Source organism: Akebia trifoliata, unplaced genomic scaffold (genome assembly GCF_017979445.1).
Source record: "Akebia trifoliata isolate Shusen 1 unplaced genomic scaffold, ASM1797944v1 Contig00275, whole genome shotgun sequence".
Classification (NCBI taxonomy): domain Eukaryota; kingdom Viridiplantae; phylum Streptophyta; class Magnoliopsida; order Ranunculales; family Lardizabalaceae; genus Akebia; species Akebia trifoliata.
In genome coordinates this window covers 9,502-75,656 of record NW_028236923.1, presented here as the reverse complement: position 1 = coordinate 75,656, position 66,155 = coordinate 9,502, and the positions used below count along the sequence as shown (strand labels likewise).

At 37.1% G+C, this 66,155-nt stretch overlaps 2 protein-coding genes and 2 pseudogenes across 3 annotated transcripts; all 4 read left to right on the top strand.

The window, feature by feature from the left end:
* Positions 1 to 10,793: 10,793 nt before the first annotated feature.
* On the top strand, positions 10,794 to 12,587 carry LOC147381759 (uncharacterized). The gene has a single exon (XM_086430009.1). The coding sequence runs from the start codon at positions 10,794 to 10,796 to the stop codon at positions 12,585 to 12,587; it is 1,794 nt and encodes a 597-aa protein (XP_086286135.1).
* Positions 12,588 to 17,772: 5,185 nt separating this feature from the next.
* On the top strand, positions 17,773 to 25,658 carry LOC147381758 (F-box protein PP2-B10 pseudogene; annotated as a pseudogene). The gene is made up of 2 exons (XR_015174378.1): positions 17,773 to 18,401; positions 24,614 to 25,658. The product of XR_015174378.1 is annotated as an F-box protein PP2-B10 pseudogene (transcript).
* Positions 25,659 to 27,263: 1,605 nt separating this feature from the next.
* Positions 27,264 to 29,276, top strand: LOC147381757 (uncharacterized). The gene is made up of 3 exons (XM_086430010.1): positions 27,264 to 27,397; positions 28,296 to 29,117; positions 29,225 to 29,276. Exons 1-3 carry the CDS (start codon positions 27,388 to 27,390, stop codon positions 29,251 to 29,253), a joined length of 861 nt encoding a protein of 286 aa, XP_086286136.1. The 5' UTR covers positions 27,264 to 27,387; the 3' UTR covers positions 29,254 to 29,276.
* A 2,396-nt stretch (positions 29,277 to 31,672) lies between these two features.
* Positions 31,673 to 32,371, top strand: LOC147381756 (secreted RxLR effector protein 161 pseudogene; annotated as a pseudogene).
* Positions 32,372 to 66,155: the final 33,784 nt, after the last annotated feature.

Sequence of the window (66,155 nt, the reverse complement as noted above, 5' to 3'; positions counted from 1 at the left end):
TTGAAAATGATTGACAAATAAATGTTCTTATTAAAAACATCTTTCAACAAGTTTAACTTGAACTATTTTTACATGGACGCTTGGCTTTGTCTTGACGGTCATCAGGATTGCTGTCAGGTTTGACCCTCTTGGCTCTAACAACTGGCTCTTTGAATTCTGCTGGTCCGTCTGGATACCCTAAGGTGCGCTTGTTCCAAACTTTCTCAATGAGGTGTACTAACTTTTCAGTCAGAGGCTCGGGGTGAAAGAAAGCTTTGTGCTGAGGTAAGGATAACTCTGTAGGTACATCGTACTGTTCTGGGATTAGATTAGGATGGTAGAAAGATGTTTCTTCTAAACCAATCAGACGGACATAGTATGATCCTTTGGTTCCTAGAACAGGGGGATCAGTCATCCACCAAGGGCACCTAAAACCAATATGACGGGCAAGGCGAGAGTCTAACCATTTGCTCCAAGTTTTGACTGAGTCGTGACGCACTAATAGGTTTCTCTTGGAAAAGTGTTCTGGCCCATATTCGAGGTTTGAGGGAACCTCTACGATTTTGAGACGGTCACAAAGCCACATATAGAGTAAGTAGGGGCTTCCTTTGAAGCTTTCCCGCTCACCATTTTTTATGGCATCTAAACCTGAGAAAGTTTCAGCTAGGATGAGAGGTACTGGGTTGGCTTTCCTTGAGAGTTGTGAGGCTATATCTATGAAGGACTCAAGGATAGTTTGCCATCACTATTGGAAGTCAGCATGTATTGGGCTAGGATTCCTAGGCACAATCGATAATCTCTAGTAGCTCGCCAGGCTTCGGGTTTTACATTGATAGGGTGACTGCGAGAGCGATACGGGCCCAGTAGGGGTACTAAGTTCAATCTCCCGTCATTGACTAAGACTTTGGCTTCTTCCTTGGAATGTTTAGTCCTGTGGCGAGTTCACCAGAATATCCGGTCTTCAATGAGGGCCTGACTAGAGGTCCTGAAGTGGATATCCTCATGATGCCGCAATAATCCTGGTGAGTAGGGCACAAATGCATATACCCCATATGGAATATATGAAGATGGGGATTCCATCGCTTAGCCATAGCATGTAGGAGATTCCAGTCTATTTCAACTCATGGAAGTAAAGAGCACTCCTCAACATGAATCTCCCAAAATTGATCTTCTCTACAGGGTGCATCCCTACAACGGTCGTTTTGACTAACTGTTCGATTGGATTGTCGCCTGCGACTAGCATCCTGGTTTGACACAAAAGGGTATTTTAGTACTTTTCCAAGGTCCATGTAAAAATAGCAGTTTTTTATCTTCTTTTGGAAAATCTTGTTCTTATGGAAAATATTTTCTGGATGATATTTTTTTGGAAAATATTTCTGGAAAATATTTTTTCTGGAAAACATTTCTTCTGAAGAACATTTCTTTTTGGAAAAATCTTTTCTGGAAAATATTTTTTCTGAAAACATTTCTTAAAGAGCACTTCTTTTGGAAAACAATTTTTTCTGGAAAACATTTCTTCTAAAGAGCACTTCTTTTGGAAAACAATCTTTTCTGGAAAAGATTTTCTTCCTGTAAATTATTTGAAAATTTGATTTCTATCTTCAATTTAAATGGCTCGACCCACCATGATTGTTGGATCGGGATGGACTGGGTCATTATTGTAAAAGAATGGATTCTTTATTGGGTCGGTGCACCCATTTTAATTTTCAAAAACAACATTTGATCCTTGAGGACAATCATACACTCTGATCTATACCATTCATATCACTCACAAACATTCATCAATCAACAGGCTCCATTCAATAAATAACCCGGGAACACCCACGATAAGTTTGAGTCGTGACCTACTGGGAAGGTTTCTAGACTCTAAGCTTACTACGTGCAATGCATTTTTATCTAGCCACCCTTGCCCAAGCACACCTATATACCTTTCGATACGTGGTGACTTGGTTTGATATACCGTATAGGTGATAATCTAAAACCTCAATTCACTTCTCTGAAGCCAAAAACAGTCAGTTTGATCTCCAGTTGAGAGGTGGCGCACAATGCTGAGCAAGGGCCCACTTAAATACCTATCGTCTAGAATAGACGTAGTCTATCCCCCTCGTACAGTAGGGTACAGCGGGGTAAGATCTGCTTAGGTACCGGTTTTGACCAAGAAGTGCAATTGATATACTTAGATTATCTTTTATACTTACGGGTACGAGACAAGGGTTGTAGCTTTCATAAATGGTTTGGCATCCCACGAGGGGACCGATCACGTACTAGTACTACGTTGGCAATCGGGACATGTGACTGTGTGGCTTACAATAGGTCAAAGGCTCAGGTCGCTCCAGCTTGGGTGCATCAACATACTTCTCAGAATCACCTGATCAGATGGTATTGATGCCCCCAGTTTGATATACCCTAAGGTACGTGACTGGAGTTGTGGGTTTCATGAATGACGTCGCATCTCCGAAGAGACCGGGCCACGCACTAGTGCCACGTTGGCTAAATGGGACGTGTAAGTGAGTAAAGCGGTAAACGTGCATGTGGTGTGTGCAAAACAGGGTGGGGTGTGCCCGGGGCCTTTTTCAAACAAATGGGCCCATGGGTCCAATCAAACCATTACAGCATTGATATCGAATGAATATTAAATACCAATTCAATCACATCACATCAACATCAAACATGTATCTCAAACAAGCTTATGGCATGTTAGATAGGCAATTAACATAAAGACTAATATATGGTCCAATCAAAATTATTTTGGGTGATCCTAAAGTAATTCAAAATTTCAAGGGATATCGGATTGATGATAAAAGGATAATCGTTAGGATGGAGATTTTAAAATAACCCTTCCCCCCTTTTAAAAAAAAAAAAAAAAAATTCCTAATAAAAGTATAACCCATAAGTGTATCATTATTGACATATCATCTTTTACTAGTATCACCCCAATTTTCGTGTAAATCGATAACTAATTATGATGACATTAGAACAATTGGTATATCGATAACAACTCACAAAGAGTCCATAATCATTCTCTATTTAGTCATAGAGAGAGTTATTAGTAGTCCTCTTGTTTTGTTTTGTTTTTTTTTTTTAAATCTCTTTATGTCTTTTTTTTTTTTTTTTTAATTTTGAAGAAAGAACATGTAAAAAAAAAACACGATCTAACCTATATCCAACAAATTCTCCAACGGAAAAAAAAAAACACATCTATCATTTAACCAATCGATATACCCTTTCCGAAAAAACAAGGATTTAACAAATCGTTAAAAAAAATAGACCCGTGTTTTATTTTTTTGATTGTAATTACCCATGGATTAATCTTGTTCACATCCGATCCATCCATCCATTAAAATTAATTAATCCATGACTCACCCATGTTTAAGATCGTTTCTTCCCTCGAAAGAATGGAAGTACTCGAAAGAATGGAAGTAAAGCTATTTCAAAGAGAAAATAACAGCATGTTGATGATCATAGAAGATGCTCATCTTCTTGTCAAGATTTCCAGAGAGATTAATTTCCAAATCAGTCGTGATTCGTGAGGTGGATTGGCGTTCATTTTGTGCTGCCATTGCAGCACCCAAAATGAGGTCGGATCCTCTGCTTTTTTTTTTTTTTTTTAAAAAGATAAAATCGAGAAGAGAAGTAAACATCAAAACACCATCCAAAGTAATGGGTTCCAATCCGTTGGTTCATAAAAAAACGCCAGATTTTAAAAAAAAAAACTTACTGATTTCTACGATCTCAACATATTCAACCATAGAACCTTGTCGTTATACAAATAAGTCTCATCTGAGGCTTGGGTTGATCCAAGATTGAATCTTCTCTGATCTTTAACATCCCAACTTGACAACCTGCTCCTTAAGAAATTAAAATTCACAAAAACCAGCAAGTTTTAAAAAAAAAAAAAAACAGACGAGAAAATGACAATCGAATCTTAGTGCTCTAAGATCGAATCGATTTTTAAGAGAAACCAATAAGCTTAATTCTGCAACAAAGTTGAAACGTTAAAGGTCTTGAATCGATCGGAGCTCAGTCTCCCAAGTAGCTGAAGAGCGGATGAAACGGATTGGAGAAGAAAGACATTAAAAAATTAAACGGGTTTCAAAACTCAAAAACACTCTTTAATAACGGCACCCCATTTTATAAAAATGACTTGGGTGTTGCTGCTGCTAACAGCACACCATGTTTTCCCATTTTCTATGCTGTCAACGGACAGCATCACCAAAAAAAAAAAAAAAAAATAAAAAAAACAGATTTGTAAAAAAAACTCCAACAATTATTATCTTCATAAGACCGTCCATCTCGAAACCTCGCATTACTTAGAATCACCCTAAATGAACTTGATTAAATTACCAGAAAAATATGCCATAACAAAGTGCTCAAAATCAAATCCGATGATGTTAATAGAGACTAACATATGATATCCAAAACAAACAAAAAAATGAATGGGCTACAACCATTCTAACCTCCAGATATATCTTTCATCATTTTTAGGGTAATCCTGCATTATTTAGGGTCATCCCAAATAACCCTACATAATATTCCGCAATAACACGCTCAAAACTTAATCCGAATCATACCAAGAGAATGACATATAATCACAAAAAATAAATAAATTAATAGATAAATAACCGAATCAAATAAACTAACAAAAAAAAATCTAAATAGCAATGTTCCCATACTTGTGGTTTTTCAAGTTTGATCCTCAAGGTCCCCAGTGGAGTCGCCACTGAAAGCGCCCTCGATCCGCGGGGTGTGCAGATCTGCTTTTGACCCTTGAGGTTTGGGAGTCGCCACCTAGTTATTGTGGTCTAGGAACCAAATTGCCTACAATGGATAAAAACAACTAATCTACTATAGAAATCTGAATCCGGGGATCATGTTACGGGCTTGGAAGGTGTTAGGCACCAACCCCGCCCGGCCAATGCCGGTCTCTACTTATCCCAAATAGATCTACATTGCTAATGATAAAACCTAGATTAAAAAAATAAAAAAAAAAAACCTTACCTTCGATCTGCAAAAGCACTATTCCCTCAGATCTGAAAAACAGTTCCTTGCACCGTACTCCTTGCTTCGTTTTATCTCCGGATCTGATTTCTGATCTCCGAGGCAAGGTGTCTCCTTCTTCGTCGATCTGAATGCTTTGAATTTGTGGTGGATTTTTGAGATGTTTTTGGGAGGTTTTTGGTGTTTTTTAGGCTAAAATAGGAGTAGGGGTGTTAGGGAAGGAGTTGGGGCTCCAAAATTAGGGTTTTGGAGGAGTTGTGGAGGCTTCTTCACCTATTTTTTCTAGGGTTTTTTCTTTGATACGAAAATAGGGTGTGGAGGCTCCTATTTATAAAGTTTTTAGAAGCATTAGGGTTTGATTAGGGTTACTTTTAGGGTTTCAATTAGGGTTTTGACTTAGTCTTTAGGGTTTTAGGGTTTTGACTTTAGTCTTATGAGATTGACTTGATTAGTTTTAGATTAGGGTTTGGATTTAGGGTTTTGACCTTAGTCTTATGAGATTGACTTGATTAGTTTAGATTAGGGTTTTGATTTAGGGTTTTGACCTTAGTCTTATGAGATTGACTCGATTAGTACCTTGACTTCAGTCTTGCTTGATTGACTTTAATTTTGACTTCAGTCTCACTTGATTGACTTTAATACCTTGACTTCAGTCTTGCTTGATTTACTTTCAATTTTTGGAGAACCCCCTTCTATTATATCTTTAATTCTTTGGACCCCCAAATGGAGGGGTCTTTAAAGAAATATCCCACGAACCCTCAACAATTTTGCCTGAGAGTCCAATTAATCGATTTTTTAGGTTCAACTTTTTTAATTAATTTCATTAATGTTTCACTTTAATTATTTAATGTTTTATTTATTAATTTCAAATTTTTTAATTATGAAAATTGTGAAATTACCATTTTGCCCTCGGAGAGGAATTTTTACGTTTTAAGTCGTTTTTCAATGTTCCAGGATGTTTTGGAATCAGTTTTTCGTAAGGAATTCAATGGGAATGTTGGTTTTTATCATTTATGAAGTTTTTTATATGAAATGATCGTGAACTTTATGAGAGGTATTTTTCGTAATTTTGTCAAATTTTGTGAAAATTGGCGAAGTAGTTTACTTGTTTCGATTTGTTGTTTTATGTGTTTGAACGGATTTTCCTAAGCGTAATGTAGGCTCTAAGGTTGTTTTGAGGTTAGGGGTATTTTGGTAATTTAATCATTTTTAGTGATTTTTATCGTGAAGCTTCTTTTTGGTTTGCAAGATGATGGTTTCTATGTTTCTGGGGTCGTATTTTCCTAGCGTAGCGTGGTTCTAAGTTTTGTCAGTTCGAGATACCTCATCCGGATTTCTGAAACATATCTGGTAACAAAATAAAGCATTGGAATAGACATCCATCATTGGGAACCTTTGCGATCGGGTTGACGACTTGATTAATCAGACGGATGCAAAAATGGGGTGTCTACAGCGTGCCCAAAGGATAGCTTCCCGCTGCCAATGATCGATTGGTTGGTCGATGCCACTACTGGTCATGAGAGAATGTCATTTATGGACGGATACTCGGGGTATAACCAGATCCCCCTAGCAGTGGAGGACCAGGAACGAACATCATTCATCATCGAGCAAGGGTTGTTTTGTTTTAAGGTTATGCCGTTCGGCTTAAGAAATGCCGGGGCCACTTATCAGAGACTCGTGACAAAGATGTTCGAAGGATTGATCGGGAAGATCGTGTACATATCGACGGTCTATTGGTAAAACGCAAGCGAGCAGGGGACCATCTGATAGACCTCAAGCAAACTTTTGATCGGCTAAGGAGCTTCGAAATGAAGTTGAATTCGAAGAAGTGTGTCTTCGCGGTCTCCTCTGGGAAATTCCTCGGGCACATTATCACCAGGAGAGGCATTGAGGCCAACCCAGACCAAATCCGGGCGTTGGTAGAAATGCCGAGCCCCACTAACCAAAAGCAGGTGCAGAAATTGGCAGGGAGAATAGCTGCGCTGAACAAGTTTATTTCCAGGGTATCTGATCAATGATGTCCGCTCTTCACGTTGCTGCAAAAGGAGAAGAATTTCGCCTGGGGTGTGGAATGCGAGGCAGCGTTCAACGACCTGAAGAGGTATTTAGGGCAGCCACCGATCCTTAGCTCTCCGGAAGAAGGAGAGGAGTTGGGAATTTACCTGGCAACTAGTTCATCGTCAGTAAGCTCGGTTCTCTTTAAAGTCGATATGGGAAGGGAATACCTGTAGACACCCCATTTTTGCATCTGCCTAATTCGACAATTCGTCACCCAGTTACTGTGGATTCCTAATGATGATCGTAAAGAACTCGAAGGCTTGTGAGTACTATCCCTGATTCCCTCCGTTTCCACTCTTTTCATCTCCCTTACTTGTTGCGACTCGACATAGAATTTTACGCACGCTTAAGATCGCTACACCTTACACTCGACTTAGCAAGCACGTACGCCTTAGGTTCGATACACAGTTCGATAACATAGAGACCTCGCTACATTAGGAAAATACAACTTTGAAACATAGAAATAATCACGTTGGGACTAAAAGAAACCTCACGCCAGAATTCATAAAAATTCATAAAAATTGACAAAATGACGAAAATACCCCTCATAAATTTCAGACCTCCGAAAGACTTCGAAAATACCTCCATTGCACTCAAAACATGATTTCGAGTCTAACGGGACCCAAACCGACGAAAATAGAAAAATTTAAGAAAAATCATAAAAATGATTGAAATGCCCCTCGACTTCCAAACTCAACTTAGAGACCTCGATCGTTAGGAAAATATAACAAAATTCAAACCTAATTAAAAAACAAATTTAAACTAAAAACTAAAATTTAAATAAAAAATCAAACAATTCAAATAAAATAATTCCAAACAATTCAAACCTAATTAAAAATCCAATTTAAACTAAAAACTAAAATTTAAATTAAAAAATCAAACAATTCAAATAAAATAATTCCAAACAATTCAAACTCAAATTAAAAAATTAAACAATTAAAAAATTAAAATTAATATCAATAAACAATTAAACAACTAAAATTAAAATTAAACAATCAAAATTAAAATAAAAAAAATAAAAACTAAACAATGAAAATAAAATCGAAATCTAATCAATAAAGTTAAAATTCAAAATCGAACCCAATCAAAAAATTTTAAAAAATCGATCAAACAATGGAACCAAATTTAAAATTCAAAATCGAATCCAATCAAAATCAATCAATCAAACGAAACCTAATCAATTAACCCAACGAAAATGAAATTGACTAATCAAACAATCAATCAAATCAATAAATTAAATCCAACTAAGAAATTTTCAAATTAAAATTGATCAACCAAAATAAAAATTTCAATTAATCGACTCATTCAAAATTCATATTTAAAATTAAACTTAAAATAAAATTATATAATCAACTAAAATGAAAAATCAAATTAAGACTTAAATCAAAACGTCGAAGAAACCCAATTAGAATCAAAATTAGATTTACCGATCACCATTCGTTAACCGGGGACTACTAATGTGCTACGAGTAGCGGGGGATCAGCCCACCTCCATTCTATTAAAAGAAGGAAAGTGAAAAACGTGTAAAAGAGAGAATTAGAAAGAAACTGAAATAGAAGTTGAGTACTATTTAACGAGAGACGTCTCTCTCTAAAAGAGGAGGAAAGAAAAAAGGATTTCTTCTTCTTCCTTAACACCTTCTTCTTCTCCATCGATTTTTGGACTCTCACATCCCTCCCACCTCTCTCTCCCATCCCTGCAACTCAATCCGTTGCAGCCATTGCTGTAGCTACAATCCTTGCTGCCCAGCAACACAACACCCAAAATGCCCAGCCACCTCTCTCTCCCTGCTGAGAAAACCCTCCAAGATTCTGCCACGTTTTTCCTCCAGACATTTTCTCTCTGTATCAGACTCTTCTCTCCCACGTCTCCTCTCTTTCCAGACGCTCTTCTCTCTCAGACTCTCCTTTCCTATTCTCTCTGATGACATAGCAGCAACTCTAAAAAAGAAAACAAAAAAGAAGAGCTCTCATGCTCTCACTCTCTCTCTCAGACCTCTTGGATAGCAAGTAATTGAAAGCAAAGAAAAGAAGGAAAATAAGGGAAGAAAAATAAGAGGAAAGGAATAACATACCTGCAACTCCCTCATTTCATGTCCATCAACACCCTCTATCCTCTTATATTTGTAGCCTACAACAACAGCACCCCTCTCTCTCATGTCCTCACTTCATTGCAGCCGTTGCAACACATCTCGCTCACGTTCAGTCTCAAACAAGCAACGGTAACAGTGGCCATTTTTTTCTTTTCTCTTCTAGTATGACCGGCAGCCAACGCGGCAACTTCTCACGAGTTTCTTGAGTTACGCCTGAAGGGACCTACAGCAGCCACAATTTTGTGGTGGAGGTGAGTTTAGTTCATTTTTTATTTTATTTTATCATTTTTGTTTTCTTTCTTCTTTCTCCTCTTTTCGCGTTTGTTTATTTTGCATAGATGATTGAGCGACTTTCGTTAATGTGTTCATGATGGTCATCACATGTTCTTAATTTTTTTCTATTATTCGAGAATTCCGTAATATATACATGAATTGATGATTTATTGATTTGCCACGTGTTAGTATTTTTGGGTACATAAATTTTGCATATGTGTATGAATTGGTGATTCACCGATTCGTCGTGTATTTCTAAATATTTATTTTAAAATTTTACATGTGTGGATTTTTATTCATCGATTTGCTTTATAATCACGATGTTCCGACTTAGAAATTTGATATATATGTGAATCTCCAATTCAAGAATTTGTTAATATGTCTAAAGTGTTCATGATTTGATGATTTTGTATGATTTTCATCTTTGCCAATTTTGAGATTCACTGTGGTCATATTTTCTATTTCCTATTTTGTGAATTTCGGATTCATGTTTTCTATCGTGGGAAATTCGTATTAGAAACTTTCTAATATGGAAACGGCACAATTTTTTATTTTTAGGAAGACATACATTTATAAATTTCTATTTTAGAAATTTCATGTTTTAATCCCTTCCTAATTTAAAAGGTTTTGCCTTTTCTATATTTGGAAATTTCCTATCTATCAATTTGGGATTTTCTAGTTCGAAAATTTGATTGCTTTTAGAAGCTTCCACTTTTGGAGGATTCAATTTTAAAAATTCTAATTTGGGAATTCAGCATATATCTCTTGAATTCTAATTTAGGAATTTTCACATTCCTAATTTGGAAATATTATAAATCCCAATGTGGCATGTTTTTATTTCTAATCTTCCCATTCAGAATATTCTCATGAGTTTATATTTTGGACAGCTTAGAAAATGTTTGCAGGTGGAATTTCTTAATTGATTTCAGGTCATGGAGCTGATTAGGGCTTTTTCAAACCCTTCTATATTTTATGGAATTCAAAGAAGAATCATGTGATTATTGTGATAATTTTTAGCCATGGGATTTGGTTGAAAAATCCAACATGAATTGATGATGATGATTGGACTGTGACCTTGACTGTAGTCTTTGTATGTTGACCATAGGATGATTTTGGATCGTAGTAGAGACCGATCATCTTGATCGGGCGGGTTCGGTGCCTAACACCTTCCGAAACCCGTAATCTGACCCCTTACCTATATCTCTGATCCATTGATCGAACAATATCCATTTGGAGTTATTTATGGTTCCTAGACCTAAACTAGGTGGCGACTCCCTTCTTTTAAAGTCCCCCATTTAATAAATCGGACCCCTATCCACTATTTAGTGAAAAAGGGTCGAGGCGATTTCAATACCCCATCTACTATGTCAACAAAACGTTGGGCTTATCAGAGATGAAGTACACCAAGACAGAGAGGGTGGGGTTGTCGCTCGTCTACTCAGCACACAAGCTCAGACCTTACTTCCTTTCACATCGCATCCGAGTTGTGACGGACACCCCGTTTAAAGAGATGATGCACAGATCTGAAAAGTCGAGGAGGATGGCGAGATGGGCTGTAATCCTCGGCGAATATGACTTACAATTCGAGTCCCGGACAGTAATAAAGGGACAGGTATTGGCAGATTTCCTTGCTGATTTCCCAGTTGAGGATTCGAACTGGGAAGAGTTGGAGAACGAAGACGAAGGGGTGGAAGAAGTGGAGTTGTGGGACAAGCTGGCAGGGTGGAGAATTTTCGTCGATGGATCATCGAATTACTCAGGCACGGGGGTGGGAATAGTACTTGTAACGCCAAGCAACGACAGACTGGAAAAGATAATCAAGCTTGGGTATGGGGCATCAAATAATGAAGCTGAGTACGAGGCAGTCATCCACGGACTAAGAATGGCAAGCGAGTTGGAGATCGGCCGGGTAAAGCTATGTACCGATTCCCAACTTATAGCAAACCAGTGCAACGGGAAATTCGAAGCAAAGAACGAACGCATGGCGAAATATCTAGTCTCAGTCAAGCGGGAGATTAAGAAGTTCGACCAAGTGGAGATATGCCAGATACCCAGGGATGAGAACAGGCATGCAGATTCATTGGCTTACATTGCCTCAATGCTAGGAGAGATGGAAGGACGGTCTTTACCGGTGGAATACCTGCCTAAAGCAAGCATCGAATACGAGGAAAGGGAGTGCGCACAGGCTGGAAGAACCTCGGGATGGATAGAAGAGTTCACGCGGTATCTCCACTCAAAGATTCTGCCAGCAGACAAGGGGGAAGCCAGAAAATTACTTCGGCAGGTCAGGAAATATACTCTCGTTGGGGAGGAACTGTATAGGATGTTTTTCGGGGGACCACTTCTCAAATGCCTTACTAAGGACGAATCCGAGCTCATAATGGCGGAAATCCACGAGGGAATCTGTGGTAATCATTCGGGAGGACGGTCGCTCGCCAATAAGGTTATCAATCAGGGCTACTTCTGGCCAAGGATGCAAGAAGATTGTAAGAAGTACGTAAGGACCTGCGATCAATGCCAAAAACATGCCCCTATGCATTTGCAGCCGGCTAGCGAACTCCACGCTATGAAGTCACCCTGGCCGTTCTCGATATGGGAAATGGACATTGTTGGATCTCTACCTCGGAGAAAGGGGGGTAAGCTATTCATCCTAATAGCTATAGATTATTTTACTAAATGGGTGGAAGCTGTTCCCCTGACACGGATTCTAGAGGAGGAAGTTATCAAATTCACGTGGGAACACATCATAACGCGCTTTGGGATCCCTTATGCGTTGATCTCCGACAACAGAACGCAGTTCAAGGGCAATCGCGTGCAGTCGTACTTCAAGGAATACGGAATCCAATCGCTGCAGTCATCACCAAGATATCCACAAAGAAATGGCCAAGCTGAGGCATCCAATAAGACAATCCTCGGGAACTTGAAGAAGAAGCTGGCGGAGCACAAGGGAAGATGGGTAGACGAGCTACATAGTGTCCTATGGGCATACCGGACCATGGTAAGAAGGGCAACAGGTTTCACTCCGTTCGCACTAGCCTATGGAACGGAAGCCGTTATTCCAACCGAGATACAGGTTCCTACAACGAGGACGCTAGTGGCCGAGACAGAGTTCAACGATGAAATGGTGGCTCGGAATTTGAATTGGTTGGATGAGACGCGGGAAAGGGTCATAGAAAGATTGGCATGATACCAACAGGTGTTGAAGAGGTCTTATGACCGGAAGGTACGTCATAGGGAGTTCAAAGTCGGCGATATGGTGTTACGAAAGGTATTTTCTAACACTAAGGAAGTCAATAGTGGGAAGCTCGGTAGCAATTGGGAAGGACCATACATTGTGCGCAAAGTCGGGGAAACAGGCGTGTACTACTTGGAGACATCGGCGGGGGACGTAATTCAATCACCATGGAATGTATTCAATTTAAAGAAATATTATCAATAAAGTCATCTTTGCGCCTATGCCTGCCATCTAGGGGAAAGCCTCGGCCCCTCCATAGGAGCCGAGCCCAACTGAGGAGTTGGTCGGAAGGGAAAAGCCTTGGTCCCACCACGGGGACCAAGCCCAGCTGAGAAGTTGGACTAAGGGAAAGCCTCGGCCCCTCCATAGGAGCCGAGCCCAACTGAGGAGTTGGTCGGAAGGGAAAAATCTTGGTCTCACCACGGGGACCAAGCCTAGCTGAGGAGTTGGACTAAGGGAAAGCCTCGGCCCCTCCATAGGAGCCGAGCCCAACTGAGGAGTTGGTCAGAAGGGAAAAGCCTTGGTCCCACCACGGGGACCAAGCCCAGCTGAGGAGTTGGACTAAGGGAAAGCCTCGGTCCTTCCATAGGATCCGAGCCCAACTGAGGAGTTGGTTCGAAGTTAAAGCCTTGGCCCCTCGACAGGAGCCAAGCCCAACTGAGGAGTTGGTCTAAGGATAAAGCCTCGATTCCTCAACAATAGCCGAGCTTAGCTGAGGAATTCGTTTGAAACTAAAGACTTGGTCCATACTAAGGAGTCTGATTCAGAGTCAGAGTCCCGGTTCTTCACTGGCATCAAGCCCATGCTAAAATGCCAAGATCAAGACAAGATCTCTGTCTTGAACAAATGACGAGCCTAAGGAGTTAGGTATAGTTAATTATTTCAGGGTTTTTTAAGCAATATGCCTTAACTTAAAAGCAGAAAAGAGAAAGCAAAAAAAAAAAAACGGAAGGCACAAGAGTTGACACAAAAAATATATGTTTATATACTCCCATTGGGATTACATATGAAGTTACAAAATTGTGCTACAAAGAAGGAAAAAGGAAAACTATTCATCCGCTTCAATCGCTACCACGGCATCTTCGGGGGCTTGGATGTCAACTGGTGCAACTGGGGCTTTGAGACTCGGCTTGGGAGCAGCGGTTGGTATAGCTTCTGGGATCACCTCCGGCCTCTTTGCAGCGGCCTCGGCTTTCCGTAGCTTCGCCTTTAGCTTATTATAAGCTGTCTCACAGGCTTCCTCTGAAGAGTCCAGCTGGGCCTGGAGAGAGTTGAGCTGATCTTGAAGTGCTCTCTCCTGCTCTGCCTCCTTCGCCTTCACCAGCTCTTCCAGGGAAGAGATCTTCCCCTCCGCCAGAGCTAGCTTATCTTTATTCTGCTCCAGCTCGGATAGTGCGCTGTCCAAGCTTGACTGGAGCTTCTGGGTATTGGCCGCAGCCGCATCCCTTTCAGCCTGAAGCTGAAGAACACGACTTTCCGCGGCCCGAAGGTTATCCACGGAAGCGTTGCGAGATTCAACGAGCTTGGCCATGGCGTGTTGAGCCTGATCAGGAAGGAAGAAACGGCGTTAGCAGGATGAAAGAGCGGAAAAGATATAGCAAATTAAAAGAAAAGAACAAGTAACTTACTATGGCCAAGGCTCGGAACCCGTTGCGTGAGAATTTCGCCGAATCAGCTGCAAAACTTCAGCGAACCTTCTCGACGTCACGCGGGAGCGCGGACGCATCGAAGATTGCCCGGGCTATTTCCAGGTTAGATAAGGCAGAGTCCTTATCAGACACCGGCCTCCCCCGGATCATGGGTTGTACCACCTATGAAGAGGGAGGGGGCAGACTCCCCCTCTGCCCTGATCCAGCCGAGGATGCCTGGGATGGCTCGGCTGGATGGTTAGATTCCTCGGGTGCTGGAGGTGGTGGCAGCTGGAGCATCAGGGCCGGAGAGCGAGGCCCCCTCCTTAACCTCTTAAGAAAAGGCTGATGGTCTTCCTCTTCTTCTTCCTCGTCCAGAGCGGCACACCCCACCCCGGTAGCTACGATAGGAAGGGTGGGGGGAGCCTCGACAATTTCCTCCTCAGAATCTGAGCCGAGGATTGGTGGGGGGCGCTTGGATTGGAGCGCCATGACGGATCAGCGTATGGTGGGGGGAGAAGAGCGGTTACTTGGTCGTAGAGTTCGGGGTTTGCGAGAAAATGGGCGATCACCACCGACTCCCCCGAGAACTTATCCTTGCTCGGATTTGCAATGTCATTCAACCAATTGATCAGAAAGTCAAAAAAAAAAGGGGCAGGAGCAAGTCAGGAAGCAAGACGGGAACATTTAGTAAAGCTCACCTTGAGGGTTGAAGGATGAGAAGGCGAGAGGGGGAAGCTCGTCCCCTGGAGCATTTTCCTATTGCCTGGCCATCTGGATCGGGAACAAGAACCACTCCTTGTCCGAGTCCGGCAGCTCGACTAAGGACGGCTTCCCTCTCCTCTTCAACAAATAAAAGAAGCCCGGCCTATTCAGGCACTTCTTTAATGCAAACTGGGCCCTGATGTCCCAGAGCCCGAGTTGGAGGCCCTCATCCAAACCACTGTTCATGTGCTCAAAGGCACTGATGAGTTGGAAGAAATTTCCGCTCATTTGGCCAAGAGCCCTCCTATAAAAATTTAGGACCTCCCGAGTCAACCTACTTAGAGGGACTCTGAGGCCTGCTTTTAGTTGCCCCCAGTGCACCACCGTGGTACCGGGGGTACTACCTCTGAGCAGTGTAGCATCGTCCACATAGGACATGCCCACGCTGTCAGGGACACCAAATGTGTCCCTAACTAGCTCAAGGGGAGGGCAGGCGGGGGAATAAGATTTCCCCCTGGCCATGAATGGAGTGAGAAGGAAGAGGGCAGAGGTAGAGGAGAGGGAGAGACCTTGTTTTGGTTACCTTATTCTTTCCTCCTGAGAACCCAAAGGCCTTGGGTGATTGAACGACTGGTGGCGCGAGGGAGCTGAGAAGACGCAGCAGGGGCACGAACGGAGACGCTGGCAAAGGCAAGGAAGGCACGAGAAGGCAGAAGGGCAGAGTAACGGCAAGGAAGGCACGAGAAGGCAGAAGGGCAGAGTAACGGCAAGGCAAATGAGAGTGAAAATGAAAATGAGAAATGGATGGGGTACTTATAGGCCTGAGAAGCCTCGAGATACGCGATTAAAATCAACGGCTGAGACCTCTTAAGCCAATAATGACGAGGCATTAATTGCTGGGAGATCCGATATGACCGTTCGAAATTCGCACACGAATCAAGCCGTCTACAGAACGCCACGTGTACTCTGTGCAATAATTGCGCCGTTTAAACCAACAGACAGGACGCACACTACGATAACAGCCCAACCGACCGCCGCCCTCGAAAAGTGAAAAGGCTAAGTAACGATTCGCCATAAAGACATCATTAATCTTAGCTGAGACCCAATGAGAGGTACCCACGTGTCAGTTTTCTAATTTCTTATTAATATTCTCGAGTACCCGATCATTCTGCCCGAGCCCTCGAGAGGGGGTATTGTGGGAGAAATTCTTGAGCTCGGACACGTGGCTCAAATAAGGGCCAGAATTAATGATTTTAAGGTCGGACGAACCGCGACTTCTGCTCGATTTATTAACCTCGATTGATGCACGGATTCGAAGCTCGGAACTAAGCCATCAGCCGATGAAGTGGTCCGAGCAACTATAGTATAGGTCAGTAGGACAGCTCTGACAGATGTGCCAATGATAGACAGTCAGTCCTGACAACCCACGTCATGTCAGATCAACTCTGATTTTCTCAGAAGTGATAGGGCAGTTGCAACAACTCCTGCAGCTGACATGTCAGGGAGTGAGCTAACTACCCTAGGTCACCTCAGAGGGTGGCACAGAAAACGATCAAGTTTAATGCCTATATAAGGAAGAAAACTATGGGTAAAAGAGGTTTGAATTCTTCTTCTCTTAAAAACTACACTGATCGATTTGTCTAACTTGATCGTTGGAGTGGGCTGATTTGCAGGTCCGCCTGAGCTGAGAGAGAAGGAAAGTGTAGAGCAATTTCGTGCATCTACAAAAATGATGCAATAATTTTGAAAAAATCCTAGCATTTTACATACATCTTCTTAAAATGCTTGAAAATGGCTTTTTTTTCCTTCTCAAATCTTCTCCATCATAAAGAAATCTTTGAAAATTGATTGGGATACTGAAAATCCAATTTTTTGGGTACAAAAATGGTGAGATCTAATTGTTAGGACAGTTGGGATATTTCAATCATGAGAGATGTGTGGAGTGGAGTTCAAAGACTGATTAGAAATAAAAGTTTTACTAAACAAACTATTAAGAGAAGCCCTAAAACTTAGGGATTATTTATAAAGAAATCCCTCCGTTGTGGTCCTTTAAGTAGTTTTCACTGATAATAATGACTAATTTATCAAAACATGCACCGAAAATTGAACATTTTTCAAAATGGTTCACTATTCAAATTAATTCCGAAAATGGTAATGGTAATTTAACATTTTTGAAAATAAGGTTTTTTTTCCAAAATGGTAAGAAATAAAATGAACAGTGTTTTGTTTACTAATTTTGTAACCAACATTTCCTTTTTTATCTTTATATTGAAATTATTTGATTACGCCTCTTTTAATTTATGCTCAAATTATATTTATACTCTATTATCTTTTTATTACCCAATAGTATATAAAATAGTTGGGTTTTGATAAATATGAAGGGTAAAAGGGTAGAAGAAAGAGAAAAGGTTATTTTTGAAATTTTTTTTGTTGAAAGTACAGTTAATTTTTTTTAACGTTTTGTTAAAAAGACTTATTTCCTAAAACAGTAATTTATGGTTTTCGGATTACTTCGAATAGTGCATTGTTTTGAAAATTTTTCAATTTTTCATGCTCGATTTTAATCATTTTCTCTACTTTTAATTTAAGTATAAGGTCCAAAATCCAATGGCAAGAAATTACTCATCTTCATGATCATTGGTGGGAAGTAGAGTAGCTACGCAACTCTCCCAGGATAGCACAACATTATATGAAAAAAGAGTTAAATCTGATGGCTCTTGGTGTCAAATTTACCCATTTTTTCTAGTAGTGACCCAAACATCATTTGTTTTATCCTCAAATTTTCACAAACTTAATTATTTCGATCAACCGAACTGAATCTTGTCAAATAATAGTTCGAATCCGAACTACATTATTGTGCCTGCTTGAAGTTATGCTGCACGTAAGACCGAATTCCAAATTTAATCTTGAAACGATCATCATGAGGTCTAAACCATTGGATTGTCTTGTGGATGCAAAAGTATGATTTAACTAACACCTGCATGTATAGTTCTCGTCAAGATTAGTGCACCCTTCATCAATTTTTCACACGTGAGATAGGCATCAATTTCAATTCTCAAATAAATGGAATCTGAATTGTAAATGTAAAACAATTTCTCCTTAAAAAGTTTCGATTTTTGGTTTCTCTCCGTTTTGATTCTCAATCGGTTTGATTCAAAGAGACCCAATTCTGATTAGTTCCTATAAAAAAGGATCCATAACCGAGATCTTGGGTTCGTTAACACCCGGTCCCCATAGTGAGGAGTGCAAATGTTGCTCCAAATAACCTTTTCCCTTACATGTTGATTTAAATGAAATGTTGGTGTGTGTCTTAGAGCTTTAGACTGGAGAAACAGAGTGGGAAGAAGTGTTACATGCTTGGAGCAAGAGATCTTTCAATCATATGGGAAGACGCTCCCCAATACTGGAGGTGGAGAGCTCTTCCACAGTCGAGGTCTCTCTCTCTCTATATATATATATATAAGGTCAGGTTCAAGGGCCATATGAGAAAACATATGTAAAAACTTTCGTTTTTAATAAAATTTTAAAAAATGGGTTAGAAATTTTGGATTGAGCTGATTTTTTGTGAGGATGATCTCTATGATGGGAAGATCATCCAAAAAAAAAAAAAATCAGCCCAATCTGAAACTTCTAACTCCATTAAAAGTGATTTAGAATGTGGACCGTCGATTTTTTACCAATTTTATCACTAATTTGTAAATCACTTTTGATGGATTTAGAAGTTTCTGATTGAGCTGATTTTTTGTGAGGATGATCTTTTCATCATAGTGACCAACCTTGCAAAAAATAAACTCAATCCAAAACCTCTAACTCTTATTTTGAAAAACGAAAGTTTTTTCATATGTTTTCTCATATGGCCCTTGAACCGCCCCCATATATATATATATATGGGGGCGGTTCAAGGGCCATATGAGAAAACATATTTGAAAACTTTCGTTTTTAATAAAATTTTAAAATATGAGTTAGAAATTTTGGATTGAGTTGATTTTTTTTGTGAGGATGATCTCTATGATGGGAAGATCATCCAAAAAAAAAAAGCAGCCCAATCTGAAACTTCTAACCCCATTAAAAGTGATTTAGAATGTGGACCGTCGATTTTTTACCACTTTTTATCACTAATTTGTAAATCACTTTTAATGGATTTAGAAGTTTCTGATTGAGCTGATTTTTTGTGAGGATGATCTTCTCATCATAGTGACCATCCTTACAAAAAAACAGCTCAATCCAAAACCTCTAACCCTTATTTTGAAAAACGAAAGGTTTCTCATATGGCCCGTTCAGCACCCTAAGCTTTACCACACACTTTAACAAACGTATTTTGTCTTACATGGGTTAGAAGTTTTGGAATGGACTGATTTTTGGTGAGGATGATCTCTATGGTGAGGAGATCATCCTCACCAAAAATCAGCTCATTCCAAAATTCTAACCCCATCAAAAATGGTTTACAAAAATTGGACGGTCTACGATTTTTCAATGTGTAAACATGGGGCTAAACATTTCGGAATGGGCTGATTTTTGGAGAGGATGATCTTCTAATCATAGAGATCATCCTCACCAAAAATCAGCCCATTCCAAAACTTCTAACCCATGTAGGACAAAAAACGTTTGTTAAAGTGTGTGGTAAAACTTAGGGTGCTGAACATTTCCCTATATATATATATATATATGGGGACGGTTCGAGGGACGTTTGAGAAGCAGTGTTGGAAACCGATGTTTCCAACTCGTAGGATTTGACCGTTTGGACGGGTGTGATTATCATTTGGAAACAGCTGGAAAGCAACATGTTTCTAATAAAATTTCATATAATTATAAGAATCTCCCTCCAATTTCTATTTACCCTTTGTGTGGGCATGAGAGAGAAACTTTCTCTCCATTAATGATGTGACTCACGCCACATGTCAAATGGCTGTTGGGCTATTCTGAGAAAAAAATCACTCAGTACATGGACCTTTTGCTGGAGTTAGTAATCTCTCTCATAAACCTCAGGTTGCATAACAACAGAAGAAGATTCAGAATCAGCTTATGGCACCTGTAATCTACAGATAGTTCAGCCCCCCTATGTAGAACTGTAGAAGATAACACGGTATTTTTTTTTTTAAATTAAAAGTTTTGTAGGGGAAAGGCCCCCTTAGTCTTCGTGTACAGATCCGCCTACCCTGTCCTTAAGTAGAACTGTGGAAGATAACACAGTATAAAAGTATATTTTTGAACAATTTTGTGGGGTTACACCACCCTCATGTTACGCCGCCGATGTCTTTAGAATCTTAGCTAACCCTCGGTGGGTGAAGGTTAAGAAATTGACATCAACCTCTCTTGACACCCTTTACATCATAAACCCACTATGAAAAAGAGCTTATATATACTAATAACCTCTCAGAACACTTACAAAAGAAGTAGTGAGTAAAGTAAACATGACAATCTGATTTTCTCTGCTTGTGTTTGTAACTGTCTTTTTTCATGCCACCGATCCCGATCCACTTCAAGACTTCAGTGTCGCTGATTTGTAGTCCTGGTATTTAAATTCTTTTGTTACAGCAAAGTTTTAAAATTAATGATAAACTCACGTTAAGGTCAATCGAGAGAGAGAACGAGGTTGACCGATCGATCGAGAGATCGAGAAACGTTTCACCTGTGTTCGGGTTCAGAGAGAGAGAGAGAGAGAGATTGGATTTAGTTTTAATAAATCCCGTAATAGAGGGAGTTTTTTATAATTAAATGAATTTTTATTAGAAACATGTTTCTTTCCAGCTGTTTTCAAACGATAATCACAGCCATTCGAACCGTTAAATCCAACGAGTTGGAAACATCGGTTTCCAACACAGCTTTTCAAACGTCCCTCGAACCGTCCCTTATATATATATATATATATATAGGGTCAGGTTCAAGGGCCATATGAGAAAACATATGAGAAAACTTTCGTTTTTAATAAAATTTTAAAATATGAGTTAGAAATTTTGGATTGAGCTGACTTTTTGTGAGGATGATCTCTATGATGGGAAGATCATCCAAAAAAAAATCAGCCCAATCTGAAACTTCTAACCCCATTAAAAGTGATTTAGAATGTGGACCGTCGATTTTTTACCACTTTTTATCACTAATTTGTAAATCACTTTTGATGGATTTAGAAGTTTCTGATTGAGCTGATTTTTTGTGAGGATGATCTTCTCATCATAGTGACCATCCTTACAAAAAATCAGCTCAATCCAAAACCTCTAACCCTTATTTTGAAAAACGAAAGTTTTCTCATATGGCCCGTTCAGCACCCTAAGCTTTACCACACACTTTAACAAACGTGTTTTGTCTTACATGGGTTAGAAGTTTTGAAATGGACTGATTTTTGGTGAGGATGATCTCTATGGTGAGGAGATCATCCTCACCAAAAATAAGCTCATTCCAAAATTTCTAACCTCATCAAAAATGGTTTACAAAAATTGGACGGTCTACGATTTTTCAATGTGTAAACATGGGGCTAAACATTTCGGAATGGGCTGATTTTTGGAGAGGATGATCTTCTAATCATAGAGATCATCCTCACCAAAAATCAGCCCATTATCATAGAGATCATCCTCTCCAAAAATCAGCCCATTCCAAAACTTCTAACCCATGTAGGACAAAAAACTTTTGTTAAAGTGTGTGGTAAAACTTAGGGTGCTGAACATTTCCCTATATATATATATGGGGACGGTTCGAGGGACGTTTGAGAAGCAGTGTTGGAAACCGATGTTTCCAACTCGTTGGATTTGACCGTTTGGACGGGTGTGATTATCATTTGGAAACAGCTGGAAAGCAACATGTTTCTAATAAAATTTCATATAATTATAAGAATCTCCCTCCAATTTCTATTTACCCTTTGTGTGGGCATGAGAGAGAAACTTTCTCTCCATTAATGATGTGACTCACGCCACATGTCAAATGGCTGTTGGGCTATTCTGAGAAAAAAATCACTCAGTACATGGACCTTTTGCTGGAGTTAGTAATCTCTCTCATAAACCTCAGGTTGCATAACAACAGAAGAAGATTCAGAAGAAGCTTTACCACACACTTTATATATATATATATGTATTATATATATATATATAGGGTCCCGTTTAGCACCCTAAGCTTTACCACACACTTTAACAAACGTGTTTTGTCTTACATCGGTTAGAAGTTTTGGAATGGGCTGATTTTTGGTGAAGATGATCTCTATGGTGAGGAGATCATCCTCACCAAAAATCAGCTCATTCCAAAACTTTTAACCCCATCAAAAATGATTTACAAAAAATGGACGGTCCACGATTTTTCAACGTGTAAACATGGGGCTAAACATTTCGGAATGGGCTGATTTTTGGGGAGGATGATCTTCTAATCATAGAGATCATCCTCACCAAAAATCAGCCCATTCCAAAACTTCTAACCCATGCAGGACAAAAAACATTTGTTAAAGTGTGTGGTAAAACTTAGGGTGCTGAACATTTCCCATATATATATATGGGTAGCATTGGGTAGAAAAAATTGTAGACAACATTCCAAACAAAGTCTTGTCTTATATGACTAAAAAGTTTTGGAATAGGCTAAGTTTTTTCTTGTAACCCTATGAAAAGTCGTTACAAACTAACGGAAAAAATTTCACGACCCGTGATTCTTCAACTTATAAATTAGGGTTCGAAATTTTAGAATTTGCTGATTTTTTGTAAAGGTGATTTCCTCACCATAGAGATCATCCTCACAAAAATTCAAGCCATTCCAAAACTTTTAACCCATATAAGACAAAATTCTTTTTCTAGAATTTTGTCTCCCCAACTTGACCCTATATATATAGGGTCAAGATCTATTGTCTCCTAAGAATAACTCATGAAAAAAAACACATGATCTCAACTCCTTAAGCACAAAATCCAATGGTTGAGATTTATAAGAATTGTGATAATACACACACACACACACACACACACACACACACACACACACACACACATATATATATATATATATATATATATATATATATATATATGGGGAACGTTAGCCTGATAATCTTAGGTTGACAAAATGATGTCAAAGCTTTTGTCTTATGTGGGTTAGAAATTTTGGATTGAGCTGATTTTTTGTAAAGATGATATCTATGGTGAGGAGATTATGCTCACCAAAAATCAGCCCAATCTGAAACTTATAAGTCCATCAGAAGTGGTTTAGAAATTTTTGATAAAAAAAAAAAAATCGACGGTTCAAAATTCTAAAATAATTTTGATGGGGATAGAAGTTCCAGATTGGACTTTTGGTGAGGATGATCTCCTAACAATAGGGATCATTCTCACAAAAAATTTAGCTCAATCCAAAATTTCTAACCCCGTAGGACAAACATTTTGGCAACGTTTTGTCATCCTAGGATTGTAAATCAAACGCCCCCCTATATATATATATGGACAACGTTCGGTAAACAATATTATAGACAAAGTTTTGTATTATATGACTAAAAAGTTTTGGAATGGACAATGTTTGGTAAACAAAATTGTAGAACAAGTTTTGTTTTATATGGATAAATTTTTTTGGGATGGATTCTTAAAAAAATTAGTCCATTTCGAAACTTCTAACCCCATGAAAAGTGGTTACAAACTAACGGTAAACAATTGATAGTCTACAATTTTTCAACTTAAAAATTAGAAATTTCATAATGGGATGATTTTTTATTTTTTTTTTGTGAGGAAATAGAGATCATCCTCACCAAAAATCAGCCCATTCCAAAACTTCTAACTCATGTAAGACAGATTACATAAGACAAAAATTAGGGTGCTGAACATTTCCCTTATATATACTAGAGTTCATTTGTGCTTATAGTACGGGCATCTTCTCTTGGTTTAAGGGGGTAAAGTAAAAAAAAAATAAGTTGAAGGGTATTATTATAAAATTTGAGACTATAACTTGATGGAAGGGGTATTATTAAAAAAAATTGAGATTAAAAGAGATAAAAGATAAAATAAAATAAAAAAATAGATTTAAGGAGAAAAAAGAGAAATATAGTAAAATTAAAGGAGGGGCATCATCTTTCAGGTTAAAGGGGTACAAGTAGAAAAAAATAATAATTAGAAGGGTATTATTAAAAAAATTGAGATTAAAGGAGTAAAAGATGAAAAACAATCAAATATATTAAGGGGTTGAAAGAGGAAATGTAATAAAATTAGAGGAGGTGAATAATAAAGAAAATTAAATGAGTCCCATTAACTATAATTTGATAGGAGATTTAACCCATAAAATGTAAATAATGGGAGGTTTCTCTTAGTTAGATTTGTCTTCCACAACATTATAATTGTCGGACGCTTGTGTCACACACATCTGTTCCAACTCAATTGTATTTTATTATAAAAAATATAAGTATATGTGTGTGTGAAAAACCCCATTTAGGCCACAAGAGGACTGCTATGTTGGTACAAATGACATCTCAGCCGCCTAAGGTTCATGATTTAACTAATCAAAGGCTTAAACAATCGACAACTACCGCACTCTCTGAAACTATATATGGCTATTTTTGTTAATTGTTGTAATAATAATATTATTATTTTTCACTACTTGAAGACAAAAATTTGCTTTCTAAGGTCTTTTATAGAGAACCTAAGATATTAGAGATTGCTATCGTTTATAATGTACTTGACATACATACATGTCATATAGATTTGCAGAGGTGGCTGAGCTGTTGGACGTGTGCTGGCTTGAAATCCAAGGCAAGATTGAGACTCGATTGTTGTCTCCAAACGCAAATTATGGAGTCTACCTTGTGATCAAGTTTATCGAGGGTGCATATGGGCTCCTGAGCTCACCTGCAAAGGTCTCAGTAGAATTTGTCGGACACGAAGGTCAAGGAGATCGAGTGGGGAGTGGACGGCGACACAATATTGTTTATGTCTCCTGATATAAGGAGGCAGCAGATCCAAATGGACCATATTGGGTCGATTCGTAGCAGATTTGGCTCCATACCGAGGGGACGGTTCCCTATGGAGAGACGAGATGGGTGGATGGAGATAAAGATGGGAGAGTTCTTCAATGACAAAGGAGATGGAGAGTTGCAGATGAGTCTAACAGATGTGAAAGGCGTGCAGTGGAAATTTGGCCTCATTGTTGAAGGTATTGAGATCAGGCCCAAAGAGAGTACATAAATAAGAGTCTTTTCTAATGCCCCCTCTGACACACGTCCCTCGACATAGCAGATGTTAGAGCCATAGATTTTTCCCTCAGGATACACAACTGTACATCCCATAAATATGTGCAATTGCGCATCTTGAGAAAAAGAATTTATGATTCTAGCACATGCCACATCAGGGGGCGAGTGCTAGAAGGGGCTGGGGCATCAGAAAATCATTATTCCAAAAATAAATAAAGACTTGTTTTCTTGTTATGGAAGGTATGAGTGGATTGAATTTTTGTCAGGACTAGAAATTATGTAATTTCCAAAAATAAAAGTCTGTTTCTTTGAATAAAATGATGTAAACATGCCAAAACACATCAAATCTCAAGTTCATTAAGGACGATAGTCACATCCACATCCCTACAGGATGACCACAATCAATATCGGATGAAAAATATCTATGCTTACAATTTGAATCTTCATATCATTGATTTATGTTCAAACGTTGAGATCAATGATTTACAATCTTCGATATCTACACATGTGGACAGTATGGTCTTTAATACTTACAAATGTCTTAATACTCTTCCAATTTTTTCATGCTTTTTATGTATAAAACTTCTAGCAAGGTTACGTTTCTTCATTTATTACTATTCATCTTCAAACATATACACCCTAACATTTGAGTTGCAATCCAAAACGGTGTCTTGTCCCTATAGTAACATATGGTGTATATGTGGCATGTTTTCATTGTAGAATAGATACATCAAGTTGCCATTTAAAAAAGAAAATGGCTTTGCTAAGAACCCGATATGTTTTAATCTCTAACCAAAATGTATCTTGTAGATAGCTGACTAGGGGTGGAGTCATATGTAGGCAAGTAGGAGCTATAGCCCCCACTAAAATCTTAAAATTTTGAAATTCATTACAATGGAAGAAAAGGTCTATAACGACGGATTTTTCCACCACCATATACTATTAGATCAGCCGTAGTGTTTTTGATATTTTTTTTAGAAAATATATAAACACATCCCATGCTAGGGATGTACATTTTACATGGAACCCGAACGAAAAATCGGACTGGACCCATTTTGTTGAGACTGAATTGAAACCGATGAATATTGGTTCGAATCTAGGTTTGCTCCTCCAAAACCGGACCGAACCCGTTATAAAGACCGAAACCCGAACCAAGAACTGATTTAAAGTTGGTTAGACATGGTGGCCATGCGACATCCAAGGTTCGACTCCCGCAAATCTCATTTTATTTGAACATATTTTAATACAAACCTTTGAACTTCGGTTCTACCTGAACCTTAAAAATATTCAAAAATTGACCGAACCCGAACCTCAGATTTTCAGGTTGGTCTTTGTTTTAACCATACCCAGACTGAACCAGAAAATTTGGTTCGGTCCAGCTCAGGTCTACCCGAATGTACATCCCTACCCCATGCACAGCTATATATTTGCACTTAAAAAAAAAAAATATCTAACCACATTTAGTACAATTCAATATAAAGTAGATTGATACAAATAAAATAAAAAAAATACAGTTGTTTGTAAAACCTTATTTTTACTTATGATCACCATTATAACATTATACAATATCTACATACGGGATGACTCCATTTTATTATTCACGATCTGTTAATAAGTATACAATAGAAGATTAGTACTGTCGGATAAAATTTTTTTGTCTAGTTCTTAAATTCCTTGAAAAATACGGGTAGCCCTTCTATTTTTCATAAAGAACAAACGTGGTCCCTTGAGACTACTAATGAGCCCCACAACTTCAATTTAGGCTCACTTACTAAAAATATTCTTTTCTGATTTGGTCTAGTATTTTAGCAGATGAAATCCAAAGCTCTTCACTTGTCTAAATATTAGATATCGGGTAAAGGGCCCACACAGCTATAAGTTGGGTTTGTTGGAACCTTACCTTCCTTAATTGGGCTTATGTGTGAATGATAATGTATTGTGGACTGTTATATATATTTAAGCCCATTTAAAAAGTGGTCTACTAAGGTTTTGGGCTTTAATGTATTTGATAGGGTGTGGGCCTTTAATGTGTAGAGACTTAAGGGTATTTTCCATCTTTATGATGGGCTGAAATGGAAATACCAAAAGATAACAAGGATTCAGTTATCTATTTATGGCAGTTATGATCCCCAAATCACACGTTCCAGATTCAATTCTTTATGACTTCCCATCAACAGAGAGATATAGAGAAAAAAAAAATCAGAAAAAGAAAAGAAGGAGACCAACAAAGAAAGAACGTGTTGATTTGGAAGTCCAACTGCTCGACTCTAAACAGTGATTGGTTGCTATGGATCCAGGTATGTTTCCGCAGATTTGTTTACATTATCTCGATGATTTGACATGGAGGGATCTTGGGTTTTATATATTAGTTTAAGGTTTCAGCCTTGTACACTTACAAGTGGTATCAGAGCCTTCTTCTTGTTAATCCATTGAGAATCAAGTTTGATTTATGTTTCATAAAATTAGATTTTTTTTAAATTTTATTTATTTTTTGGAATTTTGCTGTGAGCATATATTCAAGTTTTGAATCAACTTCTGTGGATTCAAATTCAGGCTTTTGGATTCAGTTTTTTTTTAAAATTAAGAATTTTTTGTTTATTAATATTGCTCTAGTTTCCCCATTTATGCTTTTCAGATTCAGATTTTCTAGTTTCAGTTTATATATTTATATTCTTTTGGTTAAATCAGTTTGTTTATTTATGTATTTTTATTTTTTATGGATCCAGTTTTGATTAAATTCGAATATTGGTATGTTTTATATATATTGAGATGAATTAATTAAAACAACATGTCACCAAAGTGATCTCTCTTGTGGAAATTAATTTGTTTTGGAATATAAACGGTTGCGGCCATGTAAATTATGTGAATATTGACCGGCCCAAAGGAAGGACAATATTTAACAGAATTTACATATGCACCTGTAATAATAAACACGTGATGATTATTAATTTTTTTTATATGTGACTAATAAATCGGCCCAAAGGAAGATTTATTTTTCGACATATTCTTATTGTCACTGTTTGATTATTGCACCAAGATATCACTCACAAGTTAATATTTTCTTGTCCAAAGACAGCATATTAATGAAGTACCCGGTATCTTGAGATGGGATTTACCTTTATTTGAATTTATAATTACTTTTGATTTTGAGACTTATGTAAGCTTGTTTTGTTTGGTGGTTGTTCTCTGATTCAGCTTTAAATAATCCTGCTAATATTACTGCCAACATCAACTCTATTCCTATGTTAAATGGCACTAACTTCAAGTCATGGCAAGAGAACCTCTTGATAGTTCTCGAAGTCATGGATCTTGACCTTGCACTAAGGGTTGATCATCCTACACCTCTTACGGATAAGAGTACCTTTGAAGAAAAGAGGGATGTGGAAAGGTGGGAGAAATCAAATCGCATGTGTATGATGGTCATGAAGAAGGCCATTCCGGAAGCATTCAGGGGTACAATGTCTGACAAGATCACTACGGCTAAGGAGTTCCTTATGGATATTGAAAAAAGGTTTGTCAAGAATGAAAAGGCTGAGATAGGTACGCTCTTGATAAGTCTAATCTCAATGAGATATAGGGGTAAAGGCAATATCAGGGAGTACATCATGGAGATGTCTCATCTTGCTTCCAAACTGAAAGCACTTAAGCTAGAACTCTCTGAGGACTTGCTGGTGCATCTAGTTTTGATATCCCTTCCAGCACAGTTTAGCCAGTTTAAGGTGAGTTACAACTGTCAGAAAGAGACTTGGTCTCTGAATGAGCTCATCTCACACTGTGTTCAGGAAGAGGAAAGGTTGAAACAAGATAAGACAGAGAGTGCTCACCTGGCCTCAACCTCTAAGGACAAGGAAAAGGGAAAGAAAAGGAAAAAGGGTAAGGAAGCTGCAAATACAACACCTCAAAAGAAACAACAAAAGAAACAGGATGAACCGATAGGTACTGGTTGTTTCTTCTGTGGTGCTGAAGGGCATAAGAAGAAGCATTGCACCAACTATCACGCATGGCGTGCTAAGAAAGGTATGCTTCTTAATTTGGTTTGTTCTGAGGTTAATTTAACTTCGGTACCTAGACACACGTGGTGGATAGATTCTGGTGCAACAACTCACATCAGTTTGTCTATGCAGGGTTGCCTGAGTTGCCGAAAACCAAATGATAGTGAACGATACATATATGTGGTGATGGCAAGATGGTTGAAGTTGAAGCAATAGGAAACTTTCGATTATTGTTAAAAACTGGATTTTATTTGAATCTTAATGAAACATTTATTGTACTGTCTTTTAGACGGAATTTAATTTCTATTTCTACTTTGGACAAATCTGGTTATTCTTGTTCATTTGGGAATGGAAAATTTAGTTTGTTTTATGATTCAAAATTGGTAGGTTCTGGTTCGTTATCAGGTTATGATAATCTTTATTTAATTGATACAATTGCTTCATTTAATGAATCCCTGCAATTAAATACACGAAGTACAAAGAGAAAATTAACCAGTGAGAATTCGGCCGCATTATGGCACAAGAGATTAGGCCATATCTCCAGACGGAGAATAGAAAAACTTGTGTTAGATGAAATTCTAGACCCTTTAGATTTTACAAATTTTGATGTTTGTATTAACTGTATAAAGGGGAAACAAACCAATAAAAGGAGATTTGTAGCCAATAGGACTTTGGAAGTCTTAGAACTTATACATACAGATATTTGTGGGCCATTCCCTGCCGTTGCTTGGAATGGTCAACAATATTTTATGACATTAATAGACGATTTTTCAAGATATGGCTATATATATCTCATTCATGAAAAGTCACAGTCGTTGGATGTGTTCAAAACTTATAAGGCTGAAGTTGAGAACCAACTCAGCAAAAGGATCAAAAATGTCAGATCTGATCGTGGTGGTGAGTAACTATGGTAGATTTGACGGTTCAGGTGAACAACATCCAGGACCGTTTGCTAAATTCCTAGAGGAATGCGGTATCGTCCCACAGTACACTATGCCGGGTTCGCCCAATATGAATGGTGTTGCTGAAAGACGAAACAGGACGCTTAAGGACATGGTAAGGAGCATGATTTGTCATTCTACCTTACCAACATCACTCTGGGGAAAGCACTTAAGACTGCAGCATATTCCTGAACAGGTTCCAACTAAAGTGACTACCAAAACCCCTTATGAACTTTGGACAGGCAAGAAGCCTAGCTTAAAACACTTGCACATTTGGGGATGTCCAGCTGAGGCAAGACCTTATAGGCCTACTGAAAAGAAACTGGACTCAAGGACGGTAAGTTGCTATTTTATTGGATACTCTGAAAGATCTAGGGGCTACAAGTTTTATGATCCCACGACTAAGTCGATTTTCGAATCAGGAAATGCCCGGATCTTTGAGGATGTTGAGTTTGCGGGAGGAGATAAAGATAGGGATTTTGTCTTTGAAGAGGAATATGTTGATATTTCCACAGGTGCCATTGGCATTGATCAGGATCTCATTCCTGACTTTGTACATGACACAATAAATCAAGACAATGTAGAAGAACCTTCCATTCAAGGAATTGTTCCAGAAGATCCAAAAGAACAAACTCTACCACCTCAAGAACCTATGACACTAAGGAGATCCATTAGAGAAAAGAGAAGTGCAGTGCCAGATGATTACATTGTATTTCTCCAAGAACAAGAGAATGATATTGGAATGATGGAAGATGATCCGATCAACTTCCGTCAAGCCATGGAAAGTTCTAACTCTCAGAAATGGATTGATGCCATGAATGAGGAGATTAAATCTATGAAAGACAATGACGTGTGGAATCTTGTTCCATTACCAAAAGATACGAAACCTATTGGTTGCAAATGGATATTTAAGACCAAGAGGGATTCGAAAGGTAATGTGGAGAGGTACAAGGCCCGTCTTGTCGCAAAAGGCTTTACACAAAAAGAAGGCATTGATTATAAAGAAACTTTCTCTCCAGTTTCTTCAAAAGACTCTTTCAGGATTATAATGGCATTGGTGGCATATTCCGATTTTGAGTTACATCAAATGGATGTAAAGACAGCGTTTCTCAATGGTGACATTGATGAAACGATATATATGATGCAACCAGAGAACTTTGTGTTGGAAAACCCTAATAATATGGTTTGCAAACTTAATAAATCCATCTATGGGCTCAAGCAAGCATCTCGACAATGGTATTTCAAGTTTCATCAAGTGATCATCTCATTTGGTTTTGAGATGAATTTAGTTGATGATTGCATATACCATAAGTTTTGTGGGAGCAAGTACATTTTTCTGGTTTTGTATGTTGATGACATTTTGCTTGCCAGCAACGATATAGGCTTATTGCACGAAACCAAGAAATTTATAGCTAAGAATTTTGAAATGAAAGATCTTGGTGAAGCCTCTTTTGTATTAGGTATACAGATACATCGGGATCGCTCTCAGGGTATTTTTGGATTATCACAAAAGAATTATATTGAAAAGGTTCTCAAGAGATATGGCATGCAAAATTGCAAACCAGGTAACACCCCTGTGGCTAAGGGAGATAAGTTTAATCTCAATCAGTGCCCCAAGAATGATTTTGAGTGAAAAGAAATGCAAAAGATTCCTTATGCATCAGCAGTAGGGAGTCTAATGTACGCTCAGGTTTGTACACGTCCGGATATTGCGTACGTTGTTGGGATGTTGGGCAGATATTTAAGTAATCCAGGAATAGACCATTGGAAGGCAGTCAAACGGGTCTTGCGATATTTACAGAGAACAAAAGACTACATGCTCACATATCGGAGGTCGGATCAGCTTGAGATCATTGGGTATGCTGACTCTGATTTTGCTGGATGCCAAGATAGTTTAAAATCTACGTCAGGCTATGTTTACCTGCTAGCTGGAGGTGCTATATCATGGAAGAGTGTTAAACAATTTCTTATAGCCCCTTCTACCATGGCTGCAGAGTTCATAGCATGTTATGAGGCATCAAATCACGGAATATGGCTACGGAATTTTGTCACGGGGCTGCGCATAGTGAATGGTATAGAAAGACCACTCAAGTTATTTTGTGACAATAAGTCAGCAGTGCTGTATTCCACTAACAACAGGAGCTCAACGAAGTCAAAACATATAGACATCAAGTTCCTAGTTGTCAAGGAAAAAGTTCAAAGTGGACAAGTGTCTATAGAACACATTGGTACAAACTCCATGGTTGCGGATCCGCTTACTAAGGGATTGCCACCCAACGTGTTTCATGAGCACACTGCTCGTATGGGTGTCATGTCATTTGAGGATATGAAATTTTAGTGGGAGTTTGTAATTTATATGTTTCTATGATATATAGACATATTTTCAGTTATTTCAGTTTATGGATACTTTAAGGTTATTTTCTGCAGAAATAAAGTTTTTGTTTTATTTATACTTTGATTTTGGTAATGTTTGATCTCACTATGGTTTAAGGTTGGACCAGTTGGAAATAGGTATGTTAAGATCACATTGCATGAAATTTCCATGCTACACATCCACATCATGATCCATGTCATTTAGTTATATCGGCATACGTGACCATTGATGGGTCGAGTTACAACAAATATAACGAAGGCTCTGCTTTGATCCTATGTTGGTATGATTAATGGACCGGATTGAATATAGATACATTTCGGTAATAACAGCAAAGTTGAGCTCATACGGTTATTTATTTTATACAATGCATAATTATAAAGTTACACATATAGCCCAAGTGGGAGATTGTTGGAACCTTACCTTCCTTAATTGGGCTTATGTGTGAATGATAATGTATTGTGGACTGTTATATATATTTAAGCCCATTTAAAAAGTGGTCTACTAAGGTTTTGGGCTTTAATGTATTTGATAGGGTGTGGGCCTTTAATGTGTAGAGACTTAAGGGTATTTTCCATCTTTATGATGGGCTGAAATGGAAATATCAAAAGATAACAAGGATTCAGTTATCTATTTATGGCAGTTATGGTCCCCAAATCACACGTTCCAGATTCAATTCTTTCTGACTTCCCATCAACAGAGAGATATAGAGAAAAAAAAATCAGAAAAAGAAAAGAAGGAGACCAACAAAGAAAGAACGTGTTGATTTGGAAGTCCAACTGCTCGACTCTAAACAGTGATTGGTTGCTATGGATCCAGGTATGTTTCCGCAGATTTGTTTACATTATCTCGATGATTTGACATGGAGGATCTTGGTTTTTATAAATATTAGTTTAAGGTTTCAGCCTTGTACACTTACAGGGTTAATTAGTTATGATCAAACAATCAAAACCCACCACATGGATTGGTCAAAACATTAAACGGTTTGATCATGGGCCATGTAATTAGAAAGATTGGGTTAGGTCTACTAAAAATCACCAAACTACCTAATTTAGAAAGAGATCATTTTGACTTTTAGACCAATTTACTTAATCCCTTTATATTAGGGGTATAATTGAAAAATCACTCTTATCTGATTATTCAAATACCAAAGTCTAAGAATTTAAAAAAGTCTAAATCAGTTTCTATTAAAAAGAGAAATTAGATCATTTTCTACCAAAGAATATAATCAAATTATTATCTCTCAAAAGAGAATCCCCTTATCAACAGAAGAAGAAGTTCACAAGTCCTCCTCCGGAGAAGCAACAAAGATTTACAACAACACTCTTGGACTTTAACCTTCAGAGAAGTTCAATATCAAAGTCATTCTCTAAAGACAAAATCATCATTCTCAATCAATAAAGCGTGAAGTCTAGAGAGAAGAAAATCACTCATCATCATTTTCAAATATTCGAATGTTAATCAATGGAGAACACTTAATCTAGTGACTGTATTGGAAATTGTATCACCTTCATTTTCATAATAAAATTAAAAAATCAATCAAATCCTTTGCCATCCCTTATTTTGCTCCACTTGATAAAGGATCTTGAAATTAGATGTCGACAAGTACAAATTAGCAAAATCAATTCCTATGGAAAGTTTAATGTCGCTAGATAGACCAACTTAAAAACAAGCTTTCCAAAAAAATTACAGGAAGACAAACAATGCTTAATATACATTAATTGAAATTTGTATTAACACAAGTAATGTTTTAATAACAAAACCTACAAATATCTATTAATAGAGTGTCACAGTCCTGATTTCTATATTGACACTCACTACCACACCAATTGAAATAGGTGTTACACGAAAAACAATAGTATATATCAATTTATAAAATAAAGGATGTGTAAGATTTTTCCTGGAACTGGTGTCTTTTAGATATGACATTAGACATCTCTTAGATAAATCCAATGTCTAAAGACTATAATTTTCTAGGAAAAATATAAGACATCATTTACCTTAGGAATCGATGTCTATCTATAGATAATCAGTTTTTTTGTTGTTGTTAGAAATGGCATCTATTAATTAAGAGATTAGAGATCGCTTTTGGTTAAAACTGATGTCTTGTTGAATTAAACAAGACATTGGTTTTGTATTTTGTATTTAAATGCTTGGGAACATGTGTTTTTTCCATGAGTTGTTCTTCCTGAGTCATTGAATTCTCACCTTATTGTATTTTATATAAGCTTCTATAATATCAAACCCTATTTAATTAGGTTCAATGAAAAAATATTAATTTTCTGTTTGCATCCATAACAAATTAAAATAAGATATCTGATCGGATCCATATTGTTTAATACCAATTAGTACCAAAAATCCAAATTCGATCCATTGATAGCTTGGGGCAGATAGTTTTGTGTGTTTCTTATTATTTCTTTATGTGATTATTATCTTCTTCGCATTGTTACTATTAATTGGGGTTAACTTTATTGTCATTATCAAATAAGGTCTTGGAATTCGTGACATACAAGGTGTGTTTGGTGAAATATCTCAATAGGTATTCACTGAAACACCCAATAGGTGTTTCATCAAATTACTAAGAGAACTTCACAAAGGTGTTCACATACACAACAAAATGCCCTATCCAACCTTCCTCAAATATGCTTTCTACCTTTATTTCTTAATATTATACTTTATGTGGTAATATTTCTTAATGAACTCAAAAAACCCGCATCAATTAGAATCAAGTAAGACACGAACTAAATAAAATCCTCCATTGAAGAGGAATTATGATACTTTCCACCTTTTTTTCATTTGGATGGAATATAGCATTAAAATCACCTACCCCCATAAGGTTATCTTGGGGATTCAACAGCGCCTTAAGTTCATCACACAAAAAATTTCAATCATGACTCTCGCAAGCTGCCCTGACGATGCAGATCTTTTAAGTAATATTCTTCACCGTTGTTTATAATAATAAGAATTGGGGACCACTCCGTAGGACCATACTCTCTGATGCCTCCTCGTATCAAAAGAACTGTATCAAACTAAAAATTAAATTATCTTTATTTGAAAAAGCTTTGGTGGCATAAAATTTTCTGTAAAATTTTTGGGATGTTCACTTCTTTCTTTGAGATGGGTTCCAAGATCACCATAAACAAGGGGTTCAGACATATTTTCAGCATCTTCAATCTGTTTTGTGATGAGGAACTTTGAATTCCTCTCATGTTCTATACTAAACCTGACATAAGGAACTAGATTAGAGTTCTAGCTTCGATCTGGTCTTTTTAGGTGAACCAAGGTTCAAATAAGGCCAAAGTATAGTCCAGAAATTTACCATTGAACTTAGCAAAGGAGCACTCACTCCTCTAAGGCTACCACTGGGTTACACTCAACTCTATTAACTTGATTATTGAAAGCCATCCAAAAAAGAAATCGGTTCGGGTTCTGGGTTTGTATAACTTAATCTGAAAATCGATTCTTTAAATAAATGCGAAAATAATCTGAGAATCGGAATCTGAAAAAATGCCAAAAAATCTATATGAAATACATACCTCCAGCCATTGATTTTTTACTCTTATGTTGCGGATCTTTCAGTCTCAATTTAGTACTTCCAAAACTCTGATTCACTCCTTAGATGGTGTAAATGAAGGAGATTGAGAGAGTGAAAAGTTTTGGGGATCAAATGGTTCTTTTTATAACCAAACTTGGTCGAGGTTTCCATCAAGCACTCGACCACGTTTTGGTTCGTTGCCACACCCAAATCTAAAGTGGGTTACGTTTCTTAACTATAGGAAACGTGATGGAGCATCCTGGACCACCTCATGAGCTCCAAAAATGGTGGTTTTAAACCATCCACGTAAATCGGGACTAACATTCTCCCATTTGGTCCACAATACAAAAGTCATATCTTAAACCCATCGATAATCTGTATTAAGTAATAAATACATGAATCATGGCGATAAGTCCTCTAATGACGAGTATTACCTTCCATGTATTACAATGTATTTATTTCTTAATATTATACTTTATGTGTTAACATTTTTTAATGAATAAACCCTATGTTTATTCTGGTCCTACACAATGTAGACACCTCATTTTTGCACTCGCCTGATTAATCAACTTGTCAACTCGATCGCAATGATTTCTAATGATGGATGTTTATTCCAATGCTTTATTTTGTTACTAGATATATTTTAGAAATCTGGATGAGGTATCTCGAACTGACAAAACTGTAGAAACCACGCTACGCTAGGAAAATATAATCCAAAAAGCTTAGAAATCATCATTTTTCAGACAAAAAGAAGTTTCACGATAAAAATCACTAAAAAATGACCAAATTACCAAAATACCTCTAATCTTAAAATATCCCTAGAGCCTACATTACGCTTAGGAAAATCCTCTCGAACACATAAAATAACAAATCGGAACTAAATAAATCATTTCATCAATTTTCACAAAATTTGATAAAATTACGAAAATACCCCTCATAAAGTTCACGACCATTTCACACAAAAAATTTCATAAATAACACAAACCAATATTTTCATTGACTTTCTTTCGAAAAATTGATCCTAAAATATCCTACAACATAAAAAATCGACTTAAAACGCGAAAAGTCATCTCCGAGGGCAAAACGATAATTTCACAATTTTTATAATTAAAAATTTTGAAATAATAAATAACATATTAAATAATTAAAATAAATATTAATAAAATTAATTTAAAATTTTAAATTAAAAAAATCGATCATCAGGCTCTCAGGCAAAATTGTTGAGGGTCGCCAAGATATTTCTTCAAGGACCCCTCCATTTGGGAGTCCAAAGAATTAAAGATATAATAGAGGGGAGTTCTCCAAAAAATTAAAGTCAATCAAGAAAGACTAAATTCAAGGTATTAAAGTCAATCAAGTAAGATTAAAGTCAATCAAGTAAGACTAAAATCAAGATATTAAAAGTCAACCAAGAAAGACTAAAGTCAAAGTATTAAAGTTAATCTCATAAGACTAAAGTCAAAATCCTAATCTAAACTAATCAAGTCAATCTCATAAGACTAAAGTCAAAATCCTAATCTAAATTAATAAAGTCAATCTCATAAGACTAAAGTCAAAACCCTAATCTAAACTAATAAAGTCAATATCATAAGACTAAAGTCAAAATCCTAAATTAAAACCCTAAATACTAAGTCAATCTAAACCCTAATCAAACCCTAATTCTTTTAAAAAGCTTTATAAATAGGAGCCTCCACACCCTATTTTCATATCAAATAATAAATTCTAAGAGAAGTAAGTCAAAAAGCTTCCCTAACCTCCCATAAATCCTAATTTTGAAGCCCCAATTCCTTACCTAACACCCATACTTCGATTTTAGCTTGAAAAATACTTAGAAGCCCTTCAAAAACACTCAGAAATCCATAAACAAATTCAAAGAATCCAGATCTAAGAAAGAGATACCTTGCCTTGGAGATCAGAAATCAGATCTGAAGACAGAACAAAGCGAGGAGTACTGTACAAAAAGTGATTTTTTCAGATCTGAAGGAATAGAATCGTTGCGTTCGAAGGTAAAATTCTTTTATTTTTTTTTATCTTGGTCTTTTTGTTAGCAATGTAGTTTTATTTGGGATAAATAGAGACCAGCATTGGCCGGGCGGGATTGGTGCCTAACACCTTCCAACCCCGTAACGTGATCCCCAGACTCATATTTTTGTAGTAGCTTAGTTGATTTATTCGTTTAGAGTCTATATTCTGTTCCTAGACCGTAATAACTAGGTGGCGACTCCCAAACCTCAAAGGTCAAAAGCGGATCTGTGCACCCCGCGGATGGAGGGCGCTTTCAGTGACAACTTCACTAGGGACTTTTGAGGATCAAACTTGAAAAGTCCCAAGTATGGGAACATTGCCATTTAGACCTTATTTTTTTTATAGTTTATTTGACTCGTTTTTTTTTTAGGTTTGTATTATATTCTCTTAGCATTTTTTTTAGCATATTATTTTGGTTCAATCAAGTATTATTTATGTGGTTCAATTGAGGGTCATTTAAGATAACTCAAAATAATGTAAGATTGCAAAGAGGTGGTTTTTGTTGATAGTAGAATAATGATTATTGTATCAGATATTTATTTATTTATTTATTTTTTATTTTTTATTTTTTATTTATCTAGATCTGTCCTTTTTTTTAAAAAAAGAAAAGTCTTGGGTGTGTGCCGATTTGTTCCTTGATGGTATACATAAAAGAAGAAAATTTTATTGGTTGTTCATTAAGTACGTGTCGATTTGACCTTTGACAGCATATTATTTTTTTCTTTATTCTAAAAAAAATGTGTTGTTGTGTGTTATTGGCAGCAACAACAACAAAAAAAATGTGCTAATGTTGTTGGGTGTTGTTGTTGTATGTTGCTATTGCTGTTGGGTGTTGCTATTATATTGTTGTTGTTGTTGGGTGTTGCTATTAGGTGTTGTTGTTGCTGTTGAATATTGATGTTATGTGTTGTGTGTTGCTGTTGTTGTTGTGTGTTGCTAGGCAACAACATATACAAAAAAAATGAGTGTTGTATGTGTTGACGCCATGTTAAATGTTTTGACAGCAATAAAAAATTGTGTGTTGGTAACAAAAAAAAGAATTTCTTTTCTTTAAAATCAATTAGTTTTTTTTTAAGTTTTTTTAAAAAAATAAAAATAAAAATAAAAAGGGTTTCATTACTCCAAATCACAACAACTATCATAATATCTTCAATTTAATGTTCATTGAAGCCTCGATTTATTTCGGGTCACCCAAAACCACCCTTGATTGGACCATAAAAAGAATCTCCTTGGTTTGGACTAAAAATAATGAGCTTGTTCCAACGATTGGATCCAATTATTATTCGTTGTCTCAATTGCCTATCTAACGTTGCCATGATTTTGATAGGTTTGATGTGCATATCTTTAATAATGTGATTGGAATAATGTTTATTTTGATTCATGTTTATGTGGTATCAATGTTATAATAGTATGATCAGGCCCATGGGCCCAGTGTTTGGCAAAGGCCCCGGGCACACCCCACCCTGTTTTGCACACACCACTAACATGTTTACTGCTTTGCACATCCCATATAGCTAACGTGACACTAGTGCGTGGTCCGATTTCTTCGGAGATACAACGTCATTCATGAAAACCACAACTCTAGTCACGTACCTTAGGGTAGATCAAACTGGGGCATCAGTACCGTCTGATTATGTGACTCTGAAAGATATATCGATGCACCCAGGCTGGAGTGACCTAAGCCTTTGACTTATTGTAAGCCACACAGTCACATGTCCCGATTGCCAACGTAGTACTAGTAGGTGGTTGGTCCTTTCGTGAGATGTTAAACCATTTATGAAAGTTACAATTCTTGACTCGTACCCATAGGTATATTAAAGATAATCTAAGTACATCAATTACATTTCTTGGTCAAAATCGGTGCCTAAGTGAGATCCTGCCCCGTTGTACCCTACTGTACGAGGGGGATAGACTACGTCTATTCTAGACAAAAGGTATTTAAGTGGGCCCTTACTCAGCATCTGAAAATGCCCTTGATCCGTAGAGTACGCAGATCCGCTTTTAACCCTTGAGGTTTGGGAGTCACCACCTAGTTATTACGGTCTAGGATCCGAATTTTGACTCTAAAATGCAAATAAACTAATATACAAAAGAAAAATACGGGTCCAGGGATCACGTTACGGGGTTGGAAGGTGTTAGGCACCAACCCCGCCCGGCAAATGCTGGTCTCTACTAATTCCCAAATAAAATTACATTGCTAACAAGACCTAAATAATAATAAAAAAATAAAAATACTCACATTTTTCAAGCGTAATGATTTTATTCCCTCAGATCTGATAAAATTGTTCCTTGTACCGTACTCCTTGCTTCGTTCTGTCTCCGAATCTGATTTCTGATCTCCGAGGCAAGGTATCTCTTTCTTAGATCTGGATTCTTCAAATTTTTTTATGAATTTTGTGGTGTTTTTGAAGGGCTTCTAGGTATTTTTCAGGCTAAAATCGAAGTATGGGTGTTAGGTAAGGAGTTGGGACTTCAAAATTAGGATTTTGGAAAGGTTGTTGAGGCTTCTTCACCTACTTTTTCTATGGTTTTTTCTTTGATACGAAAATAGGGTGTGGAGGCTCCTTTTTATAAAGTTTTTTTCACAAGCATTAGGGTTTGATTAGGGTTTCTTTTAGGGTTTTAATTAGGGTTTTGACTTTGGTCTTGTAAGATGGACTTAGTCTTTAGGATTTTGATTTTAGTTTTATGAGATTGACTTGATTAGTTTAAATTAGGGTTTTGATTTAGGATTTTGACTTTAGTCTTATGAGATTGACTTGATTAGTTTAGATTAGGGTTTTGATTTAGGGTTTTGACTTTAGTCTTATGAGATTGACTTTAATACTTTGACTTTAGTCTTTCTTGGTTGGCTTTTAATATCTTGACTTTAGTCTTACTTGATTGACTTTAAGGTTGATTTTAGTCTTACTTGATTGACTTGATTTTGGAGAACCCCCTTTTATTATATTTTTAATTCTTTGGGCCCCTAGATGGAGGGGTCCTTGAATAAATATCTTGGCAACCATCAACAATTTTGCCTGAAAACCGGATTAGTCGATTTTTTGGTTAAAATTTTTAAATTAATTTTATTAATGTTTCACTTTACATTATTTAATGTTTTATTTATTAATTTTAAAAATTTTAATTATTAAATTTGTGAAATTATCGTTTTGCCTTCGGAGAGGATTTTTTACGTTTTAAGTCATTTTTCAACATTTCAGGATGTTTTGGAATCAGTTTTTCATAAGAAATTCAATGAAAATGTTGATTTTTATCATTTATGAAGTTTTTTGTATGAAATGGTCGTGAATTTTATGAGGGCTAATTTCATAATTTTGTCGAATTTTGTGAAAATTTGCGAAATGATTTATTTGGTTTCAATTTGTTATTTTATATGTTTGAATGAGTTTTCCTAATCGTAACGTAGGCTCTGGGTTGTTTTGATGTTAGGGGTATTTTGGTAATTTGGTCATTTTTAGTGATTTTTATCGTAAAGCTTCTTTTTGGTCTACAAGATGATGATTTCTATGTTTCTATGGTCGTATTTTCCTAACGTAGCGTGGTTTTTAAGTTTTTTCAGTTCGAGATACCTCATCCGGATTTCTGAAACATATCTGGTAACAAAATAAAATATTGGAATAGACATCCATCATTGGGAACCATTGCGATCAGGTTGACGAGTTGATTAATTAGGCGAGTGCAAAAATGGGGTGTCTACAGATGCCCCTCTTTGGCAGAGGGTTGAAACAAACTAGATAGCAAATCTATTTTGATACATAGTGCGATATCTGAATGTCAAAGCTAGTGACAGTTCATTTTACAGCCTGATTTAGCAATTCGTCGGGGTGTTCGGATCCTTGAGGGTAAAACTCTCCCCGAACTAGAAGAATGTCCGGTCCTTGAGCGCGAGCTCTCACTAGCAGTGTCAGATCCTTGAATTTTAGAAAATTCTCCTTGACTGATGTAATAACTGTGCAAGTGTGTGGACTTAAAATCTGAGATAGATTTCAGAGAGTTTAAGCTGGAAATGAGTCAAAACTGAGCATGAAGTTAATATAAACTGAGCATAATTCCAAGAAAACTCTTGGCGACATCTGAACATAATTCCGAGAAAACCCTCGGTAGTAACTGAGCATAATTCTAAGAAAACCCTCAGCGGCATCTGAGCATAATTCTAAGAAAATCCTTGACGGCATCTGAGCATAGTTTCGAGAAAACCCTCGGCGGCAGCTGAGCATAATTCCAAGAAAATCCTTGGCGGCATCTGAGCTAATTCCAAGAAAACCCTTGAAAGCGCCCTCGATCCACGGGGTGCGCGGATCCGCTTTTGACCCTTGAGGTTTGGGAGTCGCCACCTAGTTATTACGGTCTAGGAACCAAATTGACCCTTAAATGGATAGAAAAGAACTAATCTACTATAGAAATCTGAATCCGGGGATCATGTTACGGGGTTGGAAGGTGTTAGGCACCAACCCCGCACGGCCAATGCCGGTCTCTACTTATCCCAAATAGATCTACATCGCTAATGATAAACCTAGATTAAAAAAAAATAAAAATAAACTTACCTTTGATCTACAAAAGTGCTATTCCCTCAGATTTGGTGAAAACGGTTCCTTGTACCGTGTTCCTTACTTCGTTCTATCTCCGGATCTGATTTCTGATTTCCGAGGTAAAGTATCTCCTTCTTGGATCTGGGTGCTTCGAATTTGTTGTGAATTTTTTAGATATTTTTTGAGAGGTTTTTGGGTGTTTTTTAGGCTAAAATCGGAGTAGGGGTGTTAGGGAAGGAGTTGGGACTCCAAAATTAGTGTTTTGGGGAGGTTGTGGAGACTTCTTCACCTATTTTTTCTAGGGTTTCTTCTTTGATCTGAAAATAGGGTGTGGAGGCTCCTATTTATAAAGTTTTTAGAAGCATTAGGGTTTGATTAGGGTTTCTTTTAGGGTTTCAATTAGGGTTTTGACTTAGTCTTTAGGGTTTTAGGGTTTTGACTTTAGTCTTATGAGATTGACTTGATTAGTTTAGATTAGGGTTTTGATTTAAGGTTTTGACTTTAGTCTTATGAGATTGACTTGATTAGTTTAGATTAGGGTTTTGACTTTTAGTCTTATGAGATTGACTTGATTAGTGTTTTGATTTAGGGTTTTGACTTTAGTCTTATGATATTGACTTTAATACTTTGACTTTAGTCTTTTTTGGTTTGACTTTAATGTTTTGAGTTTAGTCTTATTTGATTGACTTTAATATCTTGACTTTAGTCTTGCTTGATTGATTTTAAATTTTTGGAGAACCCCTTTCTATTATATCTTTAATTCTTTGGACCCCCAAATGGAGGGATCCTTAAAGAAATATCCCACGAACCCTCAACAATTTTGCCTGAGAGTCCAATTAATCGATTTTTTAGGTTCAAAGTTTTAAATTAATTTCATTAATGTTTCACTTTAATTATTTAATATTTTATTTATTAATTTCGAATTTTTTAATTATGAAAATTATGAAATTACCGTTTTACCCCCGGAGAGGACTTTTCACGTTTCAAGTCGGTTTTTAATGTTTTAGGATGTTTTAGAATCGGTTTTTCGTAAGGAATTCAATGAGAATGTTGGTTTGTGTCATTTATGAAAATTTTTATGTGAAATTATTGTGAACTTTATGAGGGGCATTTTCGTAATTTTATCAAATTCTGTTAAAATTGGTGAAATGATTTATTTGGTTCCGATTTGTTATTTTATGTGTTCGAGAGAGTTTTCCTAAGCGTAGCGTAGGCTCTAGGGTTGTTTTGAGGTTAGGGGTATTTTGGTAATTTAATCATTTTTAGTGATTTTTATCGTGAAACTTTTTTTTTGTTTGCAAGATGATGATTTCTATGTTTCTGGGGTCGTATTTTCCTAGCGTAGCGTGGTTTCTAAGTTTTGTCAGTTCGAGATACCTCATCCGGATTTCTGAAACATATCTGGTAACAAAATAAAGCATTGGAATAGACATCCATCATTGGGAACCTTTGCGATCGGGTGGACGACTTGATTAATCAGGCGGATGCAAAAATGGGGTGTCTACAACCCTTGGCAGCATCTAAGTTTAATTCCAAGAAAACCCTTGGCGGCATATGAGCATAGTTCCAAGAAAACCCTCAGCGGTATCTGAGCATAATTCCAAGAAAACCCTTGGTGGCATCTGAGCATAATTCCATGAAAACCCTTGGCGGAATCTGAGCATAATTCCAAGAAAACCCTCGGCGACATCTAAGCATAATTCCAAGAAAACCCTTGGCGGCATCTGAGCATAGTTCTGAGAAAATCCTCGGCGACATCTGAGCATAATTCCAAGAAAACCCTTGGCGGCATCTGAGCATAGTTCTGAGAAAACCCTCGACGGTATCTGAGCATAATTCCAAGAAAACCCTTGGCGACATCTAAGTATAATTCAAAGAAAACCCTTGGCGGCATCTAAGCATAATTCCAAGAGAACCCTTGGCGGCATCTAAGCATAGTTCCGAGAAAACCCTCGGTGGCATCTGGCTGCGTAAAACTGATAATGAAGGAATAAATCTGGGAAATAACGATTGAAAATGAAATCTAGAAAAGAGGGGTTGAATCTGAGAATGAATAGATCTGGGACAGAATGAATGCCTTATCTCTTATGTGAGATCCAAAATGCATGTGTTTGAACCTCAAGATTTTATCCAAAAGTTTTATAAATTTAAAACCTGAGTTTGAACCTCATGAGTTTTTCGAAAAACTCTTATCAAGAGGGTAACCTTAAGTTTGGGGTTCTCTTTTAGGATTAACATTGCTCAAACATAAAATGCCCCTGGTTTGATAACAAATATGGCACTAGAGATAATTGAATACATCATGTAAAATAAAAAAATGCCCCTAGTATAAGGAGAAACTACATATTAGAGAAAAAAGAAAAATGCCCCTTGTATGAAGGTTTAAAATATTCGATTACCACAAGCACAATAAAGATCCAACTTTTATTTTGATTAATTTTATTGAAGATTTTGAGTCAGGCTCAAGAGAACAAAATATTTCCTTTTGAGACTCATCATAGGATTCACCTTTCTCTCCATTAGTTCACTTGGGGAAGTAAGAATTTTCATATCGATCATAGACAAGATACTTGAAACTTTTGAATCTATACTTGGTTTAAGCTAAGTATTGACCTTGATTATTCGGACTTCTGATGTTTCAGCTCGGACCGCTCTCAGTTTGGGATTTTCTTCTATTGTTCTTTTTTGCTCTAACTTTTACCTAGATCATCTTTTCAGGTTTTCAATCTATCGAGCTTACTCTAGCTTTTGCCTAGATCGTCTTTTCAGATTTTCAATCTAGCGAGCTCTTTCTTTTTTCTTGGCTCTGATTGTTGCCAAAGTTGTCTTTTTAGATTTTCAACTTTGTGAGCTTGCCTTAATTTTTGCCTAAGTCACCCTTTTCGGATTTTCAACTTAGCAGGTTTTATCATTTTTATTTTGATTTTTTTTTAATCTTTTTCTTCTCTTCTGGTCTTCTAGAGTTATTGTTTGATCATGCTTTGCTATCTTCCTTAACTTTTCGCACGGTACTTAGGAGGATTTTCATGGGTATGCTAAGGACTAGGTATAAAAAGAAAGTGATTTTGAGGCTCAAAAACCCAAATGCCCCTTGTGTGACATTTCATCTTGAATTTTCTTTCCCATGATGATATTTCTTTTTCTTTTGAATTTTTTCTTTTTCTTTATTGGGGAATCTAATTTTTTATTTTGGTGTGGTCGGGCCTGAAGTAACTTCTCAGGTTGCCTACGTATCCCAAATTTTTGGGATCAGACCAAAACGTAGTTCGGATTTTTCCTCTCCTGGGTTAGGTAATCAAGCTAAGAAGTAAAAGGCATATTTTTCTCTTTTTGAACAGGCTACAAAGGTGTTGAGAAAGGAGATAATGAACTAGGTAGTAGGAAAATTGATCCGGCCAAAAATGGCCTCCTTAAATGTAGTACCGTTTGATTTGGTCAAGGTTGGTTGGTTCTGGTAACTCGATTCCATGATGATCTTGAAGTCTGACAGTTTTTCCTGGTAATATTTCCTTGATGATGTATGGACCTCCCCAATTCGATTTGAACTTCCCTCTAGGGTCAAAGATAGGTGCCCGATTCTCTTTGAGTACTAAATCTCCGACTTGTAAGTGACGGGCCTTGATCTTTTTGTCAAATGCACATGCGACTCTTCTTTGATAAGTTTGCACGTGTTACAAAGTTCTCAGTCATTTTTCTTCGATCAAATTCAATTCTTCATATCACTGGCGAACCCAACCTGTTTCTGACAACTAACTTTCCAGCAAGACCCTGAGAGATAGAATTTCCATTTCAACTGGCAAGACCGCTTCCATGCCATACACCAAGGAGCAGGGAGTAGCTCCAGTAGAGGATCGAATTGAAGTTCGATATGCCCATAATGCAAATGGCAGTTTTTCAGACCAATCTCTATGTGATTGACACATTTTCATGATGATAGTCTTAAGATTCTTATTAGCTGCTTCGACTGCTCCATTAGTCTGAGGGCGGTAAGGAGATGATTTGTGGTGTGAGCTTTTGAACTTTGAACACAAAGTAATAACCTCAGCCTTGAAATGTGACCCGTTATCAGAAATCATTTTCGAATGTGCCCCGTACCGGCTGATGATGTTCGTTTGGATAAACTTTGAAACTCGAGACGCAGTGAGGACAGCATAAGAGACAGCTTCGACCCACTTAGTAAAATAATCGATAACAACTAAAATGTATTCATGCCCGTTTGATGCTTTAGGCGATATTTTATCAATAATGTCAATTTCCCAAACTGAGAATGACCATGGTGAAGTCAGACCAACTAATCGAGAATGTGGCACATGTATGAGATTTGCATGTATTTGGCATTTGTAGCAGGTATTGACCATGTGATGACAATCTGTTTCCATCGTAGGCCAGTAGTACCCTTGTCTCATAATTTTGTTAGCTAACATTTCCCACTCATGTGAGGGCCGCATTCTCCTGAATGTAATTCAGTCATTATCTGTTCAGCTTGATTTTCATCGATGCATGACAAATGAATCCAATCATAAGACCTTTTGTATAAACTTCCTAAGCACAAGATGAATTGAGATGCTAATCTTAGTAAGGTTTGTCGTTCCTTCCTCGATGCTTCTTCTGGGAATTCTTGTTTTTCCAACACCTTTTTAATGTCTGTGTACCACGGCTTTCCATCAGGTAGTCGAGTAGCAATATTGATCTGACAGCAATATGCAGGTTTGTTTTTTTACTTCGACAGTAATCGGCCTCAATTCCATGCCGGGGGGCAAATGGATCATTGAAGATAGAGTGGCTAACGAGTCAACAAATCTATTATCTTCCCTTGATACATGTTGGAACAAAATAACTTCAAATTTACTCACTAGGTTTAACAAATACTCATGATAAGGCTTCAACTTTTCGTCCCTAATCTTCCATTCTTCCAATGACTGGTATATGACCAAAGCTGAATCTCCAAAAACTTCGATTTCTGTAATGCCCAGATTCAAAACAGCTTCAAGTCTAGCGATGCATGCCTCATATTCGGCTGTGTTATTGGTGTTAGAGAAAGATAACTTAATAGCGATCGGAATGTGGCATCCTTCCGGAGAAAACAGGACTATCCCTATTCCATATCCATTCTGATTGGCGGCCCCATCAAAATACAACTGCCATGTTTGGTTATGAGGCTCTTCTGCAACATACAAGATGTTCTCATCTGGGAACTGATCAACAGGCCTTATTCATTCTGCTACCGGGTGATCTGTCAAGTATTCTGCTACAGCTCTCCTCTTGATAGATTTCTGTGTAACGTGTGTGATGTCAAACTCTGATAACAACAATAACCATCGTGCGGTTCTCCCTGTTAGTGCCGGTTTCTCGAAAAAATACTTGAGATGATCCATCCGAGATAACAAGATAATTGAATGAGATAGCATATAATGTCGAAGTCTCTGAGTAGCCGATACTAGTGCCAAGTAAGTTTTTTTCAAAGTTGAATATTATCGTTCGTACTCTAACATCTTCTTACTGATGTAGTAGATGGCCATTTCTTTGTGAGCATCTTTGTCATACTGTGCAAGCATGCATCCCATAGTTTCTTCTGTAACTGACAGATAAAGAAGTAGTAGTTCACCCGGTGTTGGTGGAACCAAAATAGGCGGGTTCAAGAAATACTCCTTAACTTGGTCGAAGGCCTTTTGACATTGCTCATTCCAAACTATTGGTTCATTCTTTTTGAGAAGCTTGAAAATAGGTTCGCAGACGTTGGTGAGTTGAGCGATGAATCTGCTGACATACTGGATTCTACCTAAAAAACCTCGAATTTACTTTTCAATTTCTGAAGGTGGCATCTCTTGGATAGCTTTAATCTTTGCAGGGTCTACTTCGATCCCTCTTTGACTAACCACAAATCCCAATAATTTTCCAGAAGTTACTCTAAACACACATTTCTGCAGGTTGAGGCGAAGTTTGTACTTTTGAATCCTTGTGAGAAAATTTTCTAATGCAGCAGCGTGCCCCAGTCGTTCTTTGGACTTGACTATCATATCGTCTACATAAACCTCAACTTCCTTGTGTATCATGTCATGTAGTAGAGTTGTGGCTGCTCTTTGATAAGTGGCTCCGGCATTCTTCAGACCAAAAGGCATAACCTTGTAGCAAAAGGTTCTCCACTATGTGATAAACGATATCTTTTGCAAATCCCGAGGATCCATTTTTATCTGATTGTACCTTGAAAAGCCATCTATGAAGGACAATAAAGCGTGCCCTGTTGTACTATCTACTAGAATGTATATGTGTGGTAAAGGAAAACTATCCTTTGGACTTGCTTTGTTTAGATCTCTAAAGTCCACACACATCCTGACTTTTCCATCATTTTTCGGCACCGGGACGACATTGACAATCTACTCAGGGTATTCTACTACTTCCAAAAATCCCGCGTTAATCTGCTTTGTAACTTCTTATTTAATTTTCAAAGTCCATTCCGACTTCATACGTCGAAGTTTCTGTTTAATGGGTCGAGTATCCGGATATAACAGAATCCGATGTTGAACAATGTTTGTGCTTATTCCAGGCATATCCTCGTAAGACCACGTGAACACGTCTTTGAACTTTCTGAGCAAGTCTACTATCCCTTTGCGTTCATCGGGAGATAATGTGATCCCAATCTGAATCTCTTGAGGACTTTCTTTTGTTCTGAGGTTGATAATCTATACTTCCTCCATTGGAGGTTGAGCCCGACGTTCATTTTCTTGTTCAAGTAATTTGATTATTTCAGGGGGAGATTCTTCGTCAGAAGATTCTCCCTTCGAAGTCAAATTATTAGTTAAATTATTATTGCGTTCGGGGTAATCAAAAATTTCTTTCATTTCATTAAAAGGAGATGGGGTAACATGACTCATTGCCGACTTAACAGACTCACTTAACTTAGCAAAAATAAAGGACTTACTTGACTTAGCAGAAACAAATGACTCATCTGGAATGTTAGACTGAACATGACTAAAAGGACTGACAGACCTAGTCTTGACATGCAATACAGGACTAATTACATAATAGCTAGAGAGACACCCTACAACGGGTTAGATTGCAGACTGAGGATTTGGGATCCCCTTCTCAGTTGACAACACCAGGACACTGTGATCTTCAATGAATATTTGATCAATGTTGAGGGAGTCCAGATTGAGCTACTAGTCTTCAATTTTCTTCTCTTCAGTTTTTATGTTTGCTTCTTTTTCAGGCCAATCCATATCAAAGAAGATCTCGAATCCTAGCAGACGAGTACCTCTGATGTGGTCAATGAATGGTTCAGGGAACCCACAGTAACGAAAATCTTCTCATTCCTTCACGAAATAGTCATTAAGGATCTTATGATAAGGCTTCATTTCGATGAGATCCATGGTGCGTTTTTGCCTTTTCGCAATTGCCTTGTCCCCCTTTGTCTTCTAGTATTGGGCCCAATCTTCATTAGTAGGCTTATATCCTAGCCCGAATGTGCCGATGGCCTCCCTAATCATTGGTGCCTCTTTAATACCTTGCTGCTTGCGACCTAAGCCCATATCAGGGAAAAATCTCATTTTCTTGAATATATTGGTCATGTTGCAGTTAGAAGTATTTTCCATTGGAAAATATTCTTTCATGGCTTGATCCCATTGGATTGAGCATATCTTTTCAAACTCGAACCCACTGAGCTCTACTCCTTGTTGTTTTGGCTGAATCTCAAGCAACGGCTCATCCTTAACTTCAGTATTGTTTATAATCTCTACAATTTCAACATCTCCATGAAGAGTAATCACTAGCCCATCCTTGATAAACTTGATCTTCTGGTGCAGCGTGGAAGGGATAGCTTTGATCTGGTGTAACCATGGCCTCTCTAACAGTAAATTGAAAGAGAACTGGATATCGATAACCTAAAATTCTACAGGAAATTTAGCTATGCCTATGGACAGTCGAAGGTGAAAAATTCCCAATACATCCCTTTTAGTGTTATCATAGGCCCTAACCCATTGATTAGTGGGCTTGAGATCTTCAGTTTTACACCCAAGGCAAATGGCGGTCTTCAAAGGGCAAACATTCAATGCACTCCCGTTATCGATCAATACTAGAGGTATCCTCATCCCGTTACAGTCAACTGTGATGTGCAATGGCTTAGTGTGGCTTGCTCCTTCCTTTGGGAGATCGGAGTCTGAGAAAGATAAGATATTTTCCACATAAGTCGCCCCTACTATGTTGGCCAGCTGATCTGGAGAAGTATCAAGAGAGACTTGGGCTGTACTTAATGCTTTGAGAACAGCCTCCCTATGGGCAGTGGAAGCCATAAGTAAACCCCAGACTGAGATGTTGTCTTTTGATTTCTTCAATTGCTTGATTACCGAGTTATCTATTTCAATATTTTCTTTGATAGGATCTTCTCTTTTTTTTTCTTGCTAGAGCTGTCGAATTATCAACACAGAGTTCTTGTGGCTTAGAAACTCTTTCCCCTCGAGTCATATGCCTAACTTCATCACAAGAGAGAGAGTAGGGCTTATCTTCTTCAGTCAGTAAGTATGGATCTTCATCTGTCAAAGATATAAGGCTTTTCAAGTTCATCTGAGCCAACAAGTAACTGGTGAATGCGGGACTACTGTATCGAGGCAGGGATAAACAATACGTATCATCTGAGGTTAAATCAAATTGTTCATAGTTTGTGGTGAAAACCTCATCAGTGAAGGCTATCCCGGTGAGGGGGTAACTAGGCGGTTTGACTTTGATGAGATGGATAAGAGAGATAGGATCGAATGGCAATGGTATATGAGAAACCATGTTCAGGGTTGGTGGAGGTTGATAGGTAGGTAATGGATTAGTGGTGACATTCGGTGGGCTAGGGATTGTGACCTTTTTATTGTCAATCAGATTTTGAATTGCATGGCATAAGGTAATACATCGATCCGTGTGATGGTCAGGGTTTTGATGGAACCTGCATAACAAGTTAGAATTGTATCCAGCTGGTAAGGGATTAGGTAGAGGTCGGGGTTGGATAGGGGTAAGAAGCCCTTTTTTCACCAATTTGTGAAAAGCTACAGTAAGACTCATCCCTAGATTGGTAAATTGGCACGGAGTTTGAGGTTGACTTGGGTGAGCTTGGTTATTAGTTCGGACTGGGGGTTGAGCTGGGATTGATGATGTGTTGGTAATGTAGACATGGTTAGTACTAGGTTTAGAAAGATATGGTTTCTTATGCTTGTTATCTTAGGAGTTAAAGAGAATCCCAGAGCTAAAGCGTCCTCGAGTTGACTTCCAGCTTGTAACAAAGACTTGAAAGTAGGGAGATATTGGGCCACCAGGTGTTGAACATATCCTTGTGAGAGGTTTTTTAGGATAATTGCTATTTGTTCCTTCTCTGAAGGTCTATCCCACATTTGGGCAGCCTTGGCCCTCCAACGACCAGTGAAATTAGTGAATGTCTCCCCATTCTTCTGCTTAGTTGCTTCCAAATCTCTTTTTGAAGTCTCAATCTCGGTACTGTACTTATATTGATGCCAGAAACCCTTTGACATATTCTCCCATGTGCCCACAGTAACTAGATCTTGAGACATCAGCCAGCGTAGTGCTGATCCTGATAAAATTATCTGAAATAACGTCATATGTTCATCGCTGAGCCCCATAGTGCGCATGTTAGTAACATACACCTTAAGATGTGTTTTTGCACACCCTATACCACTAAACTGTCCATTTCTAGCATCACAAACTTCTTGGGCAAATGGATTCAAGGGATGCGGTTTAGAGCTTCAATACCTGCTGCAATTTCATCGATGCCTTTTATACTTTTCATAGTCGACTCTAATTGAGACATTTTATTAGCTAACATCAGATTTTCATCAACATATTCTTCATCTTCATCGAGCTCGAAGACTTCACGTGGACGTCTCTCTTCTACCTTCTTTCCTTTTGGATCATTTAAGGGATTGCCCGTTGATTCCGAGGTCTGTTCTAACACTTCCACTTTGCCTTTTATACTGTTGATATCATTGGCAAAAGCTGCCAAGATCTTACAGATCTTTGTGAGCTCAGATTCTGAAACCATCTATGCTTGTTGACTTGGTACTGTGGTTCGTTCTAATCAACTGGACTTACGACTCCAACTAGGAGGTGGACGCTTGAGTTTGGGCACAATGATAATCCTATATGACCCCATCAAAGGTAAATTTAGTCAATTTCAGTATTACCTTCTTGATAACATTTTAAGGAATCATTTCATTGAGGTTTGTGCACCAATCCATTAATTAATCCATTTACATAATGAACATTCAAAGAAGAAATCAATATTTATTTGAAAGAAAAATAGATTTATTGAAAATGATTGACAAATAAATGTTCTTATTAAAAACATATTTCAACAAATTTGACTTGAACTATTTTTACATGAACGATTGGCTTTGTCTTGACGGTCATCAAGACTATTGTCAGGCTTGACCCTCTTGGCTCTAACAACTGGCTCTTTGAATTCTGCTGGTCAATCTAGATACGCTAAGGTGCGCTTGTTCCAAATTTTCTCAATTAGGTGTACTAACTTTTCAGTCAAAGGCTCGGGGGAAAAGAAGGCTTTGTGTTGAGGTAAAGATAACTCTGTAGGTACGTCGTACTGTTCTGGGATCAGATTAGGGTGGTAAAAGATGTTTCTTCTAAATCGATCAGACAAACATAGTAGGATCCTTTGGTTCCTAGAACAGGGGAGTCAGTTATCCACCAAGGGCACCTAAAATCGATATGACAAGCAAGGCGAGAGTCTTACCATTTGCTCCAAGCTTTGACAGAGTTGTAACGTACTAATAGGTTTCTCTTGAAAAAGTGTTTTGGTCCATATTCGAGATTTGAGGGAACATCTACGATTTTGAGATGGTCACAAAGCCATATATAGAGTAAGTACGGGCTTCCTTTAAAGCTTTCCCGCTCACTATTTTTTATGGTATCTAAACTTAAGAAAGTTTCAGCTAGGATGAGAGGTACTGGGTTGACCTTCCTTGAGAGTTGTGAGGCTATATTTATGAAGGACTCAGGAATAGTTTGGCTATCACTATTGGAGGTCAGCATGTATTGGGCTAGGATTCCTAGGCACAATCGATAATCTCTAGTAGCTCGCCAGGCTTCAGGTTTTACATTGATAGGGTGACTGTGGGAGCGATACGGGCCCAATAAAGATACTAATTCTAATCTCCCGTTATGAACTAAGGCCTTGGCTTCCTCTTTGGAAATGTTCAGTCCTGTGGCGAGGTCACCAGAATATCCGGTCTTCAATGAGGGCCTGACTAAAGGTCCTGAAGTGGATATCCCCATGATGCTACAATAATCCTCGTGAGTGGGCACAAATGCAAATACCCCATATGGAATATATGAAGGTGGGGGTTCCATCGCTTAGCCATAGCGCGTAAGAGGTTCCAGTCTATCTCAAACTCATGGAAGTAAAGAGTACTCCTCAACATGAATTTCCCAAAATTGATCTTCTTTACAGGGTGCATCCCAACGACGGTTGTTTTGACTAACTGATCGATTAGGTTATCGCCTGCGACTAGCATCCTGGTTTGACACAAAAATGTATTTTAGTACTCTTCCAAGGTCCATGTAAAATATCAATTTTCTCTTTATTTTCTTTTAGAAAATATTTTTCTTATGAAAAATATTTTTTTGAAAATATTTTTTCTTGGAAAATATTTTTTCTAAAGAACACTTCTTTTGGAAAACATTCTTCTCTGGAAAATATTTTCTTTCTATAAACTATTTTTTCTTTGAAAATTTGATTTCCATTTAGATTTAAATGGCCCGGTCCATTATGATTGTTGGATCGGGATGGACTGGGTCATTATTATAAAAGAATGGATTCTTTATTGGGTCGGTGCACCCATTTTAATCAGTTAAAAGAAAAATTTTAATCTTGAGGGCAGCCATACATTTTGATCTCATTATCCACATCATTCACATCAATCACAAAGTCTCATAAGATTCCATTCAATGAACTACCCGGGAACACCTATGATAAGTTCGAGTCGTGACCTACAGGGAAGTTTTCTAGACTCTAAGCTTACTACGTGCAATGCATTTTTATATGGCCACCCTTGCCCAAGTACACCTATATACTTCTCGATACGTGGTGACTTGGTTTGACATGCCGTATAGGTGATAATTTAAAACCTCAATTCACTTCACTAAAGCCAAAAACAACCAGTTTGATCTCCAGTTGAGAGGTGGCGCACAATGCTGAGTCAGGGCCCACTTAAATACCTCTCGTCTAGAATAGACGTAGTCTATCCCCCTCGTACAGTAGGGTACAACGGGGCAAGATCTTGCTTAGGCACCGATTTTAACCAAAAAGTGCAATTGATATATTTAGATTATCTTTTATACCTATGGGTACGAGTCAAAGGTTGTAGCTTTCATAAATTATTTGGCATCTTACGAGGGGACCGACCACGTACTAGTACTATGTTGGCAATCGGGACATGTAACTGTGTGGCTCACAATAGGTCAAAGGCTTAGGTCACTCCAGCCTGGGTGCATCAATGTACCTCTCAGAATCACCTGATCAGACGGCATTGATGCCCCAGTTTGATATACCCTAAGGTACGTGACTAGAGTTGTGGTTTTCATAAATGACGTCGCATCTCCGAAGAGACCGGGCCACGCACTAGTGCCACGTTGGCTATATAAGACGTATAAGTGTGCAAAATAGTAAACGTGCATGTGGTGTGTGCAAAACAGGGTGGGGTGTGCCCGGGGCCTTTTTCAAACAAATGGGCCCATGGGCCAGATCATATCACTACAACATTGATATCACATGAATATTAAATACCAATCCGATCACATTCCATCACATCAACATTATGATCAACATCAAACATGTATCTCAAACAAGATTATGGCATGTTAGATAGGCAATTAACATAAAGACTAATAATATGGTCCAATCAAGGCTATCTTGGGGTGACCCTAACCAAATCCAATATTGAAACATGCACACATCAAAACACTTTATTTCTTTATCCAAATCAAATGGATTTCTTTTTTTTATGGTTCAATCAAAGAGTTACATTGGGTAACCTCGAAATAATTTGAGCCTTCAATGACATTGAATTAAGGATTGAATGTTAATTATGGAGTGATGATTTATTTTTTGTTTGTTTTTTTTTTTTTAATTTTATTTAGAAGATACAAAATCATTTTTATTTTGCCAAGCAATGAAACAAAAAAAATCTCTTTTATTTAAAGAAATTGATTTTAAAGCAAAAGAAAAAAAAAATTTATCTAAAAAAACTATTAAAAGAGAAAAATTAAAATTTCAGCGAAAAAATAAAAAAAATGAGAAACTTATTTATTGTCACACTGGTCGATTTGCAATTGAATAGAGAAAACTTTAATTGACAACATGATGTAATGTGCTTTATGAATCAAACTCAACTCAAAACAACACATAAATCATAGGCCTTAGAAGATCTAAAAGAAATACTCGATAAAGTTGAAAAATTCAGCACCCTTTTTTCACAATAAATGTTTTAAAATCAGAAAGATTTACGTCTGATGCGAAATTTGATCCTATTCTTAGTCGTTACACAAAGGGGCTGTTAGTCCTACCTCTACATGGCTGTAAAAAAAACTACTTAATCGATAAACTTGACTCACAAAACCTCAAAACAGCAAGGTAAAAGAAATCAAGCCTATCTACCCATGTATTTTTTCTTTACAGAATGATCGGGTATAGGTTTCAATAGAAGTTCAGCCAAAACACACAATTACTCAAACCGGATCTGAGACTAAGATGAGTCGACCAATCGGTTGAAAAATCCAACAATTCTATTTGAATCCAAAACATTCGATGTTCCTTTGAAATCCCCAAATCACTCGACTGATAGAATCTGATTTTTAAGAAACCGAGCATCAAAGATCATTCTAAAACGTAAAAAAAAAATCAGCACGTTACGATCAGGAAAACAAATTGGCAGGACTCTCAAATCGAAACGTCGATCACCAATTTTCATATTAAACGATCCTGTAATTTGATCGAACAAAGCAACGATAACCATCGATTGGCCTGATCACCGAAGTTAAAAAAACTTTCAGGTACTATTACAAACTGATTTGGATTCGATCTTGCATCCCAAACCTCAAACTTTTAACGATTTGCCCTGGTTAACCTCGAAATTTCCTTCGACAGTAAGAAGTGAAATCAGTTTTTTTTTTTAAATCATTGAAGTTAGAATCGATTTCAAAAGGAGAGGACAATTTAAATCATGAGAAAACAAAGATTTCGATGGAGTTTCAATTCATTTTGGACTGACTTCCAACTGATCAACAGAGAGAGATCGAATCGGTCTCTAATGAAAAAAACGGTGAAATAGGCATTCTTTTGAGTAGATGATGTGGGGAAAAAAAGAAAAATATTTTACTTATCACACACCACTCACATCGTCAATTTTACTCGGGGCACCCAATCACTCCAGCACCTTGTGTTGTTAACAGAACCTAAAAAAACTTTTTTTTTGTTATTTTTTGTTATTTTTTTTAATTTTCCTCCTTGCTGCCAAGGGGCAGCATGCCTAATCAAAGGAAAACCACCTTTTTTGCTCTTTTTTTAATGAAAAATTAAAAGTAAAAAATAAAAATTAAATAAAAAATAAAAAATGTTGTTGAGGAATACATCGCACATCGGCCATCAAATAATAAAATGTTGACGTTCCTAACAACAATTATTTTTATGAATTTTTTTTTTTAAGGAAAATGGTCAAATACCAAATCAAGCACATACCTAAATTTTTAATCGAAATATAATTACATGTATAAAAAAAATCATGGTCCAAAAATTATTATCTCATCCTCAATAAAACTATTCCTTTGAAATCTCACATTATTTAGGGTCATTCCGAATGACTTTCGATTGAACCATAAAAAAATGATATACCGAATTAGGATATTCAAAATTGAATCACATGATCTATAATTAAGCCAAAAGAATAAAGAAAAACATAAATAAATAAAACACAATAAACAAATAATCAACTAACTAAAAATCAAATAAAAAGGTCCTACTAGCGATGTATCCCATACTCGGGACTTTTCAAGTTTAATCCTCAATGTCCCTAGTGGAGTCGCCACTGAAAGCGTCCTCGATCCGTGAAGTGCGCAGATCCGCTTTTGACCCTTGAGGTTTGGGAGTCGCCACCTAGTTATTACGGTCTAGGAACCGAATTTTGACTCTAAAAGGCAAATAAACTAATATATGAAAGAAAAATACGGGTCCGGAATCATGTTACGGGGTTGGAAGGTGTTAGGCACCAACCCCGCCCGACAAACGCCGGTGTCTACTAATTCTCAAGTAAAATTACATTGCTAACAAGACCTAAATAATAATAAAAAAATAAAAATACTCACCTTTTCTGAGCGCAATGATTTTATTCCCTTAGATATGATAAAATCATTCCTTGTACCGTACTCATTGCTTCGTTCTGTCTCCTGATCTGATTTTTGATCTCCGAGGCAAGGTATCTCTTTCTTAGATCTAGATTCTTCGAACTTTTTTATGAATTTTGTGGTGTTTTTGAAGGGCTTCTAGGTGTTTTTCAGGCTAAAATCGAAGTATGGGTGTTAGGTAAGGAGTTAGGACTTCAAAATTAAGATTTTGGGAAGGTTGTTGAGGCTTCTTCACCTACTTTTTCTAGGGTTTTTTCTTTGATACGAAAATAGGGTGTGGAGGCTCCTTTTTATAAAAAAATTTTAGAAGCATTAGGGTTTGATTAGGGTTTCTTTTAGGGTTTTAATTAGGGTTTTGACTTTGGTCTTATGAGATGGACTTAGTCTTTAAGGTTTTAATTTAGGGTTTTGACTTTAGTCTTATGAGATTGACTTGATTAGTTTAAATTAAGATTTTGATTTAGGGTTTTGACTTTAGTCTTATGAGATTGACTTGATTCGTTTAGATTAGGGTTTTGATTTAGGGTTTTGACTTTAGTCTTATGAGATTGACTTTAATTCTTTGACTTTAGTCTTTCTTGGTTGACTTTTAATATCTTGACTTTAGTCTTACTTGATTGACTTTAAGGTTGACTTTAGTCTTACTTGATTGACTAAATTTTGGAGAATGCCCTTTTATTATATCTTTAATTTTTTGGGCCTCTAGATGGAAGGGTCCTTGAATAAATATCTTGACAACCATCAACAATTTTGCCTAAAAGCCTGATTGGTCGATTTTTTGGTTAAAATTTTTAAATTAAATTTATTAATGTTTCACTTTACATTATTTAATGTTTTATTTATTAATTTTGAAAATTTTAATTATTAAATTTATGAAATTACTGTTTTACCCTCGGAGAGGATTTTTTTATGTTTTAAGTCGTTTTTTAACGTTTCAAGATGTTTTGGAATCAATTTTTCATAAAACAATCAATGGGAATGTTGGTTTTTGTCATTTATAAATATTTTTGTATGAAATGGTCGTGAATTTTATGAGGGGCATTTTCGTAATTTTATCAAATTTTGTGAAAATTTACGAAATGATTTATTTGATTTTATTTTGTTATTTTATGTGTTTGAATGAGTTTTCCTAATCGTAACGTAGGTTCTAGGGTTGTTTTAATGCTAGGGGTATTTTGATAATTTGGTCATTTTTAGTAATTTTTATCGTGAAATTTCTTTTTGATCTGTAAGATGATGATTTCTATGTTTCTAGGGTCGTATTTTCTTAGCGTAGCGTGGTTTCTAAGTTTTTTCAGTTCTAGATACCTCATCCGGATTTCTGAAACATATCTGGTAACGAAATAAAACATTGGAATAGACATCCATCATTGGGAACCGTTACGATCGAGTTGACGAGTTGATTAATCAGGCGAGTGCAAAAATGGGGTGTCTACAGCATCGTGCGCCACCTCTCAACTGGGGATCAAATTGGCTATTTTTGACTTCAGAGAAGTGAGTTGAAGTTTTAGATTATCACCTATACGGTATATCAAACCAAGTCACCACGTACCGTCTAGTATATAGGTGTACTTAGGTAAGGGTGGCCAGATAAAAATGCATTGCACATAGTAAGCTTAGAGTCTAGAAACCTCTCCTGTAGGTCACGACTCGAATTTATCGTGGGTGTTCCCGGACTATTTATTGAATGGGACCTTGTAAATGATGAATGCATGTGAATGATAAGATCAGAACGTATGGTTGTCCTCAAGAATTAGAGTTTTTTGTTTTACCTGATTAAAATAGGGGCACCAACCCAATTAAGATTCCATTTTCATAATGACCTAGTCCATTTCGATCCAACAATCATGATGGGTCAGACCATTAAAATCAAAATGGAATTCAAATTCGAGTTTCAACCCATTTTGAAAGAAGAATATTTTCCAGAAAAAATATTTTCTAAAAGAAAAGAGAAGGAAGGAAAAATGATTTACAAGAGATATATTTTTGCATGAACCTTGAAAATTTTCTTATTTGCAGACTTTGAAAAATTACTAAAATGTATTTTTCTAAAAATAAAATGACTTGTAAAAAATAATCAGATTTGTGAAAGTTTTATTCAATGAAAACATTATTTGTCAATAATTTTCAATAGTGCAATAGAATTATTTTCCTTCTAAGTAATCATTGCATGAATCCCAGGATTTATTAAAATGTTATCAAGGGGGTAACACTGATATTCACTTTTGATGGGGTTATCATTGTACCTAAGCTCAATCGTTCACCGTTTTGATAGGGTCACTAGTCCGGTCAGTTAGAACGAACATCAACACCAAATGAATCGTCAGAAATGATCCCAAATTTTTTCAAAATTACACAGTTGTTTCCTGAAGATCATCATGCTTCAATCTTACTAATTATAAGCAATGTATCGAGTCCTCAGTCCATAATCAAGTCCGTTGTGATTGCTTGTCTTGAGTTTTCATGAGTCATTTGGGTTAGCTCAAGTCCTTTTTCAACAAGGTCATGTTTTTTTTAGATTGAGTCTACTCTTTTCCTTTTAAGTCGAGTTAGTTTATCGAGTTTATAGAGGTATAGGTCGCCCCATCTGAAATTGATCAGAAAGGAAATTTTTGAATACCTCAAGCGCATTAACGAATTAACTAATAATCTGATAGATTTCTTTCCCGAACAAGAAGATAAGGGTTGGGCTCAACTTTTAATCAAGAAAGCAAAGGTCATTGACATCGGAACAGAAAATAATTCCTAAAGAGATTCAAGTAGAAACCATTCTATCTCTAGAGGAACACGAACACGAAGGGATAATGAATTTACTCAGATATTTCAAAAGACTTGTTCACGTGGTCTGATGAGGATATGTTAGGTGCAAGCTTGAATGTTGTCCAACATGGAATAGATACTCGCTTGATGAAATGAAAACACCAACGAGATCAAAGAAGATGTTACAAAACATTTCAACGTTTTCCTTACTGCAGCTATCATAAAGTCAATACAGGGTTCCTTTGGGATTGATATCTGATAATGGGTCACACTTCAAAGTCAAGGATTACTTTGTGTTCAAAGTTAAAGTTCCAGCATCATCTCCCTACTGTGCTCAAATTAATAGAGTGGTTGAAGTAAATAGCTAATAAGAGTCTCAAAACTATCATCAGGAAAATGTGTCAATCACATCGAGATTGGTCAGAAAAATTGTCATTTGCACTATGGGCATATCGAACTTCAATTCAATCCTCTACTGGAGCTACTCCCTACTCCTTAGTGTATGGCATGGAAGTAGTCTTGCCAGTTGAAATGAAAATTTCGTCTCTCAGGATCTTGTTGGAAAGTCAGTTGTCAGAAGTAGATTAGGTTCATCAACGGTATGAAGAATTAAATTTGATCGAAGAAAAAAGACTAAGAGCTTTGTACCACGTGCAAGTTTATCAAAGAAGAGTCGTCCGTGCGTTTGACAAAAAGATCAAGGCCCGTCACTTACAAGTCAGAGATTTAGTACCTATTTTTGACCCTAGAGGGAAGTTCAAACCAAATTTGGGAGGTCCGTTCATCATCAAGGAAATATTACTAGGAAAAGTTGTCAGACTTCAAGATTATGATGGAATCGATTTACCAGAACCAACCAACCTTGACCAAATCAAACGGTACTACATTTAAGGAGGCCATCTTTGGCCGAATTAATTCTCCTATTACCCAATTCAATATATCCTTTCTCAACCCCTTTTGCAGCATTTTCAAAAAGAAAAAAATTATGCCTTTTTTTTCCTCAGCCTGATTACCTAACCTAAGGAAGGGAAGAATTCAAACTACATTTACTTTGATCCCAAAATTCTGGGGTACGTAGGCAACCTGAGAAGTTACTTCAGGCCCGACCACATCAAAATAAAAAAATAGATTTCTTGACAAAGAAAAAATCTAAAAAGAAAAAAAATCAAAAGAAAAAGAAATATCTTCAAAATAGAGAAAAAAATTCAAAGTAAATAAAAGAAATGCCATACAAGGGGCATTCAGATTTTTGAGCCTCAAAATCCCTTTCTTTTTATACCCAGTCCTAAGCTTACCTATAAAAATCCTCCTATGTATTGTGTGAAAAGTTAAGGAAGATATCAAAGCATGATCAAACAGTCATTCCATAAAGTAAAAAAAAAGGGCTTGCTAGGTCGAAAATCCCAAAAGGGCGACTTAGACAAAAATTAAGGCAAGCTCGCAAAGTTGAAAATCCGAAAGAACAATCTTGACAACAATCAGAGCAAAGGAAAAAAAACTCGTTAGATTGAAAACCTGAAAAGGCGATCTAGGCAAAAGTTAGAGCAAGCTCGCTAGATTAAAAATCTAAAAATGCAATCTAGGCAAAAGTTAGAGCAAGCTTACTAGATTGAAAACCTGAAAAGGCGATCTAGGCAAAAGTTAAAGCAACAAAACAAAAAAATCTTCGTTGAGTTGAGAAGCTAAAAAGGTGGTCCGAGCCGAAACATTAAAAGTTCGAATAATCAAGTTTCAATACCCAGTTTGAATCAAATATAGACTCAGTGGATACAAGTATCTCATCTATGATTGATCTGAAGAGTTTCATATCCCTAAGCGAATTGACGGGGAGAAATAATAGATTCTATGATGAAATTCAGAAAGAAATATTTTGTTCCAATTTCTTTGAGCCTGACTCAAAATCTTCAATCAAAATTAAAAGTTGAATCTTTATTGCGCTTGTGGTAATCAAATATTTCAAACCTTCATACAAGGGGCATTTTCTTTTTCCTCTAAATATGTAGTTTTCCCTTTATATTAGGGGCATTTTTTCATGATGTATTTAATTATCTCCAATGTCATGTTTGTTATCAAGCCAGAGGCATTTTGTTTTTTAGCAATGTTCATCCTAAAAGATAATGGGAACCCCAAACTTAAGGTTACCGTCTTGATAACAGTTTTTCGAAAAACCCTTGAGGTTCAAAAGAAATAAAAACTCAGGTTTTAAATTCATAAAACTTTTGGATAAAACCTTGAGGTTCAAACAAACGCATTTTGGATCTCACATAGGAGATAGGGCATTCATTATGTCCCAGATCTATTCATTCTCAGATTCAACCACTCTTTTTCATATTCATTTTCAATCATTTTTTCCCAGATTTATTCCTTCATTCTCAGTTTTACTTAGTCAGATACCGCCAAGGGTTTTCTCAGAATTATGCTCGGTTTCCGCCGAGGGTTTTCTCGGAATTATGTTCAGATGCCGTCGAGGGCTTTCTCGAAATTATGCTCAAATGCCGTCGAGGACTTTCTCGAAACTATGCTCAGATACCGCCGAGGGTTTTCTAAGAATTATGCTCAAATGCCGTCGAGGGCTTTCTCGGAACTATGCTCAGATACTATCGAGGGTTTTCTCGGAATTATGCTCAGTTACCGCCGAGGGTTTTCTCAGAATTATGCTCAGATGCCACCGATAACTTTTTCGAAATTATGCTCAGATGCCGCCAAGGGCTTTCTCGAAACTATGCTCAGATGCCACCGAGGGTTTTCTCGGAGCTATGCTTAGTTACCATCCAGGGTTTTCTTGGAATTATGCTCAGTTGCCGTCGAGGGCTTTCTCAAAATTATGCTCAGATGCCGCAGAGGGCTTTCTCGGAACTATGCTCAGATGCTGGTTTTCTCAGAACTATGCTCAGTTATCGCCGAGGGCTTTCTCGGAATTATACTCAGATGTCGCCGAGGGCTTTCTCGAAATTATGCTCAGATGCCGCAGAGGGCTTTCTCGGAACTATGCTCAGATGCCACCGAGGGTTTTCTCGAAACTATGCTCAGTTACCGCCGAGGGCTTTCTCAAAATTATGCTCAGATTCCACCGAGGGCTTTCTCGAAATTATACTCAGATGCCGCCAAGGGCTTTCTCGAAACTATGCTTAGATGCCGCAGAGAGCTTTCTCGGAACTATGCTCAGATGTCATCGAGGACTTTCTCGGAACTATGCTCAGATGCCGTTGAGGGCTTTCTCAAAATTATGCTCAGATGCCGTCGAGGGCTTTCTCAGAATTATGCTCAGATGCCGTCGATGGCTTTCTCGGAACTATGCTAAGTTACCGCCGAGGGCTTTCTCAGAATTATGCTTAGATGCCACCGAGGGCTTTCTCGAAATTATGCTTAGATGCCGTAGAGGGTTTTCTAGAAATTATGCTCAGATGCCGCGAAGGGCTTTCTCAGAACTATGCTCAGATGCCGCCGAGGGTTTTCTCGGAATTATGCTCAGTTTATTTTCAAATTATGCTCAGATTATACTCAGTTATGCTCAGATTATGCTCAATTTATGCTCAATCTATGATCAGATTATGCTCAGTTTATGCTTAATTTATATTCACTTTGTGCTAAGATTTTACTCAAACTCTTTGAAATCTATCTCAAATTTTAAGTCCACACACTTGCACAGTTGTTACATCAGTCAAGGAGAATTTTCTAAAATTCAAGGATCTGACACTGCTAGTGAGAGCTCGTGCTCAAGGACCTAACATTTTTTAGTTCGGGGAGAGTTTTACCCTCAAGGATCCGAACACCCCAACGAATTGCTAAATCAGGCTGCAAAATAAAATGTCACTAGCTTTGGTACTCAGATATCGCACTATTTACCAAAATATATTTGCTATCTAGTTTGTTTCAACCCTCTACCAAAGAGGGGCATCTGTAGACATCCCATTTTTGCACTCGCCTGATTAATCAACTTGTCAATCCGATCGTAATGATTCTCAATGATGGATGTTTATTCCAATGCTTTATTTTGTTACTAGATATGTTTCAGAAATCCGGATGAGGTATCTCGAACTGACAAAACTATAGAAACCACGCTACGCTAGGAAAATATAACCCCAAAAGCTTAGAAATCATCATTTTTCAGATAAAAAGAAGCTTCACGATAAAAATCACTAAAAAATGATCAAATTACAAAATACCTCTAACCTTAAAATATCACTAGAGCTTACATTATGCTTAGGAAAACCCTCTCGAACAAATAAAATAACAAATCGAAACTAAATAACTCATTTAGCCAATTTTCATAAAATTTGATAAAATTACAAAAATACACCTTATAAAGTTCACGACCATTTCACACAAAAAAATTCATAAATAATACAAACCAATATTTTCATTGAATTTCTTACGAAAAATCGATTCTAAAACATCCTTGAACATAAAAAATCGACTTAAAAAGCGAAAAGTCATCTCCGAGGGTAAAACGGTAATTTCACAATTTTTATAATTAAAAATTTTGAAATTAATAAATAAAATATTAAATAATTTAAGTGAAACATTAATAAAATTAATTTAAAATTTTAAACTAAAAAAATCGATCAATCAGGCTCTCAGGCAAAATTGTTGAGTGTTGCCAAGATATTTCTTAAAGGACCCCTCCATTTGGGGGTCCAAAGAATTAAAGATATAATAGAGGGGGGTTCTCCAAAAAATTAAAGTCAATCAAGCAAGACTAAAGTCAAGGTATTAAAGTCAATCAAGTAAGACTAAAGTCAAAATTAAGTCAATCAAGTAAGACTAAAGTCAAGATATTAAAAGTCAACCAAGAAAGATTAAGTCAATCTCATAAGACTAAAGTCAAAACCCTAATCTAAACTAATAAAGTCAATCTCATAAGACTAAAGTCAAAATCTTAAATTAAAACCTTAAAGAATAAGTCAATGTAAACCCTAACCCTAATCAAACCCTAATTCTTCTAAAAAAACTTTATAAATAGGAGCCTCCACACTCTATTTTCGTATCAAATAATAAATCCTAAGAGAAGTAGGTCAAAAAGCTTTCCTAGCATCTCAAACTTCGATTTTAGCTTAAAAAACACCTAGAAGCCCTTCAAAAACATCTAGAAATTCGTAAACAAATTCGAAGAATCTAGATCTAAGAAAGAAATACCTTGCCTCAGAGATTAGAAATCAGATTCGGAGACAGAACAAAGTGAGGAGTACTGTACAAAGAGCGATTTTTTCAGATCTGATGGAATAGAATCGTTGCGTTCAAAGGTAAAATTCTTTTATTTATTTATTTATTTAGGTCTTTTAGTTAGCAATGTAGTTTTATTGGGATAAGTAGAGACCAGCATTGGCCGGACGGGGTTAGTGCCTAACATTTTCCAACCCCGTAACGTGATCCCCAGACCCATATTTTTGTAGTAGATTAGTTGATTTATCCGTTTAGAGTCTATATTCGGTTTCTAGATCGTAATAACTAAGTTACGACTCCCAAACCTCACAGGTCAAAAGCGGATCCGCGTACC

Excerpts from the sequence above, each read along its gene's own strand:
- LOC147381759 (XM_086430009.1), top strand. The coding sequence starts at position 10,794 with ATGAAGTACACCAAGACAGAGAGGGTGGGGTTGTCGCTCGTCTACTCA.
- LOC147381757 (XM_086430010.1), top strand. Across the intron at positions 29,118-29,224 it reads CGCATGGCGTGCTAAGAAAG|GGTTGCCTGAGTTGCCGAAA; the intron begins GTATGCTTCTTA and ends TTGTCTATGCAG.